Source organism: Brienomyrus brachyistius, chromosome 11, assembly GCF_023856365.1.
Source record: "Brienomyrus brachyistius isolate T26 chromosome 11, BBRACH_0.4, whole genome shotgun sequence".
Classification (NCBI taxonomy): domain Eukaryota; kingdom Metazoa; phylum Chordata; class Actinopteri; order Osteoglossiformes; family Mormyridae; genus Brienomyrus; species Brienomyrus brachyistius.
In genome coordinates this window covers 3,434,092-3,490,561 of record NC_064543.1, presented here as the reverse complement: position 1 = coordinate 3,490,561, position 56,470 = coordinate 3,434,092, and the positions used below count along the sequence as shown (strand labels likewise).

At 44.3% G+C, this 56,470-nt stretch overlaps 2 protein-coding genes and 1 non-coding gene across 3 annotated transcripts in view; 2 read left to right on the top strand and 1 right to left on the bottom strand.

Annotated features, from left to right (window-relative positions):
• Positions 1-1,589: 1,589 nt before the first annotated feature.
• LOC125751967 (immunoglobulin superfamily DCC subclass member 4-like) lies at positions 1,590-40,640 on the bottom strand. Its single transcript, XM_049031440.1, is given in 21 exon segments — positions 1,590-4,658; positions 5,536-5,700; positions 6,362-6,581; positions 7,277-7,379; positions 8,067-8,201; positions 8,474-8,644; positions 9,426-9,553; positions 9,748-9,931; positions 11,508-11,612; positions 14,606-14,809; positions 15,927-16,100; positions 17,406-17,421; positions 17,424-17,545; positions 17,620-17,784; positions 18,103-18,510; positions 18,917-19,069; positions 21,965-22,093; positions 23,591-23,724; positions 25,999-26,140; positions 30,930-31,247; positions 40,027-40,640. Coding segments are annotated over 21 exon segments (3,786 nt in total). The 5' UTR covers positions 40,094-40,640; the 3' UTR covers positions 1,590-4,115.
• Positions 40,641-51,673: 11,033 nt separating this feature from the next.
• trnah-gug (transfer RNA histidin (anticodon GUG)) lies at positions 51,674-51,745 on the top strand. Its single transcript has one exon. It is a non-coding gene; the product is annotated as a tRNA-His (tRNA).
• Positions 51,746-54,566: 2,821 nt separating this feature from the next.
• The window catches only part of LOC125704275 (secretory carrier-associated membrane protein 5-like), a 7,078-nt gene continuing 5,174 nt past the window's right edge, over positions 54,567-56,470 (top strand). Inside the window, exons 1-3 of the mRNA XM_048969709.1 lie at positions 54,567-54,752; positions 55,347-55,410; positions 55,805-55,924. Coding sequence (XP_048825666.1) covers positions 55,404-55,410; positions 55,805-55,924 — 127 coding nt within the window. The 5' untranslated portion in view covers positions 54,567-54,752; positions 55,347-55,403. The remainder of the gene's footprint in view (positions 54,753-55,346; positions 55,411-55,804; positions 55,925-56,470) is intronic.

Here is a 56,470-nt window from a genome sequence, read left to right as displayed (position 1 = left end):
CCTTTACGTCCATCTGCTTTATTATTTTATTTTTTTTAAAGAAAAAAAATAGGACAAAGACTGGGAGAAGTGCAAAACGATTATACACTGCAAAGTAGGGTGGACATCAACAGGTGGATGGATGTGGAAGACAAATACTGTGTGAACAACACCTGTTTCGGGGAACTCGGCTAGAAGAGCAGATCCATCCTTACCTCCTCTACACGTTCAGGTTAAGACCACACTGGAGATTCCATGAAGATGTTGATCACATGGCATACAACAGCGACAAAAAAGAGCCGAGAGGGTTAGGCGCCCGAGATCAGTGCCGAGGGGCACAGTGATGAGGTGGACATGTTGCTGCCATGACAAGTTGTGTGCCGAGAAGGTTGAACTCATATAGGAGCAGCAGACACTCACGAATGTGAGTCAAGGCATCACTGGATGAAGCTCTTCCTCACAGCAACCCAGCATGAGCACCGGCTGAAACGACAAGGCCAGGCAACATTTCGATCTGGTGCTTTTACTTTCCCAGGACGGCACTCCAAAATTAATGAGACAATATGCTGATTGGTCTGGCAGAGCTTTGTCTTGTTCTATAATAATATGAAAAGACAGGGAACCCTAGTATATCAAACATATAAGCAGTACAGAGGTTTACCTGCAAACGGCATCTGAATTGAGGTAAGACTGGCAGAGAGTATACTTCACAGAGCTGCTTGACACGTTATTACGGGGGCCCTGTCCCCCACCCCCAAACGCATTGCTGTACGCCTTTCACCACTTCCCACATTCGTCGTTACACGATGCCCAGCAAATGCTGAGGTAAAAGAACGAAACTTATTACTGGTTTTCAGCGAAGGAATTCTTAACATTACAGTTCAGCCATCCATCCGTATTACAATAATGCTAAGTTGAAAAAATAATCTGTAGAAAAATGTAAATTAAATTAAAGAAAATGTATCTTTATAAAACTTAGAATGCAGATTGAAATGTCACGTATATAAAGATTATAGACGAGAAGTATATGGATAATGCTTGGACATGAGTTATGTTCCTCTCCACACTTCCAATGAAGGCAGAGATTAATGTGGGGAAATGGGAAGGGAAGGTTTAAAACTGCAACACATCCCTTATGCTGAATCTTCTGAATAGCTAAACATTGCTTCATTCAGGACATATATTTCCCAAAAGTATAAGCAAAGGATACACTCATGTGACAAAGATTATGACCCAATTTGCAGGCATTGGTGGCATTTTTCTATGCGCTTGAGCACCAGTAATCACAAACTAATTATAATATGAGGTTGCCATTTGTGGACCTTACACACTGACATTGTGAAGTGACAAAGATCAGCTGAGGCACCTATTGTCACTTACATGACATGAACAAAAGTCGACAATGTCAACACCACAGGAGTCCCAGTCCACAAAAAAAAGAGACGCCGATTCTTTCTTGCTTCTCATTCCATCAGCTACAGAATTACAAATATGCAAATTTCATGGTGTAGTTATACAATCTACCCAGGATCCAATGCTACGGCATGCATGTTCCTTAATGCTTTACGTGTCAAGTCCAATATGCAAGCACAAAGTCTGTTTACACCCCTAACACTTTTATTAACAAATGAGAATACACACTGTGTTCAATTTTAAAAGTACAATTTACAGCTTATTTACACTGCCCAAGTAGAAATCAACTGCATTTTTTGGAACTGTGAAACTTGCATTTCAAACCAGGGCCACCTTATGAGTTTTATACACAACACTCACAAGCATCAAAGACCACCAACCAAAAGGTTACAGGTAATTAAGAAGTGACACTTATTATGTCCTCTAGCTAACGAATGTTAGAATTTAGCATGTCTGACCCTGAAGTGTCTGCTGTATAAAACTGGAGTGGTTTCTAGCCAAATCCCGGCACATTGACTCCTACATCTGGACCATTCCTAGCTTTGAGAGAAACACGCACCTCCTTCCCACAAGCTAGTCCTCAGAGGTGCAAAGTTCAGGTTCAGAAATTCCAGGCCAAGATTTTGTTTCAACCAACCAGTTGAGTATAAAGGGTCACATTCACAGAGACTCAACAGGTGGGTTGAAACAAAATTTTGGTCTGGACTTATACTTTCTGAACTTGGACTTTCCACCTCTGCAAGTCCTGCCCCCCTCTGTTCTCCAGCTGGACCGTCCAGCTGCAGTTTCTGACCCAGACTAACTGAGAGGTTGGTGGCTTTGGCCAACATGCACCACGGCTCACAGGACATTCATGCTGAGGTAACACAGAAAATGAAGGCTTGCCCTCTGCCTCTTACAATCCCATTCCCTCATTGCTTTCATGCACTCTCAGAGATATTAACAAATACATTTCATTTTTTGAAAGAAAAAGCAAAAAAAAAGGTCTTTAAAATGCTAAAATTAAAAAAGAGGAAATTATATATGTCATATATATTTATTTCGCTCTCTTCTGTAAATTACAAATGACACCTGTTGTCAGAACAAGAACAGTTGAATATATTTACAGAAGTAAATTATCAACATACTTGAGAGCAGTTCCCATGTGGCGACCACTGCATACATACTGATGAAAGGTTATAGACAGCATAAGGCTTCGTCTCTCATTCACAACACAGTCCCATGTGTTGGGGACGGAAGTGGGTTTGTCATTGGCGATGGCTTCTAATACCCCTGAGAGCAGCTCTAAGGAGCATCCAGAGGGCAAATGGAGGTCTGCCTGTGCAGAAACGGGTAACAGGGGCAGCTTGACTGCAAGGTACCCAAGTATGACCCATCCAGCCTCTACCAGTGCTTGTACTACTCCATTCCTCAAGCTGTAACAGAGGAGCATCGATGCCTGGGACAATTCTCATGGGTAATTAAAAAAAAAAAAACTTTCTGCTAGTCATGAAGACTGGGAAAAAATAATTTAAACCCACATTTTTTTTTTTAAAAAAGGGAACGGAATTAGAAAAATGACTCTGTACACAAATGAGGTAGTTCTGCTTAACTGGAAGCCATAGTAGAAAACTGCTGTAGGGTGTTCAGTTGTCCTGCCACATATGCAATGGTCTGGAAAGTCCTCCTCGGCAAACCATCTTAATTGTTTCAAACGTCCATCTACGCACACTGAATTTGTATGCCTATATAAATGTACAGAGGACACAAACACACCTAAAATATTAGGCACCCGAGGCCCCCAAACTCCAGTCAGGGAGTATGTATGTGGGAATGTGTCGTGCTGCCATGCGAGTGTGAGGTATGGTGTGAGTGTATATGAATGTACGTTAACATGTGTGAACCCTGAGACAAGAGAAGGGAGGAGAGAGACAGGCAGTCAACACTCTTAGAGTGTAAATACAAGGCCGCTTCACTTGCCAACCCAGCAAGCTGCAAGTCCAGAAGCGAGTCTGCCCTCTGCTGGCCGCTGCGGACCGGTCCTTGTATGACGATTCATTAGTGTGTTCAAGCACATTCTAGTCTGCGCAAAATGCGGTGCTATTCATACAGACAGGTGCATAGGGAAATATATACAGTACTATGCATAAGTCTTAGACGGTCAAAGGAAATGAGGTTTAAATGATCGTCATGTTGATGCAAAGCTATATTATGCCTGTCAAAGTGTGTCGGCTTAGCCGTTTCAAAACATCTCCTGAAGTCACCCCAGCGTTTGCAGAAACCATCCAATACACACATGTAGTTTTCGACGTGACCGCTACCCCTTCTCGTATGGCTGATACCTCACTGACTTTTTTAATTAACTAAATTAATTCATTAAGTGAGCTCAAAGGAGAGGAAGCGAATGAACGGAATGGCTGAGGTGAGCGGCCCTGAGGAGAGGTTTGGGAGCTGAAGTGATGCTCTTCTAGCAATTCCAATAAAAATTACGGCCTCAGAAGAAGTTCTTGTTAGTTTTTATTCTGTTACTCTTAATTTGCATATGTTCTCATTTTAAGTTTTGTTTCTAGTTCTGAGCTCATACACACTTACCCAGATAAATAGCTTTAAGTATTTCCTTTGACTGTCCAAGACTTTTGCACAGTGCAGTATATATATCATACTGCTGAAAGTGCTCTGGATGAGCACCAGACACGCTCTCCCCACAAAGGTGCCTCTGCCCTGTGCTACTTCTTTCGCTTCAGCTAGGGGCACAGGTGTCCGTGCGGCGCTGAGGTAGCTTGGGCAAGATCTATGCTGGCAAAGGGGGAGGGACCTGTGGTGAGCTGAGGTGCGAGGGTCATCCCGGAGGTTAAGTGTCTGCTCCTGGCTTGGAGGGAGTCGTCACTGCTGGCACTGTGCTCCCGGAGCTCAGGCGTGGCAGGAAGCTCCGGGGAGCAGAATCCGTTGGAAAGCTCTGTCGCCGAAGCTGTGAGCGACGTCCGCCTGCATCTCTCCGGCTCGCTCTCTGGCACCCCGCTGTGATTGGTCAGCACCTCAGAAGTGGGTCTAGGCAGAGGCTGAGCCGCGAGCTGCACCTCTGGAGACTGGGCGTCCGAACTGCAGTCAAGAGATGGTTCTGGAAGGGGCTCGTCCATGAGGGAAGGGATGCGGGAGCCCGGAGAGCTCGCTCCCTTGTCCCGTACCTCTGGCCCCTCCTCTGGGTCAGACAGCTCCGAGTGCACGATCACTTCCGCTTCTACCTGGTTGCCGTTGGTTGAATCAAACACCCGCTCTCTGTGGGGGCCCTACAAGACAAACAGCAGATTGCTGAGCCAGGTGATGTTTTTCACTGGGAAATAGTTATTACAAAAGGTGGACATTTCAGGTGCAGAAAGTAAAAATTAGGAGTCTGCTGGACCAGAAATGTTCACCTCTGGTTACTACAGGAATGTATTGTCACATTAAGTTAAATTACTTATCAAATTAAGATACATATCTAGGACTACCCAATAACTAAAAGAGAGGTGTATTTGTGTGTCAAATATGTATCAAGCCATGAAAAAATAGTTTCCTGGTCTTTCTCAGAGTAATTCAACTTGTACACCCAAAACTGAAAAAGATACGTTGTATACGGGTTTTAGTTATGTATCTAGGCTGTTCTGCTGGGAGTTGCCTAGTTTTGGAGATACTGGCTGCAGAAATGTTGGTCTTTTCTGGAATATAATGGGACTGAACAGCATTCTTTCTGTGGTGTTTAAAGTGGCAAAAAAATATCACTGGACAGAAGCTATTGCCAGAGTGCTTATGCTCGTATCGTCTGTGCTGTGATACGACTGGTGTGTGGGGAAAAAAATAGATCGTACATTAAACTGCTCACTACAAAGGCTGTAGATTATCTTGAATTTTTGGTGCTTCAATCACCACAGAAAGAATGCTGTTCGGTCCTGTGATTTTCGACAGAAGACCGACATTTCTATGGGTGATATCTCCACAACTAGGCAACTCCCAGCAGAACAACCTAGTTGGATATACTGCACTAAAACCCCTCTAAAACATATCCTTTTTCGTTTTGGGGTGAACTGCCCCTTTAAGAGCAGTCCTCCAGCACATGTGTGGTCACTAAATTCCATGCACATGCACAAAAAAACATTTCCAAACCCCATGCCTTTTCATCTCTCTTACCTTGGTAGAGTCAACAGCTGAGGTCTGTGACAGTCCCTCTAGGGTGTGCTGTGCCCTCGGGCTCAGGGAGCCGTTTCCGAGGACTGGGGAGTCTTCTGTGAGGGTATCTCGGTACCTGGTGATGCGGCTGGCCCAGTTGCGGCTGATTGAGCCATTCCAAGCGACCTATGAAAGAAGAGGGTGTTATAGCGGGGGTCGGACCATCTGTATCTCATTTCGAGCACCCTACAGATCATCTCAGGCGCCTAATAAAAGCAGCTCTTAACATGGCAGAGAGCAGAACACAAGATAACTGGACACATTTAAAGCATATAGGGTCACATGCATAAGAAACGCTTCCAGTACGTTCTTCTGAGGCTGAAGTCTATATAAACCTTCAGTGCTCAGGTAAGGCTGAAGCTACTTCATAAGGGCATTAAGTCAAGCTCACAGTGAAAACAGATCAATTTGAAACATAACCTTAACCATAAGTAACCAAACAAAATACAAGACTTTAGACATCTTTAGCTTTGCTTTGCATTCAAAGATTTCTTACAAAACTCCTTGTTATCCTTGTAGGGACCAAAAAAAATGTCCCCACAAGATAAAAAGTTATGGGTTTTTGTCATATTGCGGGGAAATCTGGTCCCTACAATGTAATAATTACAAAAAACAAACAAAGAAACACACACAGAGAGAGTCAATGTTCTGTGGCATTAAATAGGTCTAGAGGCACCACAGTATAAAGGATTTAAACCCAAAGGTTCCTGGTTTGAGGCCCTACGACATAATAATTTCAATGTATAAAAACTATAAAGATTCTGTGGAGCATATGAGACCCACTCACCCTGGGCTCCAGGTCCAGGCTGTCATCCACTGAGGTGGGAGCCATGAGCCCCTGCTTCTCGGTGACCTCGGCCAGGGGTGTGCCTATTTCCTGGGACCCTGGGGGCATCAGCGTCTCCAGCTCATGGCAGTCACGGCACTCGGGTGCTGAGGCAGGAGTTGGGCGTCCTCGGCGGTACTGGCCAGGGAGAGCAGAGGAGTCCAGCTCACCTGAGATCTCCCTGAAAAAGCGAGAAGAGAAGGTCGTGCTGGGATGAAAGTCTCGGCCACTCTGTTGGCATGAAAACTAGACTAGGCACACAAAGCGTTGGGCATCACCTGTGCTTTTAAAATGGAGGAATGAAGATGGAAGAACTTCAAAACCTATTCTTCTACTGCATGAAAACAAGCCTCATACTAGATATATCTAATACGTGGTTCTGCAATAGTGGAACAAGCTACTCAACTACATCTGGTCTTCAAATCCCCTCTTGGCCTTCAAGAAAGGTCTTAAGATCCATCTCTTCTCAGAACACCTCAACTCACTCTACCACTGCATTAAGTAAAATGTTTGGTCATGATTATTATCTGACAGGAGATGAAGAAAAAAAAAATCACCCATCCATCTATTTTCAGCATATATTCATCCTATTATAATAGCATTGATAAGAAAATTGTTCCAGGGACAGGGTGTGAACATGTGAAACGCCACGCATTCCAGGCCAGACATACAAGGCAACAACTCCAACTATACGTGATGTCTTTGTAGAACATGCTAACTTCATACACAAAGAGCTGAGAAAATCTCTGAATTCGCTGCCCCAAAAAAATGAGGTGACACTAAAGTCAGACTGGCGTGTAAAAGGTTCTTTGTGGAAATGCATCGACACTGACGTGGCTCATTGTCACACCGTGTTATGGTGGAGGCTGGGCTTACCGGCGCTTGGCATTGCGGACGCTGACACAGATGCATAGCAGGATGCAGAGCAGACCCAAGCACACCCCCACGATGATGCCCGTCACCGAAGGAATGTCCAGCTCTGAACAGGGAATGGAGAACGAAACACAATTTAACCCCAGAACAGGGTCTGGGACAGGGCATTCACAGGTTGGCGATCTTGTAAATTTTCCCAGGTCTCCATCACCACTTGCGATACTTTAGCATCAGACCTGACTCAGATCAGATATTTAAACCAATTGATAGAACAGCTAAAAGAAAATACTTAGATATCCCTGCGGACATGGAGCAGCGTCCACCTCCCCCGCCGTCCTCCCTCCCATTTGCTGCTGGCTTGTTTGGTGAGCTGTCTAAAGCACTTCACACACCCAGGAGGGGCGATATTAATTGGGACTGGGCATCCCTCCTCTGGCAGCCACGTGGAGGGGGGGAGACAGATGGCTTGTCCCTCCCTCTCCCTCCTGAATATTCTCATTCAAAACACCCTTTGTTATTGGCAGAAAAGGGCACTTTGCCAAGCATAATGTATAATGTTCCGCCCAGCAAATCCAGACCGCAACCTTTTCCTCAGAGCTGTTCCGCTTCCTGCCTGCACCATACCCCCTGGATCTTCTGGTCTCTTCACAGCTTCCATCCTGATATTACCATACCGATACCACGAGTATTTTCCAAGCTGGAAGAGGACAGGGGAGGCCGAAGATACATGGAACCCTACTGACAATGATTATTTACATCCAGCTCTGGGAATGCCAGAGCTGTGAAAGCTCACCGTATCTCTCCGAAGGCGTGTGTATGTCCTTCACGGGGGAAAGGGGCCCCACGCCCACCACAGTGCATGCCCCCATCCTGAAGAAGTAGCGTGTGGCACTCCTTAGTCCCTGCACCTCCGTGCTGGTGATGCTCCCTGTGAGAAAGGAGCATAAACGAGGAGAACGATTCAGGACATGCGGTTACAGTGAGAAGTGCAGAACCAGGCAATGATGACGCAAAATGATACAAAGAGACACAACAAGGCGCATATGCAGTTTCACAAAGGATGAGACAAAGACACAAAGAGAAATATTGGGCCACGAATATGAACAGAGAAACACAGAGAATCATCCAAAGATACACACACAAACTGATGCTTAAACACAGAGTCATACAAAAGGCAGGCAAAGAATCAGTCACACAGACCGTCGCGTGACACTGATCTCCACTGGTGCTCTGGCTGGCTGCTGTTGCCACTGTACAGGATCCTGTACTCCACAATGATACCATTGGGCTCCAGTGGGGGGCGCCAACTGACAAGCACTGAGGAGGAATCAAGGGCGCTCAGCTGAAGGTCTGCAGGGGGTGTGGAGGGTCCTATAGAGGAGGCAGAGGAGAAGTGAGGGGAGAGGCACACCAGATGTGTTGTAATTAGACTGCAGAAAATAATCAGACAGTTCTACAGGATGCTGCGTCCCTGGGCTGTGCGCTTCCCCAAGGGACACCCTGCACCCTGCACCAGGAGGACCACGGCCTGGTAATGAATCACCCCCACAGCGGCCCTCCCCCAGAAATCAAACAGTGATGGCTCCATCTGTGCCTTTAATTACAGCCAACTATGCCCCATGGTCTTCCTCTCTTAATCCCCACTCTTTCAATGTGAGACTGAAAATGAGTACCGATCACACACACACACACACACACACACACACACACACACACACACACACACACACACACACACACACACACACACACACACACAGGTTTGTAATTATATCTTTGAAGGGACAGGGAAAACTCTAATCCCAACATGGTGACCTTAACCCCTGCCCAGCCTTAACCTTAACCATAATTACACATTTGGTCCCCCACAATGTGATAAAAAAGACACACGCACACACACACACACACACGTTTGTATCCATATCTTTGCGGGGACCATCCATTCATTCCTATGGGAAAAACCCTAATCCCAACCTTAACCCCTACCCAGCCCTAACCTTATGTTTTTAGAGTGGGAATATTTGCCCCCCGGCTAAGTGGGGCCATAAGCACTCTTTAAGGTAATGCATTTTAATGTAATTAATGCTCTCTTAATAGCTCGCACGCTATGATTCTTTGATCCGTCACCCACATTGTGACCCTGGCTACTCACTGTCAGAGAAGGTGGATTCCTCCACCGTGCCACTGAAGGGTCCATCCACCTCCAGGCCGTTGGACTGCACCGCAAGCTCGTAGCGGGTGAAGGGCTTCAGCGCCCCCAGCAGGATTTCCTGAGCAGAGCTAAAGGGTGGCACAGGTGGGGCATTTGCTCATTAACCGTGAAGGCCTCACGCATGTACCACACAGGTGGGGCATTTGCTCATTAACCGTGAAGGCCTCACGCATGTACCACACAGGTGGGGCATTTGCTCATTAACCGTGAAGGCGTCACGCATGTACCACACATGGGGGGAGGGAGTCGGCACCGGGCAGACCTGGTGTAGTAGGAGACGAGCGAGGCGTTGCGCAGGCCGGCGGGGCTGCAGCGCACTGTGTAGCTGATGATGCGCACTGTGCTGAAGCGTGGTTTCTCCCAGCGCAGCCAGATGGAGGTGGAGCTGTTGGCAGAGGCCTGCACGCTACTGGGGGGAAGGGGGGGCAGATAGGGCCAAGCAGGGGCTGAACAAATACAAACACAAGGAGAACATTCAGATTTTAATGAACACCTGCACTGGCACTCGACATCCTTGCGTGGACAAACACAGGCATACAAACTGACAGGCAGAACGTTCATCAGGTTTATGGGGTGGTTACTCAAGGGTTAAAGTGCCGCATGGTCAAAGGGCCAAACGATGAGCTTTATGGACATGCTCACACATTGGGCGATGGGAGGTCGAGGCAGACATCGAGAAAACCTTCACATTCACTGTCAAATATGGAAGTGGACGGATTTTTGGCATCTTGTACCCTTACAGAAACAATTAATTCAAAACTGTATGAGCTCATTTTGGCTAAAAAGTCAATCTGATAATGTGCCCTACGATACTGAAGTTGTGACGACGGACATCCCATCATCAAAATGAAACACAGTCAAAAGGCGACAAAATATTGCTTTAGCAAACACAAGATTTAGGTTCCTGTTAAGCCCTGAAGACTTCAGTGTGATCTAATGTTTAGAGGTGGAAAGTTCAGGTCCAGAAGGTAAAAATCCAGACAAAGGTTTTGTTTCAACCAACCAGTTGAGTCCTCTGTGACTGTGAATATGCATATTCAACTGGTTGGCTAAAACAAAAACCTTGATCCGGATTTGTACTTTCTGGACCTGAACTTTCCACCTCTGCAAATGTTTATTCTGAACACAAGACGACAGGTCACAAAAGCTGGAGAATGTCTACATGGAGCAGTGCTACAAGCAGCAGGCCACTCCCTGCTATAGGAAATAGTCCACTCAGGAGGTGGGTGTAACCACTGATTTTTCTACTGGTGTGATCTTCATCATAAGAAGCATATATTATACGTTATTCTGTGTCTTCTGTGTTACTTAGTTGAGTTAAGCTTATGTTAAAACAATCTGTGCTAAAATAAACTTCCACAATCTCTTTCTCATATATGTTTATTTTTTCTTATATTTAGTATTGGGCTAAATAAAAACTGAGGCTACTGTATGTGTTAATACAGACAAATACACACAAAGTCATGTATATAAACAGGCGTGCTTACAAATAACTTCATTTATATAAACAGGCTTCGAGTTCTACTTTAATATATGACTTGTAAGTCCCACTCAATAGAATGCCACTCTGACTTCAAAACACATGAAGCCCTTCTTACTTCTTCAAGCCCACGAGTTGAAGCATTTTACTTCATTAGGAAACCCCAAATGTTCCATTGTTTGGTGTTTACTCTCAGGTTAGGAAAGCACGTACTACACAGACACACACACACACACACATGTAGGGTATACCTATCCTTATGGGGCCCGCTCATTCACTTCTATGGGAAAAATGCTAACGCTAACTATGACAACCTTAACCCCCACCCTGCCCTAACCATAACCATAAGTAACCAGGCAAAGTACAAGAGTTTTTGCAGTTTTAGTTTTTTCATAGCAGTCACTGATTTTTATAAAATAGAATTTTCCCTTATGGGGATATTTATCACGTTATGGGGACATTGTGTCCCCATAAGGATAGGTAAACCCGCTCATATTCACATGCATGTACGCACACAAACATGCACGCACGCAAACCCTTACCTCCTGTGGTGGGCACTCTCTCAGTCCTGCCCTTCCACACTGCTGCATAGCCTTCAGTATGCTTGTTGTAAGCCCAAACCTCAACTTCATACATGTGGTCTGGGACTGGGAAACAGAGATAAGAGGGGGTGAGAGGAAACCACCAAAATTACCCAAGCTACTCAAGTCAGCATGTACAACAGAACTGAGAAACGTATAGTGCTACGTTATCCCATCTCAGCCAATGGACTGTGTTCTGTGAGCAGAAGCAAACCCAGACATCAACATTTAGACACAAACACACACAAATTTTGGGTTGTTTTCCTCATGGCGGCCTCTCTGGCCTACAGGTACAAATCCACCCAAATATAGCCAACCAAGTGACTGATCACATATGTTTTGGTAGTGGGATGTCACTCCATAGGTTAGGATTCAATGTCTGCAATAGAAAGGTCACAGGTTCAGATCTTGGCACTTAACCCCAATGGTACCCGGGACCGGCTAACCCTGCTGTCTCAGCTGGATGCTGCTCTGGACGAAAGCATCTGCCAAATAGCTATTATGTAAATATATTATGTGAAACTGCACTCTACCTCTCAACAGTATCATGCTAAGATATACAATGTGTTCATATTTTTTTTAGATAAATCCATATTCTGATAATATACAATTTCCCAGAACATCTTTCCAACTGCAAATTATATCAGTCAAAATATTCATTGGCTAGAATAATTTCCAGGAGCTGAAACTGCTTGACTGCCCATGTGTGAGACATACCATATATTCAGGTGGTATAATCATTAAGCAGCTTTTCACCACAGGCAAAATGGGCCAAAAAGGAGATTTAATGGACACTGAAACTGCTGAAACACAAGGCGTGAAGTATTCCAAGGCATTGCCGAGATCAGAAAGGCTAAACACAACCCCGATTAAATAAGACACACAATCAGGCACCAAGAAAGACCCAAGAAATACCTTAAAATAGCGTTTTTCAGCCAGTTTTCTGTGGTACACTATTGTGCCACAACCGTACATTCACACCGTGGGCGGCCAGAGCGTCAAAGCGACTGGAAGTCATTCATTCTGTATGGGAAGGCGGATCGCCAGGCGGCGAGCAGCAGCACGGTGTGGCGTATTGTGATCCGGGTAGCGAGAGCGTTAAAATAGAGCTGGAGCCTGGTCAACGCAGTATAAATGTATGTGTTATAAAAGATCTTTCAATGCCGAGATATACTTTCCTTTTCAAGGGCAAAGGTCTGTAATGCATTATATTGGTTGCCGTATGATAACATTTGGGATTTTAATCATAGCTACTGAAATTAAAATTTTGCGAAATTTTCAACGAAAAGGTTCATTGTTTTATCTGACATGCTAAATTAATATGTCTGACGTGGTGAAAGTGAAGTAAAAAGAGCAAAGCAGTCTAGGATGGAGTTCAATACCTGGACAACCCAACATAAATATAATTATATAGAAATATATATAAATAACGCTTATTCTAAGTTTCAAATAATACATCCATCTAGGCTACTGAACGCACATTCTTAGCTACACGCTGTATTTTTTACTAGCATGTTTCACCGATATCATTAAAGCGTGTTTGATACAGAGGCAAACGTTTAAAAATGAGGCACGGACCAAGATGTCTGAAATTATTGGTGATCCAGATGTGTTGGTGAAGTGCATAGTATTTTTTTTGCGGAAAAAAGGAAATTGCATACTAATTTTGGCGCCATAGAAATGCAAAGTAATGCAAATCGCCGGTAACTTTAACATTACTTATTTATAGCAGTAATGTTTCTCATGACATAATAACATGCGCTTTGACAAATTATATCCTATAGGCAGTCGACACAAGGATGCCCTGCAAGTTTATTTGATTTGCGGGCCACTTTAATAAGTTTGCGAGACCTGGCATTGTGAATATCCTTGTCCCCGCCTACTTGGTCTACGCCAGAGAGCGCCCACAGTGTACCTGACGCTCTCGCCGCCCGCCGTGTGAATGCACGGAAAAACTGCCCTACAACTGACACCCATTCTCGTAATTTTGTTCGACAATTTGCAAACTGCCCTGCCGTCAAAAGACAAGATCATGGACAGATTTTTGAAAAGGAAAATTTGACAAAACATACTTGATCCTAAGTCTGAAGATTCACATTGAAGGTAAAAGTCGGTTAGTACGTGGTAACCAATGGTGCGGCCTGGAAAAATGACCTTATGAGAAGTGTGCCTTGGCAGAAAGAACATTGGGAAACGAGGCCTTAAAGACTGACTTCTCAAAGGTATTATGGACAGATAAGGTGACAGTGACTCTTGATTGCTGGATCGGTCATAGACATGGGGCACCAGTTTGAGTCTGGCGCAGTAATTTGAGGGAGGACTAACATTGTGGGTTACTGTCGTCAGCCTTGAGCTACTTGAATCATTTTGAGTGGAAGATGGACTGAAAATGGGCTCGACAAAATACTACCAGTTTATGGATGACACTTCCATCAAGTAAAGAAAGAAGCCAGCAGTATTCAAGAAGAGCATGGTACTTATGAAGGACAATACTTTATTGCATGTGTCCAAGTACTCCACTGCTGCCCAGCAAAGGCTTCAAAGATTGCTGTCCTGATTTAAATGGTACTGAGGACTTGTAGGCCCTCCTCAAGTGTCAGATTTAGAGTAAGGGAACACAACACACATCTCTGCACAGCATCTGGGAGAGTTTGGTGGATACTTCAGCTGAAATCGGTCAAGAATTAAGAAGGAAACTGAGATTCTTTCAATGTGAGCCTCATGCAAGTAATGGAAATGATGGGTGGCTATATTGGCTAGTATTCTTACAGAGTAAAAATTTTAATAGTCATTCTATACTTGTTTTTTGATATACATTAGGAAATGTTAAGAAAGAAAATCTGTTGCCTAGCAATTGTGCAAATTTGTTTTTGAATGAATTGTTTTCTCTGGAAGGAGAGAAATATCACTTTTTCTTTGTATGAAATTCAGTGTTTATGAAAAGTTAAATTTAGGACTGACTGATCACATAACAGAAGTAATCCAGTGAAGCCACTCTTGCCTAATAATCACACACACACTCTATAGTTCAGCCTTTGCTCGCTGGTGACGCCACCTACCCAGTCCTGTTATTTCATAATGTTTATTTCTCTTCCTGAGCTTGATAGGCTGGATTGCTGGTCTCTCCTCTTTGGGCACAGGCTCCAGCTCCCGGTACTGCAGCTTATATCCAGATATCTGCGAGGAGTTGGGCGGAGGCTGCCATGCGACGTGCAGCGAGTACATTCTGGCCCTTACTTTCAGCTCAGTGGGAGCGAAGAACACTAAAAATAAACATAAGCAAAGAAGGCGATGTAAGGGAACATTGCATATATACTTCTGATACCTGCACACTTCCATTCAACATGCCATCTTCAAGTGTAATGGCGGTTATGCAACATATTGAAACATTTGTAGTGAAAACAAGGAACAAAATGCAAGAACTCTGTGAGCCTTAATTTCTTCAGATACAGTTAACCTTGGATCTGTACAGTCATGTAGCTGTATAATACCCCATTCTTTTGATTATTTTAATTTTCTCTATATGGTACATACATTCCACCTGTCTCCCATGCGCCGAATGCCCTTATTCAGACCATCCCAGCCAATCACAGGACATCAGGCTGGCCGTCCCCTGGATGGGCGGCTGCCAGCCAATCACAGTTGACTTAGACCATAGGTAAGACACAAAAGTGCCAGGGGCAGGATTTGAACTCACAACCCCAAGTCTATCCCCAAACGGCTTAACTTGGACTGAGATAAATTTATAGCAGTAGTGTTTGCCATGATGTAATTACATGCGCTTTGATAGATTATATTCTATCGGCAGTCGACACAAGGATACCCTGCAAGTTTATTTGATTTGCGGGCCACTTTAATAAGTTTGCGAGACCTGGCATTGTGAATATCCTTGTCCCCGCCTACTTGGTCTACGCCAGAGAGCACCCACAGTCTCCCTGACGCTCTCGCCGCCCGCCGTGTGAATGCACGGAAAAACTGCCCTACAACTGACACCCATTCTCGTAATTTTGTTCGACAATTTGCAAACTGCCCTGCCGTCAAAAGACAAGATCATGGACAGATTTTTGAAAAGGAAAATTTGACAAAACATACTTGATCCTAAGTCTGAAGATTCACATTGAAGGTAAAAGTCGGTTAGTACGTGGTAACCAATGGTGCAGCCTGGAAAAATGACCTTATGAGAAGTGTGCCTTGGCAGAAAGAACATTGGGAAACGAGGCCTTAAAGACTGACTTCTCAAAGGTATTATGGACAGATAAGGTGACAGTGACTCTTGATTGCTGGATCGGTCATAGACATGGGTCTATTTTGTCATAGAAATCACAACAGATTCTGCTTCGAGGCCAGACGAGCGCAGTGAGCGAAGGGAGAACTTCTCACCACTGGTCAGGTTCTGCTGCTCGGGCGTGCGGTGCAGAGTCCATTCGGAGGGCAAGCCAAAGCCGGCGCTGGTCCCAGCTGCCATGCGGAGCTGATAAGGCCAGCTGGGGAGCAACCCCTGCAGGGTGACTTGGGTGTCATTCCCCCCCACCTCCACTGAGGACACCTGGTCTGCTGTGACACACACAGAAGTCATGCGTGAAGCAGCTTCGCTGCATGCACACCAGGCAGGTGACACCATGCAACTGCGGATAAGTACACGCTGGGCCATGGATTTCTGAGGGGTCAGATACATGTCTGGCAACATCCTACAGGAAAATGAGACCCACCTATTATGGGACTGAAGAATCCCACAGAGGGCAGGCAGGAGTCGCACCACTCGTCATAAACCACAATTATAAGTATCTATCTCTCTTTAGAGTCTAACAGTATGGCCATCATTGTAATAAGGCTATATACTGTATATAAGGCTAACGCAGCAATTTTATCTATTAAGTATATCGATAACAGCCCCAAAGCAAACAGCTTCTGTATTAACTCATTCCCCTTATTTCTTAAATAGCAATAGCATCAAATTCCAAACGTAGTGTAAGTTACTAACAGGTGTTTGAAACATAAGGAGTGTGTTTATTGTTTTTCTACAGAAACTGAAATTTAAACTCCAAACAAGAATTAAAATAAACTTTTTCCGATAACCATCTTCACCCCACTACCTATGTAAACTCAAATCATGCACACACACACACACACACACACACACACACACACACACACACACACACACACACACACACACACACACAGTTGGTCTTCCTATCTAAATGGGGACCATCCATTCATTTCTATGGGAAAAACCTTAATCCCAATCACGACACCCTTAACCCCTACCCAACCCTAACCTTAACTATAAGAAACCAACCAAAATACGAGACTTTTGGCATTTTTACTCCTTTGATTGCATTCACAGATTTTAATAAAACTGAGGTTATCCAAATGGGGACCTTAAAAAGTGTCCTCAAAAGCAAGGAAGTTTCAGGTTTTACCGCACTTTGGTGACAATTTGGTCCCCAAATGTCATCTATATAAACCCCCCCCCCTCCCCCCCCACACACACACACACACACACACACACACACACACACACAGGTGTTTGAAATATAAGGAGCGTGTTTATTGTTTTTCTACAGAAATGGAAATTTAAACTCCAAACAAGAATTAAAATAAACTTTTTCCGATAACCATCTTCACCCTTGTACCTATGCAAACTCAAATCATGCACACACACACACACACACACACACACACACACCATTAACTGGCAACAGCTACACACCAATTGCACACCAAAATGCAGGGTATTTCCTCACATTCACTGTGAGAAATTAATCAAAACATCTAAACAGTAGCATAAGACATCCTAGAAAATAGAAAGGAAGGCTACAGTCCCGAGTGGGCAGAAGGCCAGTAGGGGGCGCACACCTTGGTCCAGGGGGCTCTGTAGTCGATGCGGTAGCGGGTGACGGTGCCGTGGCTGTGCTGGGGGGACAGTGGCAGCCACATGACGCGGATCTCGGTAGGGGTGGTGCTGAGCAGGGACAGCTGCGGAGCCATGCTAGGCACTGTGACACAGAGCGTGGCATTCAGCGACGGGCACTGCAAGCGGAGGTCAAACCGCCTCTTCCTCGTCACTCACCACCTTCCGGCATCGCCACGGTAACAGGCTTGGAAGGCTGACTGGCCCCCATGGGAGAGTAGGCCACCACGTAGAAGGTGTAGGACGTGTGTGGCAGCAGGTCCTTCACCAGGTAGTCTGTGGTGTCATTGTTCACAGCAAACTGGTATTCCACAATCCCAGCTCCTGGAGGATTAAACACAGCAATAAAAACAGAAAAATGAAACACGTCCATGAATAATTCTACTGTGTTTATATTATGAGAAGCAGATAGCACGTGAGCTTATATGTCTCTGCTTGGCTCTGGTGTTGTTCTCCCGTGGTTAGGCACTGGTTTGTTTTTCAGTCTCAGAACCTCGGGGAAGTGTGTTGATACTGTACTCTTCCATTTCATATGGTTAGTACATATCACCGATCAGCTTTCTGGTTAAACAAACAGGACCCCCAGCAGCTTAGATATGCGGCAGCTGCACGCTGCCCCCTGCAGGCTCAGCTGCTGCTCACCCGCTTGCTGGTAGTGTACAGAGAAGCCGATGATCTGATCACTGTTGTGCTCGGGTCGTTCCCAGACCAGCAGCACGGCAGTGCTGGACTGCGGCGACGCAGACCTCAGCCACGGGGCACTGGGGAGCCCCTCGCGCACTATTACAGACAGCCTGGTGGTGGCGCAGGCCGTGCCGAGGGGGTTGGTGGATATGCACTGGTAGTATCCCGCGTCGGCCGCCCCCAGCTGGTTTATGAGCAGGACGCCGGGGCTCGGGCTCTTCACGCGGCCGTTGGGCTGCACTGGCTCGCCGTCCTTTAGCCATCGCAGAGTTGGGGCCGGCTCCCCTGAGCTGTTGCAGACTAAACGTGCGGTATTGCCTCGGGATAGGGACACCATCTCTGGCGACTGCAAAATCATTGGAGGAGCTGGGGGGGGGGGAGGTGGGGGAGGGGCAGCACAACAGCTGAAATAACAAGCTCAGCTCTCCACACTACACAGCCTCTCCCCGGTTACGATAGGGTTACATTCCGACAGACCTATCGCATGGTGAAAATACCGTAAGGCGGGAAAATGCATTTAAATACAGCACAGCTAAGCTAACAAAGATCATAGCCTAGCATATACCTACCTCAAATATGCTTTAGCCGACAATTGGGCAGAAACATTAAACACAAAGCCTAATTTATATAAAAGTGATGATGAATATATCATGAAATTTACTGAATAATGTACTGCAAGTGAAAAACGTTTCCCCATCGTAAAGCTGAAATATTGTAAGACGGACAATCGTAAGACAGTGTCCTGGGGGGGGGTGGGGGCGAGGTCACTCACACAGCACCCGCAGCTCCGCGGACGCGATGACAAACTCCCGGGTCTTCGGCTTGTTGGCGCGGCACACATATATGCCGGCATGGTGACTCCGAGTGTCTGGGATAAGGAGGTTCGTTTCCAAGACAACAGCATCTGTGGAAATGGGCTTTCCATCTGTGCAAGATGGGCCACAAGGCGGGTAATGATCATTTTTTCAGTTTTTAAACATAAACACATCTATTCTTTTCAGAGTAATTAAAAGCTGTAAAAATAAAACATTCAGGAGAAAAATAACCAATTGCAGTTCCTGTGACATTCTGGCTTTACTCCAAAAAGAAGCAAAATTATCCATTAGCACAAATGCTTGATAAATTTGTGGTGGATTATTCCGTTTCCATGGCTAAATGTTCTATTTTATGGGCAGAAAGTTATGTTTGATTAACAGTAATTATTTTTATTTTAGTTCTCCCAGTCAACATGCTTTGTTACCCATGGAGGGCTGCAATGGCGTAAGAGAGAGTTTGATATTTGGCGGGAGACAACTTAATAATTAATATTCAGAGGTAAATGAGTGTAAATGAAGTCAAATGAAATATTCAATGGTACACGCCCCCACTGGTATGGCTGGTATTCTCATTTACAGATGTGAGTTTACAATGATACCAAAAGCATTTTTAGCAAAATTATTCATAAAATCATGCTAAGCAGGAGGCTGTCCCCGTTTATGTGGTAACTGCCAGCAATTAAAAAAAAAAAAATCACCTGTGGATAAAGTACACAAATAACAGTTTTCATTGTCTTTCTTTCGCAGCAAATACTGGAGCTAAGAATCGTTTTTGGCGGGGTATCAATCATCCAAACCACCAGATGTCTCTTTTTGACGCAATGTACAATGGTTGTCTGGCAATGACTGCAGAGAATTATCAAGCAGTCATCTGCCAAGCCAGGAGATTCTGTCACTGCTACATTGCGAGGGGGATCATAAACTATGATGGTGATGAGAGTCTGTAGCCTAATGACAAAGAATGAAACAATGGATTTGTTTTTAGCATAGAGTAATTTAGCTGTGCTTTTTAACAGTCTCTCCACACTATATTTGCATAGCTTTAAGTTTTATTTGCACTTTTTTCAATTACAGATGTTTTTCATTGCTACCACGACATATACACCTACAGGTAGCCCTGCATGATGTGCAATGCAAGTATCAACATTACAAGCTATGCACATGCTACTGTCATATTGTAAGGACTGCGATAGTCAACTGGGTTCAGACTGGTCTTGGGCGGTATTTAATTTTCCGTACTGTCTGGACATTATACTATAGTAGACGGTATTTTTTTTAAAGGAATGCTATTCCGGTAGTTTGAAATCTTGCCAATAAAATTAGTTATTTGTGAACTGCAATTTGCAATTGAGACGGTCGTACCATTTCAGGATTATCTAGTACATGTTAAAAATCAGTGCGAAGTTTGCTGCTGCTCTTGAATGAGCTCAGCAAATGCTCTCTGGACTAATTCTAAAAAATTTCATCCTTGTTGTCAGACCCAGTCATAGACAATGAGGCATGTTTGTAAGGTTTTTATTTATTTATTTACTTTTTAAAAAAAGCAAAACTAAGGGGGAGGAGAACCAAAAGGCACCTTCCGCTGCATGGAAATATTTGGGATTCCATAGAGATGATATTGAGCAAAAACCAAGCGATTTGTTGGCCCCACTGTGTGCTGGCAGAATGTGAGGCCACACCACCAACTTATCTGACAGACTGTACTGGCAGATGATACATTTTCATATTTTTTTTTCCTTAATAACAATATTTATCGCAAAAGAATAAATCACATTGCGATATTTGAAATTCCAGTACCGCGCAGTGCAGCCTACAGGCCAAAGTCAGTACCAAAACTGTTTGTAAAACATCCACAGATTTTAAGCACATCGGTAATTTTTCTACTTCATTATGTGAGCCTGACAGAGTCAAGCGGCTGGCAGATCGATGGGTAGATGTAATTTTTCCACGTCTTCTACACAATACAATACACGCTAAATGTCTCCAGAGAAGACACAATAGCTAATTTTCTTTGACAAGAAATGGTCAAGTGAATTGTTCACAACAGAGACTAATTATGGATGACACATGTGTATGTATCCTTTGATAGGCTGGCATTGATGGCTGAAGTTGGATTACATGGAGGTGCCGTGTACTAGGTGGAGAAGCACCATCCTTAGATAACAGATGGACACATCTTGATGCATCCTGTTGATTCCAAAGCCTGCCATTCAGGCTGATTGTCACTCCATTTTGGCAGTAATCTCATTCTGGAAAACGTCATGGTTTTGGCTACAATGTTAAAGCTTCCAGCTTCCCCCAGCTGGTTTCCATAGACCATCATTGTGTGTTTGGGTGTCTGCACCCTGCTTGACCTGACATTCTCTCCAGTAGAACCTCACTCCTGTGCCCTGCACTGCCTGGGATGAAACTCAGGCTCACCACACACCAGGATAAGCAGGTGGGAGACAGGTGAATGAACAACAACAACAATAATAAAAATAATAATAATGATAATAATAATAAAAGTTAGGGTTAAATTTACACAGAGAATAGATCTGAAGGTTCAGCTAAGTTAGCATACAAATAATGCTTATGTCTTGTTGCGGGATTAACAGCAGCGACCCTCTGTGGCGTTTGGAAAGACTTGGCAATCTAACGATTTCTCTGGCCATTATTGAAGGAAACAGACTGTGAAAAAAAAAAAACTTCTTTCAGTGCTGTTTTTCTTTTTAAAGGAAATGTTGAAATTACGGAGCAAGTCTCATTATATAACCTCATTACTGAGAAGGAAGGAGGTATGCGGAGGGCAGGATGGGAAATAAAATGCACACGCTTTATGAGATGTCAGCATTGAAAACAGACCAGCGTAATGCAAGTGGAGATGGCGAAATGAATGAATGACAGGGTGGTTAAATGACAGAGCATCCTCACTACATGACGGTTAATGAGAGCTCACAAATGGTGTTTGAGACGTTCTGGCCTTCAGTAGTGGTAGGGTGAGTTTGGGATGGGGGGTGACTTACCCTGTCTGCTCCAGGATACCAGGGGTTTAGGGTGTCCCTGGGCCATGCACTCCATTACAGTGGGACGTCCTGACACCACTGTGGTGTTCTGGGGGGGCACATGAATCACCACCTGAGTAGGTGCTAGGCCTACGGGCATATGAAAAACACAAAATTATTTTCTCACAGTGTCCAGCAGAGGACAGTGGTGTATGTAACATACCTGCTTAGGAAATTAAGAGGGGGGGGGTCCATTATTTAAGCAGTAAGTCCAATAAGTCTATTATTTAAGCAGTTTCACTTTCAATGTATTGTTACATAGGGCCTTTCACAATAGAATTTTCTTAAAGCACTTCACAAAGGCGTGTTGCGATAGATCCCTGCATCATTCATACAGAAAAATTCAAAAGCAAGGAATAGAGAAGTCAAAGCAATGCAAGGAAGAATGTCGGATGACAACGGAAGACGGCAACAAAAAACTAGGGAGAGAAAAGAAATCTATAGGGCCTCAAGGTCCACTGACTGCCGAAAAAAATCAGATAAAACTAATGTCCAGGAAACAGAAAAAATGCTCCATGTTTCCATCCATCCCGTCGACTGTGGTGTGGGGGCGGGGGTGGTGACAGTAGAGGTTTTCACTAATGATTGCTTAAATTTGGTCTGTCGCTGTTGGGTTGGCAGACAATCCGTTCGGGTCGGCAATTTGTACCCCCTCCCCACCCGTATCCATGCCCCTGACTCTTCGCTAACACGACCTCTCACAGTCTCCCGTTTCATCCTGTCAAACCCGCCAATCATGGTGCTTTGTGTGTGTTAAATGACCAGAATGACAGAGGCAGACGTCATTTTATGACCCCACCTAGAATGATGTCATCCTATACATCCTTGTCTAACTTATCACACCTGGTCCTGGGTCCAACTTGTCAATCAGATCATCCGTTCATCTGTCAGTAATTATAGTCTGGGTGGAATTATGACGTGCAAGAATGGCACCATGAAATTTCAGACCTACGCAAATATATCCTTAAACATAGGAATGAAATGGGAAGCTGTAAGTAGTTAGTAGTTCCACAACACATTAATCAGGGCAAGGAGACGGGGATTTTAATACACTGATTGTCGGGGGAGGGGAAAACAACTCTGTCACTTTGCCAGATTTTTCATTTCTTTAGAACAGGCAGAAAATCGGGATAATAAGTGTCCGTTTTTTTAGATCAGTTTTCCTTGCACAAAAAATATGCATAAAGGCGTAAAAGGTAAAGAAAGGGCTTTTCTTTGAAGCCGGCTCTGTTCCATTATTAGTGAGAGAAGCTTATTAAAATGCTCCGAAACTCAGCAGCAGACAAGATATAATCAGACAGCTGAGCTGGACATTATTATTGCTGTAATGAATACAGAGCCATTAATACACAATGGGTCCAGCGAGTCTCTGCGGAGGATGACAGGCAGCATGATGGGTAACGATGAGCACCAGGGAACCTAGGCAGCACACAAGAGCACATGTGGGTGCTACCCAAATGGAGGGAGGGCCCAAATTCACCAGCAGCGACGGCATGCAAGGGCATGGCTGCGGCATCACACGGCACGGCCCGACCTGCGGAGGGACCCCCAGTGTACACAGGGCTACAGCTACAAAAGCACTCATACCATTGGAAACGGTGAGTGTGGCGTCCTGGCTGAAGAGCTTGTGTGCTGTGTTGGATGCCACACAGCGGTAACTTCCTGCATCCTCCCTTCGCACTCCCAGAATCTGCAGTACGCCGCTGGGCAGGGAAATGTACCTGTTGGCAGAGGAAGTGTGGAACTGGCACTCAGATGCCACATCAATCACGTTGACTGTCAAACACACCACGTCCCGGTATAAAGTCACTGAAAACGTGTACCCATCAAACACACACACGCACACACACACACACACACACACACACACACACACACACACACACACACACACACACACACACACACACACACACACACAAGTTTGTAATTATGTCTCTTGAGAGGACTGTCCATTCATATTTATAGGGAAAACCCGATGACCTTAACCCCTACCGAGCCGTAACCTTAACCATAAGTAACCAAATAAAATACAAGGCTTTTGGCAATTTTTGTTTTTTGACTTCATTCGCAGATCTATGGACTCAAAAAACGGTCCCCACACTGTGGGAAATTTGGTACCCATAAATTTACAAAAAACCTAATCCTATCACACAAACACACACACAATTGGGACTTGGAGGAGTTCTCACTGACTAGCTTTGCTGCAGGGAAGAATTAGCACTGAAAATTCCCGTTATAAAATATAATCAATTATGGAGGACATTAATCAACAGGGAAACATAAAAGGGACCATACCCCCCCCCCCACCCCACCCCACACACACACACACACACACACACACACACACACACACACACAGACACACACACACACACACACACACACACATACCCACACACCTCCCTAGGCACACTAACACGACAGAGGCCTGACCTGTATGTTTCTTTGGAGTGGGGAGTCACATAGGGACAGAGCCATAAAACTAATAAGTCAAACGGCAGATTCATGCCACCAGTTTGGTAATGAGGTAAACTTAGAGCATGGTACAGAAACAAGCACAATCAGAAATTTAACTGTATATATTAATAACACATTAGCAAATGTGCATGTGCTGGAAAACCCATGAACACCTTCCTGCACGGCCTCTCTCGGTGTTCACCACTAATGGCAGAGGGATGTCAGTTCTGCTCAAATTCACACCTCTGCAGCATCGCTATGCAAACATCACTGTGAACTGAATAAAAACTCAGCAGGTAAGTGGCTATTCCTGCTGGAAATAATACAAAGAGATGGAAAAACATACACTACCAGCGTCATAAGGCATCTGACAGGCCACTTTACCTACAGCCAATTTATGGAGGCACAAAAGCAGCAGCAAAATATTTCAAAATAGGAACACTCCCTCTGTAAAAGCACTAAGACCCAGGGCAAGGCGCCCAGACTCAGTGCACTATGGTAAATGATGGTGCCAGTAACACTACTAAAGACAACGGCAACAAATATGGCTGCCGCAACGATTAAATTAATCAAATCATAAACATAACACATGCTTATATGCAAGGTGGAAAGCTCAGGTTCAGAAAGCAAAAATCCAGACCAAGCTTTTGTTTCAACCAACCAGTTGAGTATAAAGAGTCACAGTCACGACTACCCACCTGGTTGGTTGAAACAAATTCTTGGTCTGGATTTGTACTCTCTGAACCTGAACCTTCCACCGCTGCTCATATGCATGGCTGAATGTTCATTGGAGGAATCCAAGTATGACTGCAGCTGCTGACATCCCGGATTGTACATGTGAATTCTCATGCAACTTGCTGCCGATATCTACATTTTTTAGGAAAGTTTGTTATAAACACCTAAACCGTGACATTTCATTAAGCGATATTTAGAGCGCGTTAGCGGATGGCTAACTGGCACACTGTACTGCATGCTCTTCTTGACCTCCTGCCCCCCCCCCCAAGGGACCCAGTGAGGTGCCTGCAAGCCCAGAGCTAATAGAGAGGTGGGAATTTCCCCCAAGAAAGGCTGGTAGTATGAAAAATAAGAGGGAGGAAAAGGAGGAGAAATGGGATAGAAAAAGAGAAGAGGCAAAGAAGGAATAGGAAAGATTTGGCCTTTATTTCCTAACCCTAAGCTGATCAGGAGGCTGCCAGAGCAGAACTAGCGCTCTTATCTCTGAAAGCCAGTCAACCGGGGAGACATCAAATACATTTATACCAGCCGCAGACTACCCTCTCACTTACATCCACATTTATACCACACGCAGACTGTCCTGTCACTAAAATTTACAGCGGGCTGTTTATTCAGTAACCAGCTTTGTCACAAATCAACACGGAGTTAATGGGTGGCTATCAAAGAGGCTGCCCCGCCCTGAAGATCATAGACATTTGAAGGTGGTGGAAGACCCCGGGCAAACATCCCGGGCACACATCCCGGGCACACATGAGAGAGCACAAGTAAGCATGCTGGGCGGGGGGAAGGGGCAGCCTCACCTAGGTTGGTTAGGCACGGGCACCTGGTCCCTCTCCCAGGTGATGCTGGGCATGGGCAGGCCGTCTGCATGGCACTCAAATCGAGCGATGCCCCCTGCTGGTACCTCCTGGGGCTCTGGGTGCAGAAGGAAGGATGACAAGCCTGTAAGCCGAGGGAGGCAGAGAAACACAAGAGAGAAGCACAAATGTGACTGATGCAGAACAGGACACATATCTGACAGCAGCTGCCAACACCTGCAGTGCTAGTGACAGGCAGTGACAGGGGCGCTGACCCTCAACGTGAAATGACTCAGCTTTACATAGTTATCTGCTCCTCACATTTTTGTTAAACTCAGTCGGACCAGCACACTAATGCTGGTCGGCGCAGGTCACGGGCTACTCATGAAAAATCCCAAAATGCATACTCTACGTTTTGCAAGGTTTATCGACTTTTGCGTGAAGCCAATATACGTTCCCAAAGACAACGAAAGCAGCGGCACAAGCTAGGAACAGGACATCCTGGTGGTATATATGTTTATATAAACAGCAACATGAGCGGGAAGCTTTTCAGCAGAAAGTGCATATATGGTCAGACTACAGCAGGTCTTCTCTACATTTCAAAAACAAGTGAAACTTTGTGAAAGTTCACGAATTTGCTGAAAAGAGTACATTTATGACGGACGCGCCACCGTCCGAAGGATCTTCAGCTTTGTGGAAGTATTCTTTGTGCGCTGTAAGGGCAAATCCTATTGATCAATGTGCTTGAGTTAGTTAATAAACCACCCATGCAAAGCTTACACAGCAGACAGCAGTAATGTAAACACTTGGAGAGATGCCAGTTACAGGTGCCACATGTACTCTGCACAAATGTACGAGTGTGCGAACGCTTGCAAAGTGTGCAAAGGCAGGAAAAATGAGGCAGCACGTGCACATAGATTAAAAACGAAATTCTCCCCAGGAGCACATGCGCCAGCCAAACACATGAAGGTTATTTTGATGTAAACACCCCCCCCCGGCTCTTTTTGGAATGGCTTGGATTTGAACCTGCCTGTGGAAGCGGGGAGCCTGAAAAAACGTGACCTGATGGACGGCGCAAAAGAGCTGGCCGACCTGGGAAGCCTTTCAGCTGACCGCAGCCGTGACCTGACTTCCATGAGAGTTAGCGAAGAATTGTCAAGGACAGAGGTGACGTTTAGAACAGCTCATCACAACGGGTCACTCCTCAATGAAGTCTCTCTCAAGGTCTGTGCCTATGCGTCCTTAATTAACTTTGAAAGGTACAATCAGCCTGCCCTGTGTCTCCAAAACAAACACCCTCCATTCTCTGGGCCCTTGTCTGTCAAATTATTTTCCCTCTCCCAGCTTCCCATCTGCTAACAAGCAACTCCGCTCAAAACCAGAATTCTCTGCTTTTCATTTCAAGCTCTTACACAAGCTAGACATAGAATATAAAATCAGGGTAGAGAGAGTCTGTCCCTATATACAGGGACAGCTGGCAGAGGTCCGGTCTCTACACACAGTGTACTGAGTTTGCCACAGGGTCATGAATCTCATCAGTGTTACAGGACCCGACTCTTTTTCCCTCCCCCCACCTGGCTGACTTGTCCTGACTGTACTGTGACCTCCAAGAACCTCTCCGTTGCTCAGCAGCCCAAAAGAGATCCGATTTCCTCACTGAAAGACAAGCTTAATGTGCGTGCAGATCTGGGGCATCCCCTACGGTACACAAGACCCCACCCCACTAGTAGAGAATATCATAAACATAATAAGCATGTGACAGACCACCAAAGCAGGAAAGTCCAGACAGGGCTCATAACACTCATAACACGGTTGATAACAAAATAAAACCTGATGGCCTCTGAAAGCACAGGGAAGGAGGGGAATTTCACCAGTTCAGTAAACCACCTGTGCTACACTTACTGGATGCTACCTGTGCAGGGCAGACCATCGGCCACACTGTCGGATAGTGTGACAATCTCTAGCAGTGGGTCGTTCTTGTAAACATGAGAAGGTTTGAGGGAAAAAAGAAAACAAAACCCAAGAAATAAATAGACAGACAGACAGAGAGACAGTACGACGGAGAGACAGAGAGACACAGACAGAGACACATACAGAGAGACAGTAAGAAGGAGAGACAGACAGACAGACAGAGAGACAGTACGAAGGAGACAGACAGACAGACAGAGAGACACAGACAGAGAGACAGTACGAAGGAGAGACAGACAGACAGAGACACAGACAGAGAGACACATACAGAGAGACAGTATGAAGGAGACAGACAGACAGAGAGACAGACAGAGAGACAGTATGAAGGAGAGACAGAGACACAGACAGAGAGACACATACAGAGAGACAGTACGAAGGAGAGACAGACAGACAGAGACAGACAGAGAGACACAGACAGAGAGACAGTACGAAGGAGAGACAGACAGACAGAGAGAGAGACAGACAGAGAGACACAGACAGAGAGACAGTACGAAGGAGAGACAGACAGACAGACAGAGAGAGAGACAGACAGAGAGACACAGACAGAGAGACAGTACGAAGGAGAGACAGACAGAGAGACACAGACAGAAAGACACAGACAGATAGATTCAACTTTATTGCAATCCACAACAAAATTTGTTGGATAAGATGTACATTTTTTGCTCAGTTATTATTTAGTAGTTCTGTTATTTATTATCATTTCCCTAAGTGTCGCCCTGGGTTTTATGAAATAATTTTCTTTATTACAGAAATAAACTAAATTTGGTGCTGTCAGAAACAACAGTATTTTATTCCCCAGAAAGCCCTGTCATTTAGTTTGGCTATCTAAGCCATACTCGTCCCATACTCACCAACTTCTACAATTTCTAGAAGTACTGGATAGCTCACCTGGAAATGTGAAAGTGGAGTACAATTTCTAGAATGACTGGATGGAAATTTAATGAATGTGTTTTTAACCTGAGTGCAGTCCTTGTTGTGACATGAAGGTGTGAAAGTACACTTATTTAATTATTGCATATTCCACTTATATGTCAATTTGCAGAACCTTTCCCCACCAATTAGGCGGCTACTGGCGTTCCTAGGTGTAAGTTTTAATGTCCATGTTTGAAACTGTCATTTATTTACATGTTTTAAACCTCCAATATCTATTTTCTATTTATTTCACTTCTGCACTATGACCAACTTTTTTTGTGACATAAAAGTAAGAACTGCAACAGATACACTATTGCTAGGTATACATATCACAGGTATTCAAATCGTGGGGCATAAATCCCCAGTGGAGTGCAAAGGAACTGCAGTGAGGCAGTTTAGGCCCACGATGCATATGTAACTCATTCATATTTAACTGCCGCTTTTATTGAATGGGGCTTACAGGTACAATTGCTTTGTTGGATTTTAACCCCGCAGCTCTCGATTGTTAACACAAAGCTCTATCTACAAACTACCAGAAAAGGGATGACAATTCTAAATCATGCTCTAGAATTTTTTTTCTATATGGGGCGATATCATGCACAATATGTGGGATGGATGTAAAAAAAAAGAAAGGAAAAAAAACAACTGAACAAAAACATCCTTATTTACAGAATTGAATTTGAATGGTTAAACATGGTTAATTATAATCTGTTTCTCAAACGCACGCACACACACACACAGTTGAAAATGAAGCTTGGAGTCCGATGCACGGTAATGCCATATGTCCAATGACCCTGGTGCACTTCACACGACAAATTTCACCAAAAGAAAAACACCGCAATTTAAAGAAAATATTATTGCAAGCCTACCTAATACGCTTTTCCCACATGTCTAAAAAAGGAGTAACACAAATAAATTCTCCGACAATACATTTCACTGAGTTTCCCAAGATTTCACTGACCAACTACCGGCTACAGACAGAATTTGTCAAAAATGGGGAGGCTAGTAATTAAAAATTAATATAAATTTTATTGCAGAATATTCAGAAAATCATCCTGTGCCCTACAGTGTTAGAACAAGAACAGTATGTAAAAATCAAAGTATTGCTAACTTTTGGTTTTCACTTAAAGTATACAATGAACAACAACATCCTGACTCATGGCTGAACATTTTTAACTGTTAAACATGCATATTCGCTCTCCTTTTCAGACATACTCAAACACATACATGTCATTTCCTTTCGTTGTTGCCAAACAGTGCTGTTGTTTCATTTTTGGGGCAACTCTGAAAATTAAACCAGATGTAGATCTGTTTTTGTGAAGCAGCAGAAAGATCCATCGAATAGTTTTTAATATCGTCCGCTTTCATATTAATTTACTGCCACTTGAATTTTGGGACGATCTGTCTGAATTTTCAATTCTTTTCACTTTGGCACCCATACAATGCCTCTGCATTATTTGAAAAAATGTCCATCAAAAAAAGTCTGAAAAAGATCCATCAAACACTTTTTGAGTCATAACAGGGTCAAATGTCAAAATTACCCTTTTCCAGGTTATCAATGTGGCGTTACTTCATTTTTGGAGAAATCTGTCTCAAAATGTAACCAATTTTAGTAACTCACTCATACTTTTGCCTATGCAAAGTTCGAAAAAGATTTATAAAACTGTTTTTGAGTTACTGGTTAATATGCCAAAGTGTCTATCGTTGAATGGTGCTAAAACCATATGTATACCCTGTAAGCTGGGGAACACCATGATAGTATAATAAAACCGATTATCTACCCCAGAGACAAAATCATCAGTTTAGATAATTAAGTTGTACAATTTCTTTAAAAATGCAAAAAATTGTGTTGCGTTAATTAGTTTGCAAGAATGACACACCTGTATGCGCAAATCCTAATTCTGCTTACAGGTAAGTAGATTAAAATGCATAAATACTGGAATGCACATTGTTTGAGTAACAGGCATGAACACACAGTGAGCATTACACAACAGAACCTTACAATGGCAAGAGGTTCTGAAGATTTGGTCAGGAGGAGATGGCTTAGGACTTACTGGAGAGCTGCAGTGTGATGGTGTCACTCGCTAGCGTTCCATAAGGGCTGCTGGAGATGCAGCTGTATCCTCCCTCCACGCCGTGGGAGGTCCCACCCTCACTGGCCTCTCTGGAAGAGGGATGCACCACCAGAGAGCCATTGGGAAGAACCCAGGCAGCCTCACTATCAAGCACGGGTGCCCCGTCGTGCACCCAGGTGACGTTGAGGGGCGTGTCTATAGCCCTCGGGTGGCAGTCGAGCAGGAGGGACTGTCCGGGATCCAGCACCATGTGGATGGGCCCCGCCCCGCAGCTCAGCTCCAAAGACACCGGCTTCTCTGCATAGAGAGGGAGGTAGATGACAGTGCTCAGTCAGCTGGGAGAGCTGCTGTTCCACACCTGAGCTTTCAGGGCACAAGGAGAGGCATCTGCAAAGAGGAGGAGAGATGAAGCAAGAGAACGGGGATGATGCTTTAAGGAGAAAGATGGGAGAATCAACCATGTGAGCTACATTGCTGTTACAGAATCACAGCAGAATTTTCCGATTCCTCGGAAAAGTATTTCATACTGAAGCATGAATGGTGGTTCGTTTTGATTGATTTGTCCATAAAGATCACAATATCCAATGTGCTGCACAGGAAAAAGGGACAGGAACCCCAACCAAAGCCATCAACACAAGACAGCGCATGCTTTCCTCTTTCACTAAATAGTGCTAAACCATTCCCCCGTCAGCACACTATATATACAAATACCCGGACTCCTGGCATTTTCAAATTCTGAAGGCCGTTCTTAGAAAACCCTAGGAGGCCATGGAAAAACCTGCCTTAAGTCTCAGTGTGTGGGTCTGATAGTATGACTGGGCGACTCGGTGACTGGAAGAACAGAAAGGAAAGGATCCGAGTGGTAGTTCAGCAAGTTGGTATTGAGGGAGAGACGGCTAGTGTTGACAAGGCCAGGGCATTCGTAAGCCGATTTGGCTGTATCCCGCTGCAGTGGTCCTCTGCGCCGGTAGACACAAGGAATCTTTTATAAAGAAAAACCGACAGTTGCGGGTCGGTGGGTGATGGGGAGTAAAGGCAACTCCAGACTCTTTTTGGTATATGGCCAAGGTCAGTGTTGCTGGCTGACAAAAGCATGCAACAAGGGTTCTCCCTCAACCATACACTCAAGCTATAGTGCCTCATACAAGGCCAAGCCTGCTGACCAGGGATAAACGCAACTGTCCTATTGCGAGCTTTGAACTGCAACTAGAAATGCATACAGACTACAGACTGATCTATACTTCTGTGTTGAACCTACACAGCACAGCCTACTTATGCCATCTTGACCATTTATACTTGTGCGCTGGTGTATGTGTGTCACTCTGCAATTACATCACCAAGACACTAGCTGGTTGAGGGCGGTTTTGCTAAAACATTTTTACTCTGCAATAGGAAAGAAAACTTTGCAAGTTTTGCAGTTGTACCGATTGTTCCTTTTCCAGATTATCTAGCATCGGGATTATCTGGTGGTGGTTGAAGTGGCTCCCCATTCATTCTGTAAAGTACTCTGGGTGTTTAAAAAGTGCTATTTCAATGTAACTTTCATTCATTACATATAATTTTAAAATCAGTTTAATGTTTAACACTGCTGCCTAAGCATGAGCTCTGCCTGTGCTCTCTGAGCCAAAACCATTTTCATGCATTCATAGACATGCTTGTGAGAGATGTATTTATTTTGAACTCTTTTTCTACTTCATAAATATCGCAATATTTATCCTAAAAAAAATCATTTAAAATCACACCGCGATATCTGATATTTTCCGATATTATGCAGCCCTAGCGTGGCCGTCTGTAACCATCACCAAAAACAGCATGCTGGCAATGAGATAAAGACAACTTTTCCCCACACCAACATTCTCCCAGCTGTGAACAAACACCACCAAAATATCTGCGCAACAGAAAGTGCAATGCTACCAAGTGGATCAGTCAAAGTGTGTGCATCCCCGCAACGCGTTTCATTTCTGAGGAGGTGCACGTCTAAGGGACGTCTACGCTTTTACATATAGTATAAATTCTACGCAGAATTATAAATCAGCCTCACTGAGGCACTGCTACTGACATGGTATGGGAGGTGTGGGGAGAGGTCGGGGAGGGGCTAGCCCCCATCCCCTGCTGCTCAAACAGTGTGCCATGCTGAATGGCAGAATATCAGATACCTCACAGCTCATACTTCCTGTCTGTCCTTAAAAATAAGGAGGTGTTAGACTGGAAGCAAAGGTAGGAGTGAGAAAAGAAGCATTAATAGGAGTAAAACAATAGAGCATGTGTGGGGCACAGTCTTCATTTCATAATCAATATAATCACCACTGTTATTCTCCAGCTCCAAGGACCGGTCATCTGTCATTATTTACCAGATTAACATGAACCGTGGCTGCAGACACCATGTTACTAGAGCTATGCTATTGAATGCATGAAAAAGAAAAGGGAGGATTAGGTTTCAGACTCTGCTGCTGTGTGGGGCCCTGACCACCATACCGCCAGGGCATGGAGGCTGCACGCCTGACTGGTGTACCGATGTGTGCATCCGTGTCTGCTGATCGCACCTACCTCACATTCTTTCTTCAATGTGGTCTCAAAAACACGCACCAAAACAATTATGCATTTCACTGCCCACACACAGCGAACAAGGTCACTTTCATTTATAGGTGGGCACAAGCAGATGAACAAAATGACTGTCGGGAAAGGAAACATACACACACCGTCACCACACACGTTGACCATTAATACTCTGCATCAATGTCTTGTTAACAAACAACCTACCTGACAGCTTTGTGCCAAGTGTCAAACAAAGGCTATAACGCAGCAGGGGAAAATCTCAAACTAATTTTGGACCAAAGCCGCCCAGGGGTTGCAGTACACATCGGGGAACTCCCTGTACGGTAACTGCAGACACAGCCAGCTTTGTGTAGCCAAACAACGTCGCGCTGCTGTCCAAACATTGAACTTAATAGGCTTTTATCTACGCCGCTCCCTCGGAAAACAGGGTATAAGGTTATCGAGACTGCGTACGCAGTGGAGGGTGGGTCAGGGCTGTCATTCGGATCATGGGGAGAAGGGGGTGCATCTGAAAATCACCTATTTACACAATACATACGGAATTTCATTAGAAGGCTTCTACTCGATTGTGATAGTACAGGATTCCCCAAATCCGGTACAGGAGGGTCAGAATCAAACACAGATTGCAGATCTCCCTGCTCTAACACATCCTAATCAGCTAATTACCGGCTTTGGTAGGTATGTCTGAGCAGAGAAATATGAAAACAGGACTGGAATTGCCAAAGCCTGATGTAGTATGTATTTTAAGTATGCATGAGAACAGTGCTAAAGCACTCGGACAAACTGCAGATGCCGTCTCGCACATTACTTGACGGTGCGTACCAGTGATGTAGCTTGACGCTCACAAAATTTAAAAACAATCAATGACGAAAATACGTATTCAAGCCAACTTATGTAACTAGTTATTGTTTTCTATTGACATTTGCACATAGTCGGTACTTCCTCCTGCCACCTTGACACAAATTTCTGAACGGTCTCTGGCTCCAGTGACCTTGTGGGATAGCATAGCAACCACTGGCCACCTCAGAATTTTAAAGAATGCAGTATGTTATCCAGGAATTGTTTGCCTACAGTCTTATCCATGCTGAGGATTTGGATATATTGCTTACCCTGCATATTACATATCGTCAACTACGTAGCAAACAAGTGTCTGATTTCAGGCACACCCCCACACTTATTTTGATTAGCAGTGCTCAATGAATGCCAGGGTAGGTCTCAGATCACCTGTAAGAGCTACAGACCCAAACCCACATTCAGTTAAACCTGCAATTTCAATCTTTTTTTTTTACCTACAACAAAACTGAGTGCATGACACCGGACGTAACCTTAATTTTGCCTACATGATTTTGTAAGTCAGTGAAGTTCAACCACATGTATTAAAAGAACACATCACATGCACATAATTAATCTGTTCTTACATATATATGACCTCAATAAAGGGGGGGTTGCTGTGTGCACTGGGTTAGGACTCATGATCACTAGTCTGAACTCCAGGGCCGCAGGACTGGTACAGCTGTTAGGGCCCTTAAGCTAGACCCTTAACCTCCCGCTGCTCCAGAGATGTTGGGTGTTGGCTGACTCTTTGCTATGACCCCCCCAATCCCCAAGCTCACTCTCATCTGCCTATGTATTTGTGTGGAGAGCACACAGGAGAGAAAGACGGGACAAGCATAAAGAATTTCCTCACAAGATGAAGAAAGTATGACTATTCTATAGTACACTATTCTATAGTTAAAGGAGGGGAAAAAAGGACACCGAACTAGCATCACAGTGCCTTCCTGGGACAGATAATCTCACTGTTCTCCATACTCCACCCAAGTTCAGCCACCAACTACCAGCTTTTCCTGTAAGCCCACTCAGTTCTCCTGCCTTCAGCTGCTACACAACATACTGGACCTTGAAATCCCCTCCCCCCAGTAACGAAACAGGGGTCTAAAGCTTTCTACTTCACCCACACAAAAAAGATGTGCAGAACACCTTGACCGAGTGTCGCTGGCTCATTTAACAGCAATGGACCATCCGGAGGGGGGGGGGGGGGGGGGGGGGGGGGGATGAGACTGAGATAAAACTGGTTTTATATTTAAATTTGATGGGAGAGCTGAGATGTGTGGGTGGTCTAGGAGAAGATAAAGAGGGAGGGCTTTGGTCCTGTTGCAGTGTCCACTAGGCAATGAAACCCTATGGCTGCAGACAGTCCCCCGAGTGACCACACAATCCAGATCCAACCAACCATTACCAGGAAAAAGATGACGAAATTGACCCCTCCTCCATGCTAACTGAGGCTTCCCTGTAGCCACTCTTCCCAAATCATACAGTGCTGAACCCAACTGCATTAACTAAAAGCCAACGGGCGACAACCTGAGAAAATAGCTTGGAAAGGCAAGTTCTCCTTGCTCACAACATCACAATTATCCCTCATTCAAATGAAGCTGTACTGGGCTAAATTCAGACCAGCTGTTCTTTCTTTCGCTTCTGGCATCCTGGAATTACTGGACCGCTGAAAACCTCACACAGGTGAGTGTGTGTGGCAGTGCGTTCTCAGCTGTGTGTCCATTTTCTCTGCGGGTGTACTTCATTCAGCTTATGAGGGTCTTCCCCCAATAATGTCCCCCTCCTTTCTCCCGTCCCCATGCAGAATCCCCCAGTCATGTGACTTAGTGGCCACCAGCACGGAATGATAGGAATGTGATCGTATGACTGTTTACCCAATGAGCGTTATGAGGAAGTGGCTCGGGCAGAGAAGACTTCCATGCACAATTAAAACACCCGCAACACCATCTAAACACCTCACATAAAGACCCGCAAGCAGCAAATAAAGCATGAAACAAATCAAAAGCAAAACCTTCATATTGGCGAGCTCCTTCACACAGCACAACACCCCTCAAAAAAGGCCTCAAACACAATGTGCAAATCCCTCACACAAACATCCAGACGTGTCTGTAATAACTCCACACACAAATTCTGTCAAATACCATTAAAATCCCTCACACGGTATAAAAACAGCCTGTCAAAATCCTTACAAACATAAACTTCCATGGCACCATCGCGTCCAGGGAGATGCTGGGAAACACTTTGATCACCAGTCGAATGCTCATGAGCACAAACATCAGTGCTGCAAAATGTAGAACTTTCCTCGTTTTCCATTTATGTATCTAGCAACAAACTTGCTCATTATTGCAAAACTGAAACAAATAATTTAGTGCGATAAAGAACGCATGTAACAAAGGTTTCAACATGGAAGACAGAGACAAAGACTGAGGGAATGACAGACAGCTGTAACATTAACTATGGTTTGTAACTGCCTGATTTCTTTCAATACATGTGCACCTGTACAAATTAGTAATCCAGTAACTTTATTTAAAAGAATGAACTATATAGCCAAATAATAACAATCATTAAACAATGTTTCAGGAACAAACTTTGAGCCTTTCTCGGTGTATACAATGGAGCTACTTTAGTGGCGAGTTCCAGCAGTGACAGAGCACGTCTCTCTTGTCTCCTGCATGGGGGACAGGGGGTTGGCGGGTAATATTCACAGCCAGCAGGTTACTTTTTATAATCCCACAACCACGGAAACCACAGGGCACAAAGGAAGTGCCTCCAAGACAGTAAACAGGCCCCTTGCTGAATCAAGATCGCTTTTATTACATCAGGCACTTTACACAACAAATTTGATTTGGCGTGTGTGAATAAAGACGGCACAGTTCTTAAAGACACACAAGCAACTGAAAAGCACATACACTGAACAAACAGTTAGTAATCACAAGACAAACAGCAGGATGCATGTACACCACATACGACATCGCTGCTGTGTTTAAACGGGTAAACGTTTGACGCGATAGCGATGCCGGTAGTGTGGGACACACAAGTTGTCAGACACCACACACATCTTAGCGTCCTTACGGGGAACACTTGACTCTGCCCCTCCATATCCTGGAAATCCCTGTTGCCAAGGGAAACAGTTGCAAAAGAAAAAAAAAAACAGTAATTTACAAAACATAATTAGCGTAATTATAACATTTAGAAAGCACCACATTCAATGGTAAAAGTGCAATTAACTTTATAAATAAAACATTAAACAAAAGAATAGTTGTCATCCTAGACATGGCGCAACTGCCACCAATGCCAAGAAGAGAAGGGTAGGGTAATTGCGGGCGGGGCAACAGGGCCACCACACCACCGAATTGCTCAGCCTGGAACAGGGCAGGGCCTAATGGACGATAGCTGGGCAGCAGTCACTGATCCGAGTAGAAACGTGGCAGCCTATGATGCGAGTGCATCAGGAGAGGAGTCCTAGTTGGGCAGGCCGGAGAAGGAACCGAGGCACAGATGAGGAGAGAGCTTGGACACAGGGCGTAGGGGACACCAATCCTCTGTGCACAGAAGAAATGGACATGCAAGAATGCAAGCGAGTAAAAACACATTCCTGAGAGACAGGACACACAGACGAGCAGCTAAACGTATTCATCTCAAGGTAACCTGCGTAGCATTCCATCCCGTCCCAATAGTGGTCACCACAAAAAGTCCCCACAGAACTGACCTGCCAATAAGAATGCAACCTGGAGCCATGTGACCTACTCCGCACGACATCAGCTCACTGGGCACACACTATTACGAACCGCTGGGGGACCCCAAGATGCTTTAGAGCAAAAGCTACTTTTACCAGCCTTAAATATGGGACTTTTCCCATCGACCGTGCAGCTCACGTGCCTTGTGATGAGCACACTGTAATGGGGTCAGTGGAGCAAGCACACAGTAAGAACAGTATTATTATTAGTTGCTTTTTTCAAGCAATCACGTGACCCATCCAGCAGAACCATCAGCACCAATCTGTAAGACCATGTGACCTTCATCACGTCTCCCATGCACACGGACATGTCCTGAACACCCGATGAGAAATTCTTGTGGTCACTGCTCACTGCCAACAGACAAACACCAAATCAATGATGTGCATCAAGCGAAAAACCAAAAACAACTAGAGACGTAAGCAGATACTACATGATACACTTGCTAACCAACCTCCGCCACGTAGCCTGCCCCTACCCTCAGGCGATGTGTAGATTTGGACTCATGAGTCAGTTTCGCTCATCCAGTGAGAAAATACAACCAACCAATAGTTCAAAACTATTAAAAATGATTTTTTTTTAACTACAGTTTTACAGAACAAAATAAAATAACATGTAACATAAATATGGCTATGTTAAGAAAACCCAAACACATATCAAATATAATCACACGGACTGCAACCACTATTCTGTTATGTACTTGAGTACATTTTATCACCACCACCACCATCATCATCATCATCATCATCATCATCATCATCACATGGCTCATGTGTTTCCACTAAGATGTTTTTGTATTTAGCGCTTAATAAACACAATAAGGATCGGGATTAAATGATATACTAGTACACATTTAGAGATCAAACTGAACCATCTACCCTCAAAGTAATGACACAACCCAGTCACGTAGTGTGTCGGGTCATACGAAACCGAACCGGCGCTCCGGTTTATGACTGACAAGCAGGAGACGTTTAACCGGTGCCTCTCCCTCACCTGCGTCAGGCCGGCTAGACGTGCACTTTTCGGTGTCCTTCATCATGTAAATGCTGCGTGACCGTCCTCTCCATCTCCCCCTTTCAGTCCTCCCACCCGTACCACTTGGCCGGCTCCCAATCTGCCGCTGATGCCGCCGCACTGCACACAGCAGCTGCAGCCGGCCAACGGCGCGCACCCCTCGCCAGCCGCTATAACAACACCGAGCACATGGTCCGCTCCGAACAAAACCGCCCTTTACAACGTGCTACTCCGTTACACAATGCTTTATACACACGATATGCGCGACTGCTCGAATCCCCCGATGTACTTCTTGTTTTTAATCACACTATTATTGTACTGGGGAGTATTATTTCATCTTATTAAATACCAACCCTGATAAGCTTGCTGTCACTAGCTCGCCTCGCGGCTTATGCGTTTGCGCTGTACCACGCACAGATGACAACTTGAAAAGCCAGGAGTGACTGGAATTACATAGAAGAGTGAGCGCCGCAGATTTCTAAAAAAAAAAAATATATTATTTTTTTTTTTTGCCCGCATGTTTCCAACAGTGTTCATCTGGGGGGGATGTTCTCCACGAAACGTGGGTGTCAGACAGGCAGCGCACGCACGGCTTCCCCACGGGCTCCGGACACCTTCCTCCCGAGGCACGTTCTCCCAAGCCCGGCGACGCCGCGTTCACATGGTGCCACAATTTGCAGACACGGAGCTCTAACTACCCGCAAGCAAAAAAGGTACTTTAAAACTCCCGGCAGAAAGAGAAAGAGAGGGAGAGAAAGAAAAATAGCGGGTCCGCAAACGTCTAAATCAAATGCACGACGGGGAATTTATCTACCCGCACTATAAATTACAGTAGTTTCCAAAATACTGCAATGAGCGAGATATACTGCCTCTTCTGCTCCAACATGCCCCCACAATGACATACACCAACAATCAAGACAACACGCATTTAACCCATTTACCTTGGTCAGCCACACCACAGAACCCCAGCGAAAGTAGACAGAGAAACCAAACACTCTTCACCGCCATGTAAAGCCTTTGATTTTTCAGCAGAGGGGCCAGCAGCGTGTGGGCTTATTCGGCTGTACCGTCAGCTGCATTCATACGTCGGAATCCCCCGTGCGCTCTTCTCCGCTTGTGGCTGATTATTATTTCGTTAATATCCCTTTATATATGTAGTCCTTTCTTCTAAATACGCCGGAGCAACATTTTTAGTCGGGGGAGGGTGGTCGCTGCTGTCTGAGCTCCATCGCCATGTTGTGAGCGAACGTTAAGTGTGTGTGTTACATGTTACACCCCCCCAGCACACACACTCACTCTCACACACGTAAATCCCGCTTTAGGCGTCTGCCGGAGTCGCCTGTAATTATGGCAGTGGTCCAGCTCACCCCCCTCTCCCCCTTTCTTTTTGTTCCTGCTTTTACAGTAACCCGCAGACTAATATGCCACACGGTGAGCGAAAAGGACCCTCGGACCGGACTCTGGCTGGCGCTGTATACCACATCTGCCCCGGCGACAGCAGCCGGCTCTCCGGCAGCAATGCCCTCCTCCGTTACGCGGTCTGAGAGCGAGTGAATGCTCGTCCTATTGGGGTCAAAATATTAAAGGGGTAGCGATATTCTGCCGACATTGTCAGCAAACACACATACACTCACTTGTCATAAATTATTCATCCATTCATTAGATTTTAGTTAATCGTTTGTCTAAGAAATTTAAGACTGACTTTTATTGTTCCATCGTACAAGTCCAAATTTATCTAGAATAAATTGCTAATTTACACACATATCACGTATATAAGTGAGTGTACATGTCATCCATTGAGCTACATCAGTTACACTTGAGTGCCGAGATCATCATAGAGAACAACCCATCTAGGTTTTTTTTATCTATAATGCCAGAAACACTTTTAAACAATCCTTCCAAGTTTTACCAAAAAATTACATTTTTTTTTCTGAGAGATGAAACGACAGATCTCTGAACATGAGACAAGGTTGCAGAAAGACATCACTCAGACATCTGCTGAACTACTTAAACCTGTAACCCCATGAACACATTTACTGTGAATCGAGGCAAAACAGGGCATGCATGCCTTCTGTATCATGTATTTCCCCTCTGTTAATGGAAATTGATTGACCTGGGAATCGTAGAAGTCCAGACATCTTAGTGGGTACCAGGCACACAGGTCTGTAGAAGGAATACAATTGTTCATCATTATTATTATCAAGTGACACTCATCCAACACAGGTACATCCCAAAACGTTTATTTTTGTTTCTTTAGCAGATACTTTTGTACAAAGTGACATATTAAGGGAGGAAGATAATACATTAGAAGCATAAGTTTGTGAAGGAACCACCTGATAGTTACACTAGTTTGAGCTTCCAAAAGTTAACAAAGAATTAAAGGTCTTTCCCCAGGTTTGCTTAACGTGCTACATACACTCACTCGCCCCACCCACGGCCCTATTCAAATTTTATATTTATATATTATAAAGCCTCACGCACTTGCAGTAGCTCCAAAGAGGAAGACATCTGTTCCCATGAGCCATGCTTATGAAGACGACACAGTTCCCAGTAACCTCTAACTAATACCTACACAGCACTCAACTGTTTATAAATGGCACGTACTAATCAAATTCGGTTTCCAATATAACAGTTTTCTCCACCATTCCTTGCTCACTCTGCCTGCACACTCGGCTTGAGAAATACAACCCAAAATTTCTGGTGGAGGAACAAACTGGTGACACATCATTTGTGAGTGATATACAGACAGCCTGGTTAAGAACGTCCGACTTACAGACAACTAGTGCTTAAGAATGGGCAACTATAAAAAAAAACATGAAAATATTCTGGTTAAATAGAGTAGTTCATAGTAATGAATGCACACAGAACTTTGTCACGCGGTTCGTCGGCTGGAGGTACAGTACTGTACCGTATGTAGTCCCTTTTAGTAATACTTTGTAATTATTATTATTACTGTGTCCTGTATTATTATTTTTCCAACATACCCATAATTTCCACTTAATGACAGACTTAAAGCAAGGATTTGGTTTGTAATCTGAAGACTGCATATACTGTATTAAGAAACCCCGCATCTTTTAAACACTTAACCTGAGTTGGACCTGGGCGATTGAGGGAGGGGGACTGGAGTCTATCTCAGGTAGAATAAGGCTGAATGTGGAGGGGTATAGCCTGGTTTTATGGTAAATAAAAATTAAAATACCCCCCACTCTAGTATTATGATGTAATTTTCTTTTTAGAAAATATCGTTGAATCCATAACATTTGGTGACTTGCTTTTCATATCTAAATAGTTGAGTTCAGAAAAAAGTGTCACCTACTTCAGCCAAGACTTCATTTTACAATGAATGTATGAATGTTGCTTTTCAAGACACCCAGTGCACTTTACAGAACCAATGGGGAGCCACTTCAACCACCAGCACTGTGTACCCCCCACCTGGATGGTGTGACGGCAGCCATTCAGCGCCAGTGCGCTCACCGCCCTGTAGCTAAGGTGGTGAAGGGGCAGGGAACTCACCAGTTAGATGCAGGGGATGATTAGGAGACCAGACCTGATAGGGCCACAATGGACAATTTTAACCAGAACATCAGGGTAGCACCTCTCTCTCTTTTGAAGGATCAATCATAGCCTCAGAGAGTCAGGACCTCAATTTTGCATCTCATCCGAAGAACTGATCCATTTTTATAGCACTTCCCTGGGGCATCGGGATCCATGTGGACTACAGGATGGGCTAACCTGTTGGCCAGGCCAACACCTCCAGCAGCAGCAAAGCTTTCCTAGTCGATCCTTCATCTAAGTACTGGCCCTTCAAATCTGCTTGGCTTCACATGAATTACCTGACCGATTCTTGAAAATTCTCGTCTGCTGGAGCAAACGGCGTTGCCAAAGATTTTGCTGCTGCTTTTCCACCTTGTCATTGTCCCTCTCCCATTCTCAGCGCATGGCCCTGACTTCATCCTCCGCCGTCCCCAAATCTGTGCCCTACCCCAGTGATTCCCAACCGGGGGTACGCGTACCCCTAGTGGTACGCGAGCACATTACAGGGGGTACGTGGAAAAAAAATTTATATTTAATTTCCCTGATGATGGGTAAATATTATCAGCCATTCCATTAGCTGTGCCCTGGTATAGAAAGAAAATCTATCTGGGATGTGTTGCTTAATGAATTAAATGTTCAAGTTATGGAGATTTAATAAAATGTTTTAAATTTGATAATCAGTTGTACGTTCTACTTTTATTGAATCATCAACACATTTGACAAAGGGGGTACTTGTGGTATGAGAAAATCTCTCAGGGGGTACACAATTCAAAAAAGGTTGGGAAACACTGCCCTACCCCTTTAAGTCCAGCCTGGACTTCCATTGAGTGGGTGTGCCGAGTGTTTTCACGGTTCATTCTCAGTCTCCACCGAGGTGCTCATCTGTAAGGCCCGAATGCAAGGTCGGCATGCAAGGGGGAGACGTAGCTCCTGAATCAACAGTCTGCAGTGTGTTTCACTCGATCCATCAGCACACAAATGTTCTCTGGAGGGACCATGTTATGAGTTTTCTTTTGGATTTCAGTATTTCAGTTGGTACCGGCTTATAGAAATTGAAAATTGGCCCAGATTGCATTTAATAACTTAGAATGTTTTATTTTGATACCAAATGAAGACATAAAAGTCAAGTCATTATCTTTAATGGTTTTTGAGATGCAGCTACCACTGACCTGACCCGAGTTTCCACTGTTGGTTATGGAAACTCTCCTGAATCTCCTGAAAAGTTTCCTTTTGTTATTTCTTTGTTTGTCAAGCTTTCCATAAGTACTTAGTTTAGTGGCGGCTTATATAAGAAAACTGAAGGTGAAACTGAATAGTATTTCAGCTGAAGGATGTTGGGGAAATTGTTGCATTTCAATGGATAATTTCAAAGTGGATTTTTGAAAAAAAAAAAGGCATGGATCAGTAAAAAGAGTAAGAAGTATTCTTTATTTTCATGTAAAATTATTCAGATTTGATATTTATGAACAGTTGTGCTCATAGCTTACAGGATAGACTCCAGACCTCCCGACCCTAAATTGGACAAACCGGTATACAAAATGAATGGATGGGTGGATTTCTGGGCAGAGAAATGATATCCATAATGAATCTGAAGCACTGGAGCAAGTCTCTGTATTTTCCTCCTGTCAATGCACTTACCTGCCAGTACCTAATTTCAAGCATTTATTGAGATGAACATGATGAGATGTTGTGGTGGTCTGGGATTTCCGCCGCAGTTGTGGTTTATTTTACCCCTTTTACATTATTGGCTTGATGGTTGTAGCCATATTTCACTGACATCTTACTGTAGCGCCCCTTGTGGCCCCAGTATCGCATTAATACACCCTTATTTATGATTTAAATAAAACAAATTCAAAACTAGTATTCTGAACCCAATTCCATATTCTTTGACAGATGGATTGTACTTTTATGGAAGACACCAGATTTTTGCAGTGAAAGTGATGTGGCTCACCTCAAACAGTTTATTGGTTGGCATCTATGCCATTTATCATGTAAAGCAGACATGCACATCACTTGCAAATATTACTGAAGGTTTGCACTGGTAATTGCCTAGTGCTTATTTGGGGGGGGGGGTTGCAGATCTTTCACGTAGCAAAGAAAGTGATCTGGAGAGTGATAAGCAGGGTTAGGTTCCTCAGGTCTCGTGGCAGCAAATTTATGGGAAAGGGCTCTGGAACAGCTATTTCAACAGAAGTTTTCTGTATTTTTTTTGCAGGTTCTTTCCAATGTCCTCCAACCCCTTCATAACAAACACAATGTGTTAATCCTTCAATTACAGTACAGTTTGCGCCTCCATATTTGTCAGCATTCATGAAGGGAGTGTTTGTCTACTCTATCTATTCCCTTCCTCAGACCACTCTGTTGGAAGATGGCCAGTGAGACGCTTGGTGCAAGGGACATGGTCTCTATGGAAACCAAAACTTAGGGGTGACACATGGGCAGATGGGCAAGGATCTGGCAAAGACGATGCATTGCCCAGGAGCTGGCCCTGGTCCCGGCCCTGCCATGCGCCTGAGAGGCACCAGGGGAGGTGCTACTGAGGCTTAGACCCAGCAGGAGTGGGACCGCTGCTCCAAACCCCATGAGGAACCCTGCATCTTTGGGGAATGTGTGTGTGCATGTATACCTGCATCTCACTGATCAAAAATATGTTAGTGTTTTTTTCACTAAGTGATTACAAAAATAGGCTTCAAAACATGTACGTGCAGTTAATTAGTTCACATTGTTCCTGTTTTGATGACTCTCTATTGTCGATTCACTGAGTTTATGACGGAGGTAGAGGGCGGTAGGGTGGACTGTGCTGTAGAAATAGCCTGTCACTGTGGAAATGGTTTATCAATGACCCATTTGCATAGCTCTCCTCTATAGCCCAACTTATTTGTCCTGAGAACCAGTCATGTCAGGCTTTGGGGCTGCAGGGTCCTGTATTAACCACCCCCCCCCCCCATCGATAGATAGATAGATAGATAGATAGATAGATAGATAGATAGATAGATAGATAGACAGATAGACAGATAGATAGATAGATAGATAGATAGATAGATAGATAGATAGATAGATAGATAGATAGATAGATAGATAGATATTATTACTATAGATAGTATTATTATTATATACTATCTATCTAGGATTCCGGCAGGAATCCTCTCAGGGACCGGCACCGGTCCGTGACCCATAGTTTGAGAAACGCTGCTCTAACCCATACAGTATATTGTCCAGGAATATTGAACAGGTAACGGAGTAACTCTTTCCCAAAACAACCATTCATGAAACTCCAATAACATTCATATTGCTAGTCTGCAATCTTTCAAGTGGCGTGCAGTATCAAGAAAACATTCATAAAGATAAAAAAAATACACCTGCTGTCATGTGGTACATGCAGCACGATAGTTACGTAAAAAAAAAAAAATGAGAAGGAGGGTCTATGAAATATCTTGCAACTGCTAGAAGCAGTACTGCATGAAAGAAGAAGCTCCTATCCTAATTAGTTTAAAAGCAGGTTTTAAACCCCAGTAAAAGGCAACGGCTCAGTAAAAGGGGGTCCACGGGAACTCAGTAACTTGTCTCCTCAAGTGTCCCATCAAAGAGGGCCTTGTTATTTGAGGGAGGTGATGGGGAGGGATTTCACCCACCCGTCAGTTATCGGTGTTTTGGCTTCCTATTGATGGTGGACGTCATTAGAGCTGGTGTTAACAAGGACTTTTGAAGGCCTGCTCAGATGGCATTCACTGAATATTCATGAATCTTGGGGGAAGAGGAAAATGGGAAAAGGGAGTGGGACAGAGAGATAGGAGGAATGGCAGAAGGGTGAAAAGGGGCGAGGCGGTGCATTGTGTGGCGGATGGGAGGACGCCATTGCTGAAATGAAAGAGAGAGGCTAAAATAAAGAGGATATTTCTTCTTTTGGAAAACCTGTTAACTTGCTTAAAACGGGACATGCTTCTCAATGACATTGTGTCCGTGGAAAGTGTCCAGAGGAACACTGTCGAGAATAGATAATGTGATACATGTGCCAGATCAAGTCTACAATCAGATTTCACAGGCTACCTGCTGCAGGCATGGTCAGCATCCATACCCACACACATTAATTTATTACTCTATTAAAACTTTCATGTTTTTTTCTGTTCTGGTTATGAATATTTTCCTTAACACGTGGTTCTCCAGTTGTATTTGGATATCTTCGATTGACATAATAACTATTTCAGTTCTTTCTTTCGTTTCTGCTTCTCCTTCGCATTTCCAGAATAAACTCTGAACCACTGAGACTCTGCTCCTGGCAAGAGATCTATCGCACGGTTTAATGGTTTGTGAGAGGGAAGAACGGAAACCCACTTCTAACTAAAGACCTCTTTGAAATCAGTGTAAAGGGTCAGAATCTCTATAGCTTTCGTGACCTGTGTAGTTTCTATGCTGTAGCACGTTCAGCAAAGGAAAAACAGATCTCCATGTATGCACTAGACCACTTGAACAATTCACATGCGGCCCAATTAACACGAGGGTTATGTAACTGGATCTGTGGATGTGCTGAACTGGATATACAGGAACTGAATAGTCTATCTATGAAAAATCCCTACAGTCAGTTCTAGGAGGCTTGTGACCGCAGTTAACAAATCGTTAAATAAATGTCTCGGATCTACGCCTCGAATGGGCAACCAGAAGTTAAATATCGTAGCCTTTTGAATCGTCGATGAAATTTGCCATTGACCCTGAATCAGCGACACTTTAAATAGGGACATTAGCCCCCTGCATGCATATGTAAATAAACATTGTACTCTTGCCACAGAAATCCATCCATCCAAATCCAATCCATCCATTTTCCAAACCGCTTATCCTATTGGGTCGCAGGGGGTCCGGAGCCTATCCCGGAATCAATGGGCACGAGGCAGGGAACAACCCAGGATGGGGGGCCAGCCCATCGCAGGGCACACTCACACACCATTCATGCACACCTACGGGCAATTTAGCAACTTCACTCAGCCTGTTTTTGGACTGTGGGTGGAAACCGGAGTACCCTGAGGAAACCCCATGACGACATAGGGAGGACATGCAAACTCCACACACATGTGACCCAGGCGGAGACTCGAACCCGGGTCCCAGAGGTGTGAGGCAACAGTGCTAACCACTGCACCACCATACCACCCCACTTGCAACACCAATGAAAGTGGAAAATATTTCTAAAAAAGCAAGAGGTAAATATTCAAAACCAGGAAGCTAGACAAAGACTGAGCAAGAAGCATTAATCACAGTTTAAGGCATGCTTGTGGGATTGATTCTGGACCGGAGATGACAGTGTGGCCCGTTTTAACTCTGAATGGATCTTAATGACTTCATTGATGGGGGAGGGATACAGATTTGTGCTGCCATACTGAATTTCTAAATGAGATATCTGCTTTTGACCTTCCTTCAGGGACACACAGGCCTCTGTACAAATTATGACCATTTATTTTCAATTCAATGAACACATATCCATACTTAACGTTATTCCAAATAGCAGCTGAGAAAGGTTACTTGTCTAGCTATTTACATCAGTCCAACTAATTTCCTAGAGAGGATTTACAGAGTGGTTTGTTTGACAGTGTGTGGAGGAGGGATATGTGAAACCTGACCCCTTCTGCCCACCCCCCCCCCCCCCCCAAGACAAACAACGCATGCGAGAAGAAGACTTAGATAGTAGTTATTTGTGAATTCCAAAATAGATCGTAACTGTCTATTTATTAAGCAAAATTTCAGAAAAAGGAGGTTGAGGGGTCACGGGGATTGGCGCTACTATAGGATTGCTGTGTGGGAGATCCAGGGTAGGGGCAGATACAATCAGGTTAAGGCACGCTGGTTGAAATCCAGGTCAAGGTCCCCTAGAGAGTGTGGGGCTTATTTGAAAAGGAGAAAGGGAGTAAGAGCAGTTGAGGGTCATGCAGTCCACATGTTGGTTTATACTATGTAGTGTGCAGTCAAACACTAGATTTCATCCCAAAAAGGCCATACGGTGTCAGAGAGTAAAGGAGAACCACTTTGTACCTTTGCATGTCGCTGGGGTTGTACCCTCAAGCGTCTGCCGATTGTCCCCTAGCTGCACCTTTCAGTGTAATTTACCATACAGAAGTGGACTCTGAGAAACATCCCCAAGGTACAAGCAGCGTTAATGAAAGTTCTCTGTTGGATTACATTAAGACTGAGTGAGTTTTGGTTTCCAACACTGTAATATATGATGAGGAAGCTTGACTTTAGGTAATTGGCAGTTTCCTCTCAAAAACAGCAAAACTGATTGTCAGTTTTGGAAATTTTCAATGCAATTACTGAGTGCTGTAAAGTGATATTCACTTGTCCATACGCATGTTGCATACTGTATTTCTCACATGCTCTGTGTTCTTCTCAAATGGAATCGATATACTGTTTCTCCTAAGTACTTGATCAATAGTCTATATAGTGACACTATATATATTAAAGACCATGCGATTGTCCACTAAGATTTGTCTTTGTGCCTCTCTGAGTTTGATGGCACTATTTCGTTAACCTTAATTTTGCATTTCTATTTACAAAGACAGCCTTGGCATCTTTACATTGATCTTCTTCTTGCTCTGGGCTGAAGTGAAGATTTCTCCCACCATTTCATGTTTTTTGTTTTTAATTCTGCAGGGTGGGTACAGTGAAAATATTCTCCTAAATATAGAAAAGCCACAATTATGTAACTGTACCTTGAGACTTACCTGTTTTCATCACAAAATCTCCTAATGATTCCAGCTACAGTAAACCAGCTCAAACTGGACTGGACTTGCTGCCCAGCCTCTTTCATGCATGCCACGGTCAATGACGCTTATCTTTCTTGATATGTAGCTGTTTCTTCCTTGTCTCCCTGTGTCTTCCTATATCTCTTTCATTCTGTATCCATTCTGTTCCCTCACTCTTTACGTTACATTTATATACTAAAGGATATGTAAGGAACTGAGTTCATCATTTTAGTTTATTGTGTTATGCAGGTGATGTGTGTGCTGAATTAACTTCTTGTTTTAATTGCTGGCTTAGGTGTTCCAGTAAAAATAGCTGCACTCACATTGATAGTTGTGTTACTGTCCCAGAAATATGTATGTACAGTTTTGCAAAATATGTGCATCTGAATTGATTACTGTAATGAAACAGTAGTAATGATACAACCGTGGAAACAAAGTATATGGATCTGCGATGTTCACGTGAGCCATTGATTAATTAATCGAGACGTGTAAACCATCAGGAAAAAGTGTAATTCATATTTTCATAAATGAAAATCGGCACAGTACAGTCCAGGTTCTATTTTTGTATGTATTTGTATGTGGTATCTTGCAGTGTGAAGTTTTGAAAAACATGTTATTTGTTTATAGAACTGAATCTCCGTTTCCTGAAATGTGTCTAAGCAAAGACTGTAAGCCGGTGAAGAATCCGAGGTGACTTTCCACTTCTTGGCTGTTCAGTATTTATAGCTTGTCGCAGGAAGTTTAATATTTAAGACCGTCGTGTTGAGGGGGCCTTGCCCGTCTCCAGCATTTTGTGTCTCCTGTCTGAGTGGCTGTGTAAATGGCTGTATTTGTGTGTAGACTGCGGAATACATTTAATCACTCTGCACAGCAGTTCCACATGCTTTCTGCTTCTTTCCGCCTACTGCAGGCAACTAGTGTGATGCATGATTTTGGGTCACAGTCTTCGAGTATGCCCAGATAATTATATCAGCTGGGGTCTCTTCTGTATTTATAGAGGGTAAATTGCCTCCTCTAGTGTTGCTAGTGTGGCATGACATCACACGTACTGTATTACAGTCCGTGGAATATTGCTTAATGTTGCTAATCGTTACAAGGTCTTATACAAACAAAACAAGAGAATGTTGTCATCCTGCTGTCTGTTCACACATAACAGACACAAATCCCAGAATTTGCCTGGAGTTTTCATATAAAACTGATTGAGGCTAACTTTCCCGTAGGATTCATGTTTAATGAATCGGGGATAGGTCCACAGTCGTGTATTGACCAAAAGCCAAATCAGAATCCAAAACCATAACAGTATCCAAGCAGAAGGTAAATGGGATGGCAGCTATCAATTCATACAACAGAGAGAACTGCTCAGTCCAGCATTGTACTCATCATATCTCATAGGGAGTGAATGAAAGCAAGTAGCATTTAACTGTTCGCACAGGAAATACCACACAGGGTGGTCTTGATGAAAATCTGCTATGAGAACTGGGTCCAATATATCCCCTGCCAGAATCTATGACTGCTCTTCAGGACCGTACCCCTCCCAGTCTGCTCGGTACTGTAGCATCGGAAATCCGAACTGTGTGGCCGTGGGATAGAGACAAATCAGTAGTAAAGTCTGTAGCTATCTGTTGGACCACATCTGGCAAAGAAGGGGCAGAGGTGTCGATTCACCCGTAGGCAGTTGTCTTGGAGTCTGTCGCAGGTCCGAATTGGTGGTCTATGCCATGGTGGTCTATACCATGTAGCAGATCTATGGCATAATGCCATGGACAATAAAGAGGGAGACCTTCTCCTTCACATGTTCTGGAATGATCAATACTCAGGAGGTGTCGACTTGGCAAATACTGAAAGAAAGCATGACTGGTCGGCTTGATGGGTGATGTTAACAAAGGATGAGGCTCATAACTGGGCAGATGTTCAGCAGATATTATATAAGGACACATGGGGCTGAAGAACTGCTGGTGTCCAGGCCCAGAGTATTGGCACAAGCAGTTCCAGAGCCATCTCTGGTTCTGCCCAGTTGCATTGATTCATGGACATCAGGGGCCTCGTACTGAGTAATACACACCGGTAGTCACGAGGTACATGTACACTGTATAGACAAACGTATTGAGACACCTGACCATTACATCTACTGGAACTTTTATGGCATCACATTCTAAATTCATAGGCATCAATATACAGTTGGTCCCCACTTTGTATGTACAACAGCTACCATTCTTCTGGGAAGGCTTTCTTTTTCTTTGGAGAGTGTCTGTGGGATTTTGCCCATTCATCCAGAAGAGCATTTGTGAGGTCAGATAGTAGCATGGGACATATAGCGCCCCGGTAGCTCGCCGTGATCGTATAGTGGTTAGTACTCTGCGTTGTGGCCGCAGCAACCTCGGTTCGAATCCGAGTCACGGCATTATCAAACAATGTCATGGCATATGGGTGCCTGTGTTTTGATGCCCACTATTGTGGGCAGTGGTGGCTTAATGGTTAGGGAAGCACACTTGTAATTGAAAGATTGAAATTGAAAGGTTCGAATCCCCGACCAGCAAGGTATCGCCCCCAAGCATTGCTCCCTGGGCGCTGAATTAGCTGCCCTCTGCTATGTCATGATGTCACATATGGGTTAAATGCAGAGGACACATTTCGTTGTTGTGCGCTGTGGTGTGTCAACAATGACCACTGATCTCTAAATTCTAATTCTGAAGGCTGGGCTCGCAATCTCTCTTCTCCCACAAGTGTTTGATGGGGTTAAGGCAGAGCTCGGTGTGGGCAAAGTCACCCAAACATGTCTTTATGGACCTTACTTTGTACACTGGGGCACAGTCATGCTGGAACAAAATAGGGTTTTCCCCCTGACTGTTCTCACAATAGTTGGAAGCATAAAATCATCCAAAATGTCTTGGTGTGAAGCATTAAGAGTTCCCTTCAATGGAACTAAGGGGCCTAACCCAGCCCTTGAAAAACCACCTCATACCATTATCCCTCCTCCACCAAACTTTACAGTTGGCACAATGTGGTCAGGTAGGTAACGTTCTCCTGGCATCCGTCAATCCCAGACTCGTTCATCAAACTGCCAGACAAAAAAAATGCAATTCGCTACTCCACAGAACACATTTCTGCTGTGCCAGAGTCCAGTGACGGTGTGCTTCACACCACTCCATCCAACGCTTGGCATTGCTCTTGGTGATGTGAGGTTTGCATACAGCTGCTAGGCCATGGAAGCCCATTCCATGAAGCACCTACTGCAGGTTTTGTGTTGGAGTCAATGCCAGAGGATGTTTGGAACTCTGCAGTTAATGAGTCAACAGAGATTTGGCGACTTTTACACCCTATGTGCCTCAACAACCCAGCTCTGTTACTTTACGTGGTCTGACACTTCATGGTTGAGTTAAATGCTTCCATTTTGCAATAATACCACTTACAGCCAACTGTATCTATATCTAGTACAGAATAAATTTCATGAACTGACTTACTATTCTTTCACAAATGTTTGTAAACCTGCCTCAGGCAGTGGGTCTGATTAAAACACTTGAATTGAATGATACTTTTGTCCGTATAGTATACATACATTTACAGATTGAAGGTAATAAAAGAGGCAGGGAACTAAGAAGAAGCACGTAGTGATTTCATGTTTTTATTGAATGCTGTTTTCATGTGCACTTGTGGCACTGTGTGCATCACACACACACACACACACACACACACACACACGTAGGGTATACATATAGGGTATATATGGGGCCGCTCATTCACTTCTATGAGAAAAATGCTAGCTATGACAACCTTAACCCCCACCCTGCCCTAACCATAACCATAAGTAACCAAGTAAAGTACAATAGTTTTTGCATTTTGAACTTTTTCATAGCAGTCACTGATTTTTATAAAATAAAGTTTTCCCTTATGGGGACCAGGAAACCAGCCCCCATAAGGGAAAAAAAATGGATATTTATCACGTTATGGGGACATTGTGTATCCATAAGGATAGGTATACCCGCTCACGCACACACACACACACACACACACACACACATACACACACACATATATATATATATCCATCCATCCATCCATCCATCCATCCATTTTCCAAACCGCTTATCCTATTGGGTCGCGGGGGGTCCGGAGCCTATCCTGGAATCAATGGGCACGAAGCAGGGAACAACCCAGGATGGGGGACCAGCCCATCGCAAGGCACACACACACACCATTCATTCACGCATGCCCGGAGGAAACCCCACGACGACATGGGGAGAACATGCAAACTCCACACACATGTGACCCAGTCGGAGTGGGGTTTCCTCCGGGTACTCCGGTTTCCCCCCACAGTATGTGTGTGTGTGTGTGTGTGTGTGTGTGTGTGTGTGTGTGTGTGTGTGCGTGTGTGTGTGTGTGTGTGTGTGTGTGGACCTGTTCCAAGGTGTCTTGAATATTCACTACAAGGTTTTGGAAAAATTGTAGTTTTACAGCATTCGTTATGAAGGACAAAAAAGTCACAAAACATTCGTTAAATATACCATGGCTGTTTAAATACCAACTTCAGTAATGACAAGGTCAATGGCGCCATCTTTTGACAGCTCATAACACGAAACTAGTTACTGTATTTTCCTTTTGGAATACTGTCCGGTATTACTGCTTAGGTGACTGCGCCTATCTCAGGCAGCTGGTGCCCACCTTGGACGGGATGCTAGTCCATCACACAGCACATACACGGACCACGACAAATTTTAAAAGACCACACACATCTTTGTACTGCAAAAAGTTCTACAATGAAAGTCGGTAAACTCAAAATGCAACAATAGTCATGGACATAGTTTTACTCGGCCACTTACGTTATTAACTATTATGTGCTTATGCGAACTAGATAAAACCAGTAAAAGCCCCATTCTGCACATGAATGACGTCACCTATGGGTCATCTGTTTTATTACGCATGACCTCATTGCTAAATAGACCAGATAGGTTTTTTTCTTCAAATATATTACAGATTGACAAGTCATATACTGTGCCTGGTGGTTTGTTTAGCCCTGTATCACCCACGATACTACGTAACTACGAAAGCAGCTGCCACTTCGATAAACAGCGACGACTCCCTATCCTACTGCGCTGTTCAGCACCGCGGAGAGCAGCACCTCCGTGAGGGGCGGAGACAGGCGAGGGAGGGAGTTATCGCGATTGCTGCGGGGACCTCTGATTGGCTCATCCCGCGGTGACGGACCCGTGACGGACAGCGGACTGAGGTAGCCAAGCATTTAGATAATCCTTCGACTCTCACCTTCGGTGTGATCGAATTCAAAGTAACGGGCGCAGCAAGCACGTGTCCGCAGATTAAAGCATTTTATTCGCGCATCTGATGAAAAGTCGGGCCATAGCATGCAGTTAGGGGACCTTGCATTGTAGCCACATTCCTGCGCTGAGAAGGAGGTAAGAAGATTATGTTGGATGTCCAGTGTAATTCCAGGCTCCAAACCCTTAGGTCATTCCGCTGTAAGACTGCCAGCCGGAGAATCACAATAGGAGAATCACAGATTATAGTTTTGTGTCTGCCTGGTGCATGCCCCAGCTATGCCGAAATTAATTAATTTATTTTTGGTCTGTTTTTTACGTTGCCGTTATGCGGTTTTTGGCTTTGCCATAACACGGCTGTGTAGTGCTTGTGAATCCCCACCCCTCCCCCCTTTTTAAATGTGCGACAGTGATGACTGTTCAGAGGTCTTTTTTTCTGTTTCAGGCCCGCTCGAATTTGCAGCGAAATCATGCCCATTCAAAGACAGCTTAACGATTTGCAATATTTTCATGTCACTTATTTCAACAACCAAATGGCTTAACGCGTAAAAGGGGCCATCTGCTGGGTATAGGATGTATGTAGTATGATGTGTTCTGTTTATGTCAGGATGGCATGTACGCCTCTGCACCCCCTCCACATAAAGGGTATGGGGTACTGTGTTTCCACTGCTTTACCAGGTATTAGACAAAACTACAATGATGGATCTTTATTTTCATTTTTGTCAAATTCAGGAAAGAAAAAAGAAAACTGTTAGGAGACTAACCAGAGGAATACATCCAGTTTACTTAATGGCAGGTAATACTGTGAAATACTTTTCATTTTTGTTAAATAATGTGCTGAATTCCCAGCATTTAGTCAATAATTAATTATGAAAATATGTTAACACTTCCTGATAAAACTTGTAATAGTCCTGTTAAATGCTGCGACTCTCATGTTGTATAGCAGGGTTCTTCAAAATCTGGACCTCGATTCCAAATCCAGGCCTTGTTTTCAATTCTCCCAGGTAGTCAGTTTAATAATCACTGATTCTGATTGGTCAGAGGCTTCACACCTGGCTCACGGGTAAAGGAAGGCTGGAAAACCAGCAGTGCTCGGACCTCGAGGACCGTGATTTGAATAATAGGGTTGCATAGCAGTCAGTTATCCCACAGTGTTGTAAAGTTGAAAGTGACTGTCCTGTTTGTGGTAGAAAACAACTTCCCTCCTCTGCCTGGATTCATTCCCGTGAAGCCATGCTTCTACCAGGACTTCAATGAAATCCCGGAGCTGCACCGAACCATGTGCAAGAGGCTCTACCATCTGTGGATTTGTGAGTAGACATTCGTTCCAGGCTGCTGGCGTGTTGACGTCTGTTCTGCTCTCCTCCCCCAGGCTCATGGGGTCGGTCTTGTTACTTTTTTAACAGCATCCAGTCCTTCAGGTGTCCATACTGCAATGCATAGGAAACTGGGAGTCATTCTGGTAAAAATAAAATTTGTGATGTCAGTCTCTGAATGTCTTTCTGTCTTATCAGGCTTTGTTGTCGTATTGGCCTTTTACTTTTTTACAGATCTGCTGCATAAGTCTGTAAAAAGGTATCCTGTATCCTGTCTCTTTTGTTTTTCCGGGTGATAACTGTTTCCGTATACAGTGAGCGATTTTGGCTTGTGCCTGCCTTCAGACTTTTGTGGTGCTGTGGTCTTGATTTTCTTTCACTAACTCTCTTCTATGATTAGCTTGCCCTCTGCTCTTGTGTTACATTACGAGGTGTGATGTAAACTACGTGTGCTCCAAGTGTAATTTAATAAGAATAGTCTGGCTGCCGTGAAGCAGGGGCCCACGACTCCTCGGGATCATAGAATGGATTGTTTCACAG